We start from the raw sequence: 72,089 nt of genomic DNA on the forward strand, positions 1-72,089 counted from the left end.
AAATTTTGATGTCTATCAATTTAACCACTTAAAATAAATTTTCGTAATTTTAAGAAATTTAGATAAGAAGTAGAATAAAAATCTATGTCCTAAAAACTTAGAATAGCGAGAAATAAGAAAGAAAAAGAGTTCGTCGAAAAAGGTCGAAAAAGAAAAATGGTTGAAAAATAAAAGGTGACGGAAAAATAAAAGAAACTTATAAAACTTAAAAACACTTGACTAACCTAACCTTATTACTACAACTAACTTAAAATTATAATCGCAAATTGAGATTACTAATTGGAATGATAATTGATACATAGGTAAAAGTCGTCTAAAAATATTAAAGCTTACAGGAAAAACTATATCCCAAATGGAAATAACTTAAAAAGAAACTAAACTTAAAAAGGCGTCGCAAAATTCTAAAGTACCTAAATCTTAGTCTAAAGAAAAAGCACTTAAGGAATTCTACGGCTAAGCCTAAAAATCTAGAAGTAAAAATAACTATGGCAAAAACTAAGTTTAAAACTAAATATGAGCTAAAAATACAAATATTACGCTAAAACAATTAAAAAGGGACAAAATATAAAAATATACAAAAAGTTGTAAAAAGTACAATTTTTATAAAAATATTATTTTTATATTATTTATTTATTAAAACTATTAATTTTACAATTTAATTAAATTAATTTAACTAAAATATAAATTAAATAAAAAGTAAAACTAATTATAATAATAATAATAATTAATTAGGGTTAATAATAATAATAATTAATAATTACCCGTAATAAATGCTAAATTAGGGTTCTGTCGGTGTCAGAGTGTCTCCGCGAGTCGCGGTATTCCAAGCAGCAAACTCCGCGAGTCGCGGGGTTCCAAAATTCAACTCTGGTACAGTTTTGAAATTCGACGTTTTTTTTTTATATTTTATATTTTCTGTTTAAATAAAAATATTTATATAATAAAAACTTATATTTAAAAACTAAAATAAAAATAAAGAAACTTTATAAAACTTAAATATTTAATAAAATCTTAAAAATATATAAATTTTTGTTTTTCTTTTTATATTTTCGAATAATTAAAAACGTATTTTTACAAAAGTGAATTTTAATAAAAGTAAACTAAAAATAAATTTTTTTTAATTAATTAATTAGCGTTGCGCTTCCGGCTTTTAAGCTAAATTGTCCCCGGCAGCGGCACCAAAAATACTTGATAGTTATGCGAGGTGTATATAAAATAGCTTTAAATTTCAGCAGGAAATACTATTAAATATGATACAATTTTACACAAGATATTTATTTATTTAGAGAATGGATATACTTAAACCTTGCTACAACACTTATAGGCAGTGTACCTAATCGTACAGTAGTGTAGTTTTTAGTAAGTCCGGTTCGTTCCACAGGGAAAATCTTTAAACAAAGCTTAACGCTATATTAGTTTACTTTTATAAAAATACAAATATATATATAAGTAATATTATTATTATAAAGGGGGGTTTTTACCGTTTAATGACCGGTTTGTCGATTTTAAAACTTTAGTCGCAGTTAAAACCAAATGTAAAATAATAAATAAATACAAGACTTAATTTAGAGCGTAAAGTAAATAACGATAATGAAATTGCGAATAATAAAAGTGCGATAAAATAAACTTGCGATAATTAAAAAAATACGATAATTAAAAGTGCAATTGAATACAATAACAATAAAAATGCGATAATTAGAAGTGCAATTAAATATAAAATAAAGGAAATTAAATATGAAATAAAAGAATTATGCTTATTTAAACTTCCGTAATCATGATGTTTGACGTGTTGATTTTAGTTTTATGCCCATGGGTTAATTGTCCTTTGTCCTGGATTATTTAATATGTCCGTCTGGTTTTTGTCCATAACAGTCCATCAGTCATAAATATAAAGTGCGAGTGTCCTTGTCAAATTATCCTTATACCCGAAGTTAAATATTCCAACTAATTGGGGATTCGAATTGTAACAAGGTTTTAATACTTTGTTTAATGAATACACCAGGTTATCGACTGCGTGTAAACCAAGGTTTTACTACTTTGTTAACAATTACACCAATTACCCTTGAATGTAATTCACCCCTGTTTTAATTATTCTAGTGGCTATTAATCCATTCCCGTGTCCGGTTAAATGAACGATTATTCGTACATATAAATACCCCGCCCATCGTGTCCGATCGAGTGTATATGGTAAATTATAGGGACGCCCAATTGTAAATCTTTATATTAACATTAACAAACTATCATTTAGATAAACAAATATAAAGCCCATTAATAGCCCATAGTCTAATTTCCACAAGTGTCGTTCTTTTATCCAAACCCCAATTATGGTACAAAACCCAATTACCCAATTTTAGTAATTAGCCCAACATCATGATTACTTCGGATTAAATAAGCATAATAATAACTTAGCTACGAGACATTAAATTAAAAAGGTTGAACATAACTTACAATGATTAAAAATAGCGTAGCGTTACACGGACAGAATTTCGACTTACACCTTTACAATATTCGCTAACATACCCTTATTATTAGGATTAAAATTAAAATTAAAATTAAAATTAAAATATAAATATAAATATTTACGTATAGATATAGAGAGGATGGATATATGATATATTTTTACGATCAGAATGCGCGAGCTTTATAGGCAGATTCTAATTTTGGGGCTCCGCGACTCGCGTAATTTTTGCACTGCAAACTCCGCAACTCGCGGAGTTTGCTTTTACAGCTCACACAAGTTTGGAGCCTTTCTTGCCGACGGTTTATAATATATTATATAATATATAAATAATTATAAGAATTATTTAAATATTATATTATATTTATGTGCATAGTTGACTTGTAATTTTTAGTCCGTTACGTCGAGCGTTGAGAGTTGACTCTGGTCCCGGTTCCGGATTTTCGAACGTCCTTGCGTACAATTTAATATCTTGTACTTTGCGTTTTGAATCTTGTACTCTTGTAATTTCGAGACGTTTCTTATCAATAATTGGAACCTCTTTGATTGTATTTTGTACTTTTGAGCTTTTTGGTCATTTGCGTCTTCAATTCGTCGAATCTGTTTTTTGTCTTCACCTTTTATTATTTAAACGAATATCACTTTTAAATAGAACAATTGCAACTAAAAGCTTGTCTTTCTTGAGGAATAATGCTATGAAATATATGTTCGTTTTTAGCATTATCAGTTCCATCAAATTCCAAAGGTTTGCAGGCAGTGAATTCTTTGTAGGTGCATCCTACACGATTTCCTGTACTGCTAGATCCAAGGTTATTGTTGGTATGTAGCGCAGCCTGTACTGCGGCTATGTTTGAAGCTAGAAAAGTACAGAATTCCTCTTCATTCATATTCACGGTGTGTCGAGTAGTCGGTGCCATTTCCTTCAAAATAGTCAAATGGAACAAGTTAATCATACAGAATATTAAGAGTAGTTAATAGTATTTCGTAGCATAATATGAACTCATTTATAAAAGCTTTTTCTTCATATTAGCGTTTTATAAGTTTAAATTCGGGTAGTACCTACCCGTTAAGTTCATACTTAGTAGCTAATATACAATTCAACTACTACAATTCTATATGAAAAACTGATTATAATAATATTTCGCGTTCAAACTTTTACACAATATTTTACAAACTTACAATACCGCTTATTTTACATATAGCATGAAATATAGCACACAATAAATTTGATACAAGATGGTTGTGAAGATAATTCTAGCTAGTACACAAGTCGTTCAGCAAAGGCAATAAAGACACGTAATTCATACGTCCAGAAACAAGTCATGCATTCTGGTTTTACCAGGATTACTTCCCATCCTTGGTCTTGTGGAACATAACCGTTATAGCCGTTAATAAGACAGCGTGTTGTAACGTCGTCAAAGGGACGAGGGTTACGTAATGTCCAACAGTCCCGTAACAATCTAAAAACCTCATTTCTTACCCCAATTACCGACTCCGTCACTTGTGGGAACGTTTTGTTTAATAGTTGTAGCCCGATGTTCTTGTTCTCATTTTGGTGAGAAGCGAGCATTACTAATCCGTAAGCATAACATGCTTCTTTATGTTGCATGTTAGCCGCTTTTTCTAAATCACGAAGTCCAATATTCGGATATATTGAGTCAAAATAATTTCTTAACCCATTGCGTAAAATAGCATTTGGGTTCCCCGCAATATATGCGTCAAAGTAAACACATCGTAACTTATGGATTTCCCAATGTGATATCCCCCATCTTTCGAACGAAAGCCTTTTATAAACCAAGGCATTTTTGGAACATTCTTCGAATGTCTTACAAACTGATCTCGCCTTAAATAGTTGTGCCGAAGAATTCTGACCGACTCTAGACAAGATTTCATCAATCATGTCTCCGGGTAGGTCTCTTAAAATATTGGGTTGTCTATCCATTTTGTGTTTTTATACTGTAAAATAGACAAGAGTTAGATTCATAAAAAAAAATACTTATTAATACAAGCAATTTTTACATATATCATAAAGCATAAGCACACTATATTACATATATTACACCACACGAATACAACTATCTTATTCCGACTCGCTTGTTTCTTCTTCTTCGGTTTTGGTTCATTTTGCCAAGTTTCTAGGGATATATGATGTTCCCCTAATACGAGCCGTCATTTTCCACATTAGTTTAGAAAAACCTGGTGGTTTAGAGGTTCCCGGGTCATTGTTACAACTTAAGGACTTCGGGAGTTGACGATACATATAAAGTTCATCGGGGTTAGAATTAGATTTCTCTATTTTTATGCCCTTTCCCTTATTATTTTCTTTTGCCTTTTTAAATTCAGTTGGGGTAATTTCTATAACATCATCGGAATTCTCGTCAGAATCCGATTCATCGGAGAATTGGTAATCCTCCCTATATTTTGCTTCCTTGGCGGAAACACCATTGACCATAATTAACCTTGGTCGGTTGGTTGAGGATTTTCTTTTACTTAACCGTTTTATTATTTCCCCCACCGGTTCTATTTCTTCATCCGGTTCCGATTCTTCTTCCGGTTCCGATTCTTCTTCCGGTTCCGACTCTTCTTCCGGTTCCTCTTCGGGAACTTGTGAATCAGTCCACGAATCATTCCAATTTACATTTGACTCTTGATTATTATTAGGTGAGTCAATGGGACTTGTTCTAGAGGTAGACATCTATCACATAATATCAAACGCGTTAAGAGATTAATATATCACATAATATTCACATGTTAAAAATATATAGTTTCCAACAAAATTTGTTAAGCAATCATTTTTCAAGTAAATTTCGGATATATTAATTTCAGATATGATATAAATTTCAAAGTACTAAAGCATCCGGTACTTTGGATGGGGTTTGTTAGGCCCAATAGATCTATCTTTAGGATTCGCGTCAATTAGGGTGTCTGTTCCCTAATTCTTAGATTACTAGACTTAATAAAAAGGGGCATATTCGATTTCGATAATTCAACCATAGAATGTAGTTTCACGTACTTGTGTCTATTTTGTAAATCATTTATAAATCTTGCATGTATTCTCATCCCAAAAATATTAGATTTTAAAAGTGGGACTATAACTCACTTTCACAGATTTTTACTTCGTCGGGAAGTAAGACTTGGCCACTGGTTGATTCACGAACCTATAACAATATATACATATATATCAAAGTATGTTCAAAATATATTTACAACACTTTTAATATATTTTGATGTTTTAAGTTTATTAAGTCAGCTGTCCTCGTTAGTAACCTACAACTAGTTGTCCACCGTTAGATGTACAGAAATAAATTGATAAATATTATCTTGAATCAATCCACGACCCAGTGTATACGTATCTCAGTATTGATCACAACTCAAACTATATATATTTTGAAATCAACCTCAACCCTGTATAGCTAACTCCAACATTCACATATAGAGTGTCTATGGTTGTTCCGAAATATATATAGATGTGTCGACATGATAGGTCAAAACATTGTATACGTGTCTATGGTATCTCAAGATTACATAATATACAATACAAGTTGATTAAGTTATGGTTGGAATAGATTTGTTACCAATTTTCACGTAGCTAAAATGAAAAAAATTATCCAATCTTGTTTTACCCATAACTTCTTCATTTTAAATCCGTTTTGAGTGAATCAAATTGATATGGTTTCATATTGAACTCTATTTTATGAATCTATACAGAAAAAGTATAGGTTTATAGTCGGAAAAATATGTTACAAGTCGTTTTTGTAAAGGTAGTCATTTCAGTCGAAAGAACGACGTCTAGATGACCATTTTAGAAAACATACTTCCACTTTGAGTTTAACCATAATTTTTAGATATAGTTTCATGTTCATAATAAAAATCCTTTTCTCAGAATAACAACTTTTAAATCAAATTTTATCATAGTTTTTAATTAACTAACCCAAAACAGCCCGCGGTGTTACTACGACGGCGTAAATCCGGTTTTACGGTGTTTTTCGTGTCTCCAGGTTTTAAATCATTAAGTTAACATATCATATAGATATAGAACATGTGTTTAGTTGATTTTAAAAGTCAAGTTAGAAGGATTAACTTTTGTTTGCGAACAAGTTTAGAATTAACTAAACTATGTTCTAGTGATTACAAGTTTAAACCTTCGAATAAGATAGCTTTATATGTATGAATCGAATGATGTTATGAACATCATTACTACCTTAAGTTCCTTGGATAAACCTACTGGAAAAGAGAAAAATGGATCTAGCTTCAACGGATCCTTGGATGGCTCGAAGTTCTTGAAGCAGAATCATGACACGAAAACAAGTTCAAGTAAGATCATCACTTGAAATAAGATTGTTATAGTTATAGAAATTGAACCAAAGTTTGAATATGATTATTACCTTATATTAGAATGATAACCTACTGTAAGAAACAAAGATTTCTTGAGATTGGATGATCACCTTACAAGATTGGAAGTGAGCTAGCAAACTTGAAAGTATTCTTGATTTTATGTAACTAGAACTTGTAGAATATATGAAGAACACTTAGAACTTGAAGATAGAACTTGAGAGAGATCAATTAGATGAAGAAAATTGAAGAATTAAAGTGTTTGTAGGTGTTTTTGGTCGTTGGTGTATGGATTAGATATAAAGGATATGTAATTTTGTTTTCATGTAAATAAGTCATGAATGATTACTCATATTTTTGTAATTTTATGAGATATTTCATGCTAGTTGCCAAATGATGGTTCCCACATGTGTTAGGTGACTCAAATGGGCTGCTAAGAGCTGATCATTGGAGTGTATATACCAATAGTACATACATCTAAAAGCTGTGTATTGTACGAGTACGAATACGGGTGCATACGAGTAGATTTGTTGATGAAACTGAACGAGGATGTAATTGTAAGCATTTTTATTAAGTAGAAGTATTTTGATAAGTGTATTGAAGTCTTTCAAAAGTGTATAAATACATATTAAAACACTACATGTATATACATTTTAACTGAGTCGTTAAGTCATCGTTAGTCGTTACATATAAGTGTTGTTTTGAAACCTTTAGGTTAACGATCTTGTTAAATGTTGTTAACCCAATGTTTATAATGTCAAATGAGATTTTAAATTATTATATTATCATGATATTATCATGTATGAATATCTCTTAATATGATATATATACATTAAATGTCTTTACAACGATAATCGTTACATATATGTCTCGTTTAAAAATCATTAAGTTAGTAGTCTTGTTTTTACATATGTAGTTCATTGTTAATATACTTAATGATATGTTTACTTATCATAATATCATGTTAACTATATATATCCATATATATGTCATCATATAGTTTTTTTACAAGTTTTAACGTTCGTGAATCACCGGTCAACTTGGGTGGTCAATTGTCTATATGAAACATATTTCAATTAATCAAGTCTTAACAAGATTGATTGCTTAACATGTTGAAAACATTTAATCATGTAAATATCAATCTCAATTAATATATATATATATAAACATGGAAAAGTTCGGGTCACTACAGGCGGTGCCGGTGGTGCGGGTGGTGCCGGTGGTGCAGATGTAGATGGTCCGGCTCCAGAAATAGTTAGTACGTAACGGGGTGCCTTACGCACGAGTGGGTCGGCAGGGTACGGCACAAGCCGCTTACGGGCAGTAACCCTACGACACCGACCAAATGCGTCAGTGAATGCTCGTCCTCCGTTGATCCCCAGAATAATAGTACCGTCGGCGGGGTGGAGGGTGGCTGTACAGGTGCATCAGGGTCCTCCTCGTCGGAGTCATTGTCACTCGAGTCGTCTGTGGATGAGTCATCGGATGAAGAATCAGCGGATGACGGGTCGTCCGAATCATGTGGTGGTGACTGCATGGGCGACCCTCCTTGGGCGGCTATCATCTGTTGGTAACGGGCAGGTTCGATCAGAATGAGACGTCCATCAGGGGCGCGTCGGCACCAATGGTGATACCGGTTACGGAATGGACCTTCCCCGAATTCCGCGGGAATCACAATCTCACCGGAGCGGGGCTGTGACACCGAGGGTCCGGGGGCAGATGGAGCTGGAATCTCCGGAGGGTCCTGGGTTCCGTCTACAGTAACCACTGGAGCCGGTGTATGGCTGCTAGCTTCGGAGATGAAGCACCGGGGTCACTCGTAGGCAACGGGATCGGTGTGTCGGCAGCAGCAGTAGGTGGGGTGGCTGACGAGTCTAAACTGCCCAAAATGATAGCAGGTGGAATATCCGACATCTGAACAAGGAAAAATAAATTTTCCATGTCAGTAAGTCATAAAGCAAGCACGTATTAGGCCAACAGTCTAAATCGTGTATAACAGTACATAGCATGGCAATAATAGCAAATCGTATGAAAGTAGCATGCAATTGAAAGCAGATAATAGCATGCAGTAGTGAAATCATGTAATAGCATTCGGCATATAGCAGTAAAAGTAAGCAGCAGCATGCAGTAAGTTCAGCGGAAACAAGTAAACTAGCAAGTTGTAGATTAGTCCTATTAGTGAATCCTACTTAGGTCCGGTCTAGACTCACTAATGCAACCTAATTCCCTACAACCAATGCTCTGATACCAAATGTGATGCCCCGTACAAAACCATCGTGTACGAATCATCAACAACAGGATCATTACATGGTCAAACACTATATGCTATTTCAAAATACGTTTGCATTCATGATAAAAGGTGATGTCATAATGAACGTCAAGTGTTTTACAACCAAAGTATGCTTCTATGAACGGAAGCAAAGATAATAGTATGTGACCCTTAGGTCGTTACAAATCATAGTTCAAAAGTATTAAAGTTTGAATGCAAGATAAAGTAGTTCATGCGGTGATAACACTAGAGCAGCGGGTGTCTACGGAAAGACTAGTACACAGCGGAAGCAGCTAACCTTAAGCACCTGAGAAAAACATGCTTAAAAACGTCAACACAAAGGTTGGTGAGCTATAGTTTAAATATAACAGTAATGTAAGGTAGGCCACGAGATTTCAGTGCTACAAAGAGCGTTTCAAAACAGTATGATAAAGTATATGTTAACCGTGGGCACTTGGTAACTAACTTAACGTTTATACCCCCTGAAAGTACACTTGGCAAGTGCGTATGTTTACGAAGTATTAAACACCCATTAAATGCTAGCACTACTAGCCCGAGTGGGGATGTCAAACCCTATGGATCCATATCTAAGATTCGCATTCACCGGTTCAAAAACCAATGACTAAACGTTACCGAGCTAAAGGGAATGTTTGTGCCGTTGTATAACCCACACATATATAAAGTTTAAGTACTCGTGCCTATTATGTAAAATGTAAAATGTGCATGTGTTCTCAGTTTCCAAAATAAGTTAAAGTAAAAAGGGAATGCTATAACTCACAATGATAAAGTAGCGGTAAAGTCGAGTCGGGAAATAAGCAAGTACGTAGGTCCGGAAAGTCCTCAACCTAAGTCAAATAGTACTAAGTCAGTAAATCGTCCCAATAGGTTTAAAAGTATGTAAATTAAGTCTTAAAGGTCATCATCATTCATCATCAAACAAAAGGTGTAAAGTAAGTTTCGTTTATGAAAGAAGTTTAAAACAAAGGCTGACTTCGGTCAGTCACCACGGACTCTACCCTTACTGAAATAAGGTGAGACCAGTGGCCATGGCCCTGTATATGAGTCCTTTAGTTGTGGTAAAAATTCCAGAAGCAAACTCGTCTTCTCTTGACCGTGGCAACGGTTTAAGTGCGAGTAGGTCAGAATTTTCTGCACAACGTTAAAAGGACATAGTGACGATCGGAGGGCCATAAATCCTAACCCGTAACTCGGATTAAGACGAGTCCTAAATGAAAAGTTATCTACTCGAACAGATCTAACTGAAAATCAAGGTTACAGTAGCATAGGTCGTACTGATCAGACCCAGAATACAGAAAACAGAAAGGTCAGTAGGTTCCGGTGGTTCTTGGTGCTCGATGCTTATCACGGTTCTCGTCCTTGATGCATATAGCTTCAAGTGTACAACTCGTTGATGTGTTTGCATTATTTTCACCAAGTTTTGACCATCATAACCCAAGTGCAAGTCTAAAACATGAAGCACAACTCACTTAAGTGTTGCAAGTGTTTTGATGAACCAAAGTTACATCAAAGTCTTAGATTTACCACATACATGAAAGGTAAAAGTAATATTGAACTACAAACTAGAAAGTAAACTAACTAATCAAGATTTTAAGATGTAGAACATAGTTCTTAGTTAGATCTTGAAGATCCAAGACCCAAAGGTCTAGATCTAAAGTTATTAAGTTAAATCTTAAGTATTAATACTTGAATCTTTACTTTAGTGAAACCATAAGTTACAAAACTTAGATTATCAACTAGCACAGTGTATGTAAGCTCATAAGCTCTTGATTATGACAAAATTAAAAGACCATAAGCTATATAAACTTAGATCTTTCATAAATATTTGAAGTTATAACTAAAGAGTTATACTTCTATGTTCTTGAACCTTTAAAGTTAACTTTTTGTTCAAGAAAATATGAGATCAAAGTTAACTAGTAACACTTGACCATTATAACCAAAAATCATGAATTTAAAGGATGTAAGAATGAAGAAATAAACTAATTAAACAAGTAATAAGTTCATGGGTTTCATACTTTTAAAGATTCAAGCCTAAGTCTTGATCTTTAGAAAGTAAACTTTATGTTTACTTCATGAACACAAGTATGCTTTCAACACATGAACTTTGATCTTTAAACAAGTGTTAAGTGTAGATCATAAACTAGAAAGTTTATGTCTTGTATGTCTTGTAAGAACAAGTTGATATGAAGAATCAAACTAACAAGTTTGATTCTTAATAATTAGTAAATAACAACAACTAGTAAGTAACTTAACAAAGTCAAGTAACTAAACAACAATCAAGAACAAGTAACAAACAACAAATGATGATGATATGAGATGTTGGTTTCGGTTTTTAGCAAGAAGAAAAGAAGAGAAAATTGTTCATAATACTTAGAAGAAAGAGAGAAAATGAGAGAAAAGATGAAGCAAGTAAGTGTGTGTAAATGAGAGAGTAAACAAGTGAGCAAGTAGTAAGTAAATTTGAAACAAAAAAACTCCTCTAAAGGCCTAGTAGGCCAACAGTTCTAAGGGGAGGAGGGAGGAGGAGATTGTCCAAAAGGTTTATGCATGTAAAAGCTTAAAAGTGTGGTTACAAGAGGTAGTTTCATGGAAAAGATGTGGTAACTAGATTCTTATGTAAAAACTAGCTAGTTACATCATTAAGTAATACTTACACATGAAAGACATGGGCTAATGAATCCATTTAAGATGTAGGGTGGGCTTATAAGCCCAATATCATGAGTTCATAACATTAACAAGGCCCAAGTTCAAGTATTTAACAAGTTAATCCAACTAAAGCCCAAGTAACTAACTAATAACCATAGTTAATTAAAATGATTAATAAAATCAATCATGAATGTGAATAATATCTGAAAATATTATTCGTGTAATGTACGCGTGTCACAAAGACGTTTCGGGCATTCAAAAGTCATGTACGTTTAATCATGGCAACATGTAAATGTAATAACATACATTCGTTTAATCACAAGTATTAATAATAATAATTATTAATAAATAAACGTTGGAAAAAAATCCAGGGTCGTTACAATAAATCTTAGTAACCGTACACACATCTCGTATACAAAAATATCATACACATAACCTGTGTATAAAATCATTCTCTCGATACATAACATTCACTTTTCATTCATTGTTTGGCTTGGTAACCGACCTTAACATATAATGCGCATAAAATATATCCCCAAAACAGAACATCTCGTCTGTATAATAATCATATAAACTTCGAAGTACTAAACACCACGCCCACTAGCTCTTCTGTCTAGTGAACATTCTGGGTGGGGGTGTTAAACCCGGTAGCTACCTTTAGGATTCGCGTGAATTAAGGCCATACCCGATTCTAATTCTTAGGTTACAATGTAATAATAATCAGGGGAAAAATATTCACAATAATTAGTGGCAATTATCACGTCCAACTAATTCAATAATAATCCACAGAACTTCTGTCTGCATAATAATTCATTCGAGGAATGTTTTGCTTGTGTCTATCTCGTCAAACATTTATAAAAGCATTGCATGTATTCTCAGTTCAAAATATATTTCAAAAGCATTTAATAAAGCAGTTATAAAATCAGCGCATGTATTCTCAGTCCCAAAAATGTAAAGAGTAAAAGGGAATCAAATGAACTCACCATACTGTATTTTGTAGTAAAAATACATATAACGGTATTGAACAAAAAAAAATGGGGTTGGCCTTGGATTCACGAACCTATATTATTCATATATATATATATATATATATATATATATATATATATATATATATATATATATATATATATATATATATATATATATAAATATTAAAACACATACTCGTAATCGAACAATTTCATATATTATAACTTTATATAATAAATGTTTAATTTGTATTTATATTTTTGAAAATGATTTTTATTTGTATAGTTTTATATCTATATATTTTAAAAGTATCTAATTGGTTATATATATGAATATTTATATAAGGATTGTTAATATAATTAATTCATATGTAATGTTACTTATAAATATATTTCTATATCAATAGTAATAAAAGTTGTGTTTGATTATAATGATATTATTAATAATAATACTAGTAATAACAATTATTATAGTAGTAATAATAATGGTGCCTCTAAAAATAGTACTAATAATAATACTCCTAATAATTATTAAAATGATAATTTTTATAGAAATATTACTTTTAATGATAATGATAATAATTTTAGTAAATATAGTACTTTTACTAAAAATGATACTTTTCATGCTTATTTTAGCAATAAAGATATTTATAATAATAATAATAGTAATAAAAACAATAATGGTTTTAATCATAATAATACGACTAATACTATCCTAAATGATGATACTAATAATAATAATAATAATAATAATAATAATAATAATAATAATAATAATAATAATAATAATAACAATAACAATAATAATAATAATAATAATAATAATAATAATAATAATAATAATAATAATAATAATAATAATAATAATAATAATAATACTATCCTAAATGATGATACTAATAATAATAATAATAATAATAATAATAATAATAATAATAATAATAATAATAATACTTATTAAATACTAATAATAAGGATAATAATATCTAACATTATTAATGATAACATTAATCATAATATAAATGGTAGTAATGACTTTGATTAGCATATTAATAACAACAACAACAATAATAATAATAATAATATTAATAATAATAATAACAATAATAATAATAATAATAATAATAATAATAATAATAATAATAATAATAATAATAATAATAATAATAAAAGTCATAAAAAGAAAACTACCTTCAAGAAAATCGCCCAAAAATATTTTTCTGCCTCCCCAGGGTCTCGAACCCAAGACCTCCCGTTCACTAAGCAAACACTCTAACCATTCGACCCCAGCTGGTTTTCTGAATATAACTACAACCGTATATATTTAACCTAAATACTCCTGTCTCCTTTATCTTCTTCTCCATCCTCACTTGAATCGATCAGGAATTAATATTAAGTAATAACAGATTACTTTAATAGTTTTTAGGATTTAAAATGTATACAGAACAATTTACTAGCGACTAAATTCATTAAACAGAAAAAAATTAAAATAAAAACCCGTTACAGGTCTTTGAAAAACACGACTAAACTCAAGATCAAATTCGAGTTTAGAGATCGATATAGCCCACGATTTCTACATGAAAAATGTTTTAAATTATTCTTGGAAACTGTCTGAACCTTCAATTTAAATTATAGCATCAAAGTAAGTTTGAATTTCATCGATGAACAAATTTTTGACTTTTTAGAACTAAAGTTTGACTTCGAAAATTCACAATCAATAAGAAAAATTGGGTCATGAAACTTTGCAGATAGTTTAAGCAAGAAATTTCCAACTAAACTGCATTAATAGATTTTAAAAAAAAATTAAAAATTCGAAGATGTGTATAAAAGGTACACGAAACAGAGGTTTATCAGTTTCTTCCATTTTTCTGTTTTATCTCGATTTAAAAGACAAATGTGATGAGTGGTTGTGATTGATAAAGGTAGTAGTGAGTTGAATGATTTACGTAACAAGTGAATTGATCAGTTATACAGCGAATTGAGGTACTCATTTCTCAATCAGACAAATGTAAATAGATGTTTTAAATAAAAATACAATATAACTGAATTCAATTGTTACCTAATGTGTACTACTGATAATGACATGAAACGAATTGGTGACTAAAGGTACCAATCTAAAATAGCTTGATAGCAATGTGTAACAAATTAGGATTCTATTCCATGATTATATAATTTTATATAGAAAATTTGATATTTATTAATTATATAAATGGTAATTAAAATACTAATATTAATAATAATATTGTTAGTAAACAAAAAAAATAATAATAAAAATACTGATAATGGAAGGGCAGATTCATTGATATATATTTGTTTTCATTAAATAACATTAATAATGTATATATATGTTAATAATAATAATATTGATAATCTATAATAATAGTAATTCTTAATAATAATATCAAATAACAAACAATAATAATAATATTAATAATAATAATAATAATAATAATACTTAATGATAATATTAGTAATGACAATAATGATAATACTATAAATTAGATAAGTGGTAATAATAATTATACTTCTAATTCTTATGAAATAATAACAATTATCATAATAATAACAATAATCAGTAATAATAATAAAAAATAATCATAATAATACCATTGATATATAACAAATTATGAGTATCAATTTTGATATTGTTATTAATGTTAATGATAATATTGAAGATAATAATAATATTAATGTAACTACATTTTAACTTGTTATTAATATTATGCATTATTATTTATGTTATATTTACTTTAAATTTTCAATTCAATTTAAATGATTTGTTTGTATTAATTAAAATTAATATATACACTTATAATTATATTTACATATATACACCTACATATATATTTATAACAATGAATCGTCAAAAATGGTCTAAGTCAAATGAAGATATGAAACAGTTCAAAAATTTTAAAGACTTAATATAACAGACTTTGCTTATCGTGTCGGAACATTAATTTATTTAAAGATAAAGTTTAAATTTGGTCGGAAATTTTCGGGTCGTCACAAGTAATTAAAAAAATAATAGCAATAGTATTTCGACTACCCTTGATATATGACTAGCGGAGCTCAAAATCATAATAACAATCACAGTAGTATTGCCGGAGAAGATGGCCAGAGTGGCAGAGTTCCTCACATGGACAGAATTTATCACATGGATAGAGTTCATCACATGGACATAGTTCATCACATGGCAAGAGTACATCGTGTTCACCGACGGTCACTTATGTTTTTGGGGCTTGAGTTCCAAATCTGATGTCAACAGTCACCTTCGTCGTCATCTTCAACCACCAGCGTGAACAAATCATATCTTAAACAAACTGCTGAAAGTAAACATTCGGAAGTATGTCGGGATCTTTATTACGCTTGAAGGTACACCATAATTTTAAAGCTTGTTAAGTTTTGTGGGAAATCGAAACAAGTGAATTTATTTTTTTAAGATCGGAACCTTTGTTAATATCACATCAAATCAATTAATTTGGCTTACGGAATCAAATGGAAGTCTGACGGAATTGGAATTGAACTTAAAAACGACGCGTGTCTAAATTCAACTCAATTCCGCCAGAATTCCATTGAATTCCATGAGCCAAACAGGGCCTACGTAGACAAAAACAAGAATATCTTCGAATTTTTTTATCCAGAAGAAATAAAAAATAAATAAATAAAAGAGGTTAAAAAATATTGGATTTGAGTTGAAATAATTTAAGAAAGGAAAAATATTAAAATAAATCAACATTCTTTTCACTAAGCGTATATAATAAAATAGAGTGAAAGGGTCCTGAGCTAGTCTTTTAGATTAGGTAGGGAACATGAGGCACAATTCCTCACTACCGAAATTCCCTTACAGTTCTAGAAGGCTAGTGGGAAAAAATTACACTGTTTCCGTCTCTTGAAAGAAGTAAGGTGTTCTTCCTTCATCCTTCATCCACACTACGAGGAGGAATCGTATGAATTACTAGAGAATTCGTTGCCAACGATTTTTTGGGGACAATAGGTGGTAATTTTTTTCCTAAATGGTGAGAAAAGAGATTAAAGAAGGTTTCATGTAAGAATTCTCAATTCGAGCGGATGGTGAACATGAAGTGAAAGAAGGTAAGAAAGACAGTCAACTGTTTTAGGTGGCGGCGACAAACTTTTTTCGGTGTTTGCGGCCCGTAAACCATTTTTAGTGGAGGCTGCAAACGTTCTTCAGTGACGGCAGAATAACAGAAAAATAAGAGATTGAAACCCTAAAACTTTGACACCATGTAAGATGATAGAAAACCTCGTAGGTATAACATATTAGTGTATTAATCAACTACTTATAAAGTATAATGAAACATACAAAATCGTAATCTACCGTAATATACCGAGCCCATCAATATAAAGTATAAAATGATTGTTTACATTTTGTTAGAGAACATATAGGCCATATTTTTTCAAAGTAGAGTTTATTTTTATTTTTTATTTTTTTGGTTCGCAGAGGAACTCCCTAGTGACAACCACATTGGATCCCACTAGCGAGTACAACTTTTGGGTGACGAGCCTCCGAACGACAAGACCCGTAATCAGGTGAATTGCACACATTGGCGCCCTCTCCGATCAAGAGCTCATTTTAATTCGATATTGAGCGTTACCAAGATTCGAACATGGGTCTCCTGCTTCATAGGTAACTCTGGGCTATGCCAGTGGTTTCAAAGTGCAGTTCTAAAAATGCAAAATGTCTCCAAACATTCTTTAAGAAGTTTCTGAAATTTTAAATTTAACTACAAAATGATGTTGTAAAGAGTGAACAATATGTTCTTAAAACTGTTAGATCTTAAAATTGTTAGATCTTGTTGTATGTTCCTAAATGGAAAGGAATCCTATATGCCATTTTGATTCACTAAATTTGTTATTAGAAAGTTCGTTCATGTTTTTGATAGATTTGATAGATCCACTATTCCACTAACATTTAACATTAAGGTCTAACATTATATAAGTTCTTAATGCAAAATTCATGAATATATATATATAAAAATTCAGTCAAAAGGGTCAGCTCTATATTAAAGGCTTACACTAATGTCAGCATCTCATATGCTAAAAGTTTTACTTATTTTTTAATGACAAAATTGCATGGGGGTCCCTGTAGTTTGTTCGAAATAACAAGCGGAGTTCAAAAGAATTTTTTCAACTTGGGGGTCACTGTGGTTTGCAATAGTTTCATGGGGGGTCCAATTGCCTAACATCATTATCTTTTTCTGTTAACTTTCATCATGTGCATAGCATGTGAGAGTATAAACGTCATATTTGTTCACCTTGTCCTTTTATAATTCTTTTGGACCCCGGTTGTTGTATCGAACAAACCACAGGGACTCCCCCGTGCAATTTTGTCTTAATTAAATAATTTAATTTTTCTTTTTTTTTTCTTTTTTTTTCTCTTCAAATCACCCACTCCTGCTATTCTCGATTTCATTACTTCTTCACTTGCACATATCAAAATTAAAACCCCATTAAGCAGGAAATCGAGAATAGCAGGAGTGGGTGATTTGAAGAGAAAAAAAAAAGAAAAAAAAAAAGAAAAATTAAATTATTTAATTAAGACAAAATTGCACGGGGGGTCCCTGTGATTTGTTCGATACAACAACCGGGGTCCAAAAGAATTATAAAAGGACAAGGTGAACAAATAGGGTCAATCACCAAAATACCCATTTTTTTGGCCTTTTCTGAGCTGGAACCCCCTTTTTTTTTTGAGAATTTGCCCGCGCAAGGCGCAAGTATCTTTAGACCTTGCGACCTTGCGGCTTGCGCCTTTGCGTGTAAACGCAAGGCGCAAGGATAAGGGCTTGCGTCCTTGCGTCCTTGCGCCTTGCGCCTTATCAGAATGGATTTTTCCTGATTTCTGGATAAGATTTTTTTGGATTCTTTGTACCTTTACGGATAAGATTATGTACCTGTCTATTTAATGAGGCTAGAACTCCAGATTAATAATTTTATTTTACTTCATTTTCAAAAAGATCAAGTCATTAGAGCATCGTTAAGGTACCAACTTTTATCTATTTTTTCACTAATTTGTGTCTTAATGAGCTGTAGTAATGATGAAGCATTTGTTGTTCATGTATGTTGTGGAGGTAATTTTGAATTTGTTAACAACATACCTATGTATCTGCCTCTTGACTGTTTTAGAACCAGATTAAAACTACCACTTGCTCCACAAAAACCAATAAATCGAAGAGTATTGTTAAGGAAAATTCTCAAAAAAATTGAATTGCCACCTAATGCACCTGTTTCGCTAAGATATATTGATAATAATCATATTTTTGATATTACTGATGATCATGAAGATTTTTTTGAGTTTTTAAAACACGCTGTCACAAACGAGCCTATTGATATTTATGTTGTCGACAAAGTTAGAATGCTTCAACCCGGACAAAATTCACAAACACACCAGCCCCAACAAAATCCACAAACACACCATCTCTAACAAAACCTCCAGATTCTCGAGTCTCAACCAAACAAACAAACTCACCATCTGCAAAAAGAACAGGATGAAATACACAATTCCGAACCAAACCTCGAAACACACTATTCGGAAGAAAAACAGGCTGAAATACCACCTCCAAACACAGAAGAATTTGACTTCTTCAACCATGGCGCCGAGAACGTGTGTAAAATAAAAAAAATAGAGAACCCGTTTATACCTGTTGTTGGGTCTAGTGAATCGGATGAAGCAAGTGACGAGGAAGATGAAGATGAAGAAGATGAAGAAAAACAAGATGTATTCTGGAATATGCCAACTCTACACAGTCAGCAAGATGAAGAAAACCCAGAATTTACGACCCCAATTCCAACCACGTATCAGGTATCTGATTTGGTCAAAGTTCGTCAAACGTTTTCGAACAAGGAAAAATTCCTAAACCAGCTATTTACAAAATGCCTTGAAGAAAACTTTCAAATAAAGCCTGTAAAGTCAGACAAATCTCGGTACACCGCTAAATGTGTGTTGCCAAATTGTGAGTGGAAATGTAGTGCATACAAAATAAGACACACTGAAAACTTTATGGTTAAAAAGTTGCATGACGTACACACTTGCTCACGCACACAAATTATGGGAAACAATAAACATGCTACTAAAAATGTGTTGGGTAGTATTCTTATGGATTCGTTCAAGGCTGCTAATCGAGAGTATAAACCAAAAGATATACGTGATGATGTAGCTAATCGGTTTAGAGTGAGTGTATCATACAATCAAGCATGGAGGGCCAAGTGTCAAGCAATAGAGATGTTACGTGGCAGTAGTGATGACTCCTTTAGAATGCTTCCCATTTACCTTCATAACCTTAAGATCCACAACCCGGGGACCATCACCAATTTGGTTACCGATAAAGAAAATAAATTTGTGATGTGTTACATGTCCATTGGAGTAGTTGTAAGTAAATATATTTTAGCAAAAACCACCTTTTAATATGTACACCATACGCAAAGGCGCAAGGGTCACCTTGCGCCAACTAATACGCAATGACGCAATAAAAACCTTGCGCCTTGCGTATGGTGTATGAGGTCTTTATTAATAATATTTGATTTACTGTGAAAATTTCATGCAGATTCGATCATTTGTGCAACATGTCCGCCCGATAATCATCGTCGATGCTGCACATTTAAAGGGTGGGTACCTGGGTACTAATTTAGTTGCTGTTGCGATGGATGGCAATAATGGAATTTTGCCATTGGCTTATGGAATTGGTGAAGGCGAGACAAACAGTGTTTGGTCATGGTTTTTTGGTAACCTAAGAGATCATTTAATGAGTTATGGTATGGTTGATCGTATGTCAGAGATTACTTTTATTTCTGATCGTGCTGCTTCAATAGCACACGGCATTGCAAACATGTTTCCGGAAACGTTTCACGCTCATTGTGCACGTCATTTATTCATGAACATCAAAACTAAATCCAACAAGATGAAATTCTTCGAATGGCACTTTTGGAAAATGGTTAAGGCGTACCGTGCGTCGGATTTTCATGATCATCTGGATGTATTTCGAAGGAGATTGAAAGCGTCTTATAAAGTTCTATGTGAGGATGGTATCAATAGATGGTCCAGAAGTCAATCTACTCATATTAGGTATTCATACCTTACAAGCAACAGTGTAGAGTCTATAAACTCTCTATCAAGACATGCTCGTAAACTACCCGTTTGCATGTTGTTCGAATTTTTTCGTTGTTCAATACAGGATTGGTATTTCAAACATCGCAACAAATCAGTTAGTCTTACTTCACCGGTTACTCCATATGTTGAACGTAAGCTAGCTAAGAGGACGGACAAATCAAGAAGATGGCGAGCATTTCCATCGACAAATGATCTAATAGAGGTACATGATGGACGCAAAAATGGGTTGGTTAATCTACAAGATAGAACTTGTTCATGTGGTCAATGGCAATTATCAGGCATACCCTGCGGTCATGTGATTGCATCAGCACGACACTTCGGAGTGGAGGATATTAGTTGTTATGTATCACATTGGTTCAGCACTCAAACATACATAAATACGTATTCCGAACACATTCTTCCTCTCCCCCATCGGTCTGAATGGTCGGATCCGGTTCCCGGGATTTTGCAACTTGTACACCCCCCAGTTCTAAAGAAAAGACAACCTGGACGTCCTAAAGGTAAAAAACGCATTCCTTCAAAAGGTGAAGAAACTTCAAAAAAAGTAAGAACTTGTAGTCGTTGCAAAGAACCAGGTCATTCTCGATCAACATGCCCAGCTGCTTATGACCGAACAGGTGAATCAACTTCTCAACGGGCAAGAAACACAACCTCGAAGGCGAAAGAGACAGTCGAACCATCTCAAGCTTATCAATCTCAGTTTTATCCAACGTACAATTTAGGTAGTAATTAGTTCCTAGAATACGTTTATTTTCAGGAACAAATTAAGGTGTGATGTCTTCCATTGTTGTAATATTTTTTAATTAGTATTTTATGATGTGGTTTCGTGTGTTACTTCATATGTTATAATATTGAATGCACAAGCTAGTGTTACAAGAATAATAAAAATTTTGTGGCGCAAGGTCGCAAGATGAACCTTGCGTATGTTTCAAAAATAGGCGCAAGGACGCAAGAAGAACCTTGCGCCTGCTTAATAAAAAGGCGCAAAGACGCAAGAATCACCTTGCGCCTGCTTCTAAATACGAGGCGCAAGGCCGCAAGAAGGACCTTGCGTCTACGGCTATTACGGGACGCAGGGTCGCAAGGTCTGATTACACACCTTTGCGCCTTCAAAAATACAGTTACGGACCTGTTCACAGTTTACAACATTTACAGTTTTATACACAAATTACATAATTAACTACAGTTTTCAAAATAAAACCTCAGTTACCAACTTTTGCTTTCTCTTTTGGTGGGGGTTCCTGGGTATCAAAGCGTGCACGAAAGAAGGTCTTGGCCATTCTCACTCTGTAGTCTTCTGCGGCCTTTTTAGGATCTCCAATGTTTGGGATTTCATCCCACCCAAAGATCACCCTCTCCATATGGATGCAGACCCAAACACCACAGTCCCCATTAATTCCACCTTGCACCGGCACGACTGGTGCTGCCTCGGTCATGAACTCGATGCTCTCCTTGTTTTCCAAGTAGTCAACAATCTGGGAGTCTTGCTTTTGGTTAAAGTAATCAATTGCTCTTAAGTATACAGGCAATTGATCTCCCAGATCTTTGGTGAGCTTGACAATTTCTTGATCAACATGACCGGGCAAACTATCGTACACCAATATCTTCTGTTCCTCCAAGTTCAACACAATCAGAATAAAGTGTTGAGCATCGTAAAAGTGAACGGGGATCAAAATCTGCAAAAAACATACACAATATTAGCTAAACTGTAATAGGCGCAAGGACGCAAGACCATACCTTGCGCCTGCAGAATGGAAGCAAGGACGCAAGACTAAAGGGCGCAAGGACACAAGGACAACCTTGCGTCAACCAGAAACAACAGGCGCAAGGACGCAGGGACAACCTTGCGTCAAACCTAAAACACCAGGCGCAAAGACGCAAGTCACACCTTGCGCCTGTGCCAGAACACCTAAAAACACCAGGCGCAAAGACGCAAGACTGAACCTTGCGCCTGTGCCAGAACACCTCAAAACACCAGACGTAAAGACGCAAGGACAACCTTGCGTCCAACCTAAAACACCAGGCGCAAGAACGCAAGACTTAACCTTGCGCCTGTTCCAGAACACTTCAAAACCTAAAATTTGTATTGGGAATTAAAACATACCTTATCACAATAGGCCCAGGATGGATATAGCTCATCACTACCATCCCCTAATCCAATCAAATACATATAATCAGGTGGATTCTCCCCTGTGATTGCTACTTCTCCTCTTTTCTCCGCTTCTTTCCGTTTCTCTTCCTCCCTTTGTGTATCATCATAATAGGACTGAAACGCTGCAAGGCTAGAAAGGAAACCCAATGGCATGACAGTCCATCGAGAACTACACGCAAACGAGTCGGTCGGGATAATAGGAGTGGAATACTGGCTTGCTCGGGGGAGAACCCTCTGACGATATCTCAACATAAGTGTAGCCCATCCATCAATATGCTACAATTGTGATAAAACAAATAAGCATGAAACTTACTTAGTTTTCCAAGAATGGAAACAAATAAGCGAGCAACTTACTAAGTTTTCCAAGTATCCGGAATATCCAAGACCAAGTAACCTGATCCAAAACTCAGGTGTGAGGTATATAAAATTTTCGTTCTGAAAAATGAACATGCACCGCGTTTCTTGCTTACTATCCACCATACTCTTCGGATCTTTTGCAGGCCCAACGTGCTTTCTACCGTCTCTCCAAGCATTGGGTGGTGGTGGTAGTAGAGTTCCTTGATCATTCACTAGCCTGTCTACCATCGACCAAATTTCCTCGTCATTAACCCAATCCTTTTGCGACCGTTTACGCTTTTTCACAATCGGAGCAACAACATCTTCTTCAACAATAGGGTGGGGTTCTTCTTCAACAACACCCTGTTCTTCAGTATCGAGATTAACAACCTCCTCAGCCTCAGACACCCTCAGCCTTTTCACTTTGCGAGCAACATCATCTGACAGCTGTGAATTATAGAAAGTCAGGAAAAAAGGCGCAAGGGCGCAAGATAACCCTTGCGACACACGCAAGGACGCAAGGTATGACCTTGCGCCATTTATGTAACATAGGCGCAAGGTCGCAAGACCATACCTTGGGCCTGTTTGTCAAAACAAGCGCAAGGACGCAAGACATGATCTTGCGCCTACTTTTAACAAACACAGCCTGTTTATTCTCGATAATTAATGACAAAACTGCAAGTTTAAGGTAAAAAAAATGTAATTAAAGATATACCTTCTCGATTGGTTTTCTGTATCCCGGTGTTGTGAAAGGGGAGCTTAGTACACGCGTTGGTCGTCGATCTCTCATTCCACGTCTAATCCGTTGAGCTGATTTGTCGTTTTCATTGTCTGAGAAGGATCGACCAAGTAACTCCTCATCTTGATTTTGCTCTCGTTCTGATATTCGTTTCTCTTGTTCAGATATACGTCTCTCGTGATCATTTATTTGCGTTCTACACTCTTGCAGCTCCTTCTCTTGCCTATCCATCCGTTTCACCAAAGACATGTATAATTCCTTTGCATCAGTAGATAAGTTTGATTGAGTCTGAGATTGAGACTGAGATTGAGATTGAGATTGAGACTGTTCTCCACCACCATGTTCCTCATTGACAGGTTCATCTTCAACAGGTTCTTCAACTTCCTCATCCACTTCCGTCCCATCAAAGTATTGGCAACTTTTTAACCACCATTGACATCCACTCTCAACATCAGTGGGATGCAGAGTACGAAAAGGTCGTTTATTCTTCGGACAATCATCCTGTACAACAGCAGCAAAAGTTAAATCCAAAGGCGCAAGGACGCAAGATAAATCTTGCGTCTTCATCACATCGAGGCGCAAGGACGCAAGACCAACCTTGCGCCTCGTAAATGATGACGCAAGACTACTCTTGCGTTGACCATAAGACGTTAGCTGAAGGCGCAAGGACCCAAGGACAAACCTTGCGTCCCGGAAACAAACACGCAAGCCGTGAACCTTGCGTGTTACGTCATCAGTAACCAAGCGCAAGGTTGGTCTTGCGTCCTTGCGCCTAATTACTGATGACGCAAGACTACTCTTGCGTTGGCGATATGACGTAAGGTGCAGGCGCAAGGTCGCAAGAACGAACCTTGCGCCTTGGTCACGCAAGGACGCAAGATATATCTTGCGCCCATCACAGAACCCATTTTATCCTAAATCCTTACTCTGTATTCTTCCAGCACCAACAAAACTTTTATGTTAAAAACAACACTTACCATAACGTTTAGTAGATGCAGGTAATCAGTGACTGAAAAAGTCTCAGCCGATGAACGTTTCCAAAATAAGGCCCTCGGTACTCCATTTTTGTCTGTCTTGTGGGCAAAACTTTTAATTGTTCGTCGATATGCCTCGAGAATCCAAATCTACAAAATTAGTTAAATAAATAAGGACGCATAAAAAAATAATATACGATTCAAATGTAGAGGTATTAACCAAATCTACCAAACTTGTTTATTTTTACCTTAAATGACCACATAAAACCGACCAAAGTATAACCCTTTCCCACCTCTAACTGACTTTCCCGAGCTTGAAATCCATCTTTAACTACGGGGTAAGTGGCATCCCAAATACGATTACCCCACGGGTAGTCATTCAATTTAGCAAAGTCTTCGACTAGCCATAGGTATTTTTTGCTCACCACATGAATCCCTTGCTTACCCATAAACGCTCTCTCCACAATCAAAATAATGGCTAGTCGCACGACATCATCATCACTAACCACAAAATCAGCACCATCATATAAAAGCTTTTGGATATCGGTAATTGTAATGTTTGAATTAACTTTACGATTTGGGAAACAACGTCGTCTAATCGGTGGTGTTTCTACATTATAACTTCTGGGAATGTAATGTGCCATGTCCGTGCGACGACTAAACTTAAACCCCGTGATGAGACAAAATTCCCGCCTACTAAATCTAATTTTGAAATTCGGACGGAAACTAAACCATATTTCCTCATCATCAGCAGGGTACTTTTCATCTATTCCTATCGGTCGCTCACTCTTTCTTTGGAGCATTGCATGTACAAGGCCCGGATCATTGCCGGTGTAAGAAAGATCTAGCCAAGGACCAAAACAAGTTCCCCTAAAATTTTTTTGTTGATTCTCAGTCATTGATGCCTTTAGTTGAGGTATAACATTAAGCATATTCTTCATCGTCAACTTCGCCTCAACATATCCCTGAAACAGACAGTTTTTCAGAAGAAAAATACAGGCGCAAGGACGCAAGTCGCACCTTGCGTCTCGTGTATAACACAGGCGCAAGGACGCAAGACGTGCCTTGCGCCAGCTACTACGGACAAAACGCAAGGACGCAAGACTTTCCTTGCGCCTATACCAGATTCTAGTTTTAAGCCCTAAAACAATCGTGTTCCAGTTTTTATAAAATGTTAGCTTCCAAATACTGTAACTTTAACAAATCTAGCAACACTATAAGTGAGTTTTGCATCACCAAGCTCGTTGAAGCATTTCATCGAACACTTGGTGTGCAACAAAAATTATATATCATTTTCGACATAGAAATGGAGTAATCGAACGGAGATAGTTGAAAGGAAACACTTACCTGTTCTTGTGACATATTGATCACGTTTTTTGTCGGTTTTTTTTCTCTTCCTTTTTCTCAATCGTGGTGTGATGGTGATGCTAATGGAGGCGGTGATGGTAATGGTGGTGAGATGTACTGATGGCGGTGGTGCTGGCGATGGTGGTGGTGGTGGTGGTGATGTGGTGAGTCTCAGAAGAAAGGTCGCAAGGGTAGACGGGTCGCAAGGGGGTCGCAAGTGCAAGGTTCTTTGTAATCGCCGTCGGTCGCAAAGTGGTCGCAAGAGCTGAGTATCGGGGTGTGTGTGTGTATGTGGTGTCTGATTTCTATATTTGACCTAATTTTTTAACACAAGGACGCAAGGCGCAAGGACGCAAGTCGCAAGGTCTCTTGCGCCTTGCGCGGGCATTTTGTCAAGGTTTTTTTTTTTTGGGTACCAGCTCAGAAAAGACCAAAAAAATGGGTATTTTGGTGATTGACCCGAACAAATATGACGTTTATACCCTCACATGCTATGCACATGATGAAAGTTAACAGAAAAAGATAACGATGTTAGGCAATTGAACCCCCCATGAAACTATTGCAAACTACAGTGACCCTCCAAGGTGAAAAAATTCTTTTAGACTCTACTTGTTATTTCGAACAAACCACAGGAACCCCATGCAATTTTGTCTTTTTTAATTGACTATATAATATAATATACTTTTAACAGAAGAAAATTTTTAATCAGAGGATTCATATAACACCTACCCTAAGCAGAATCTGTGGCCAATTTTAACTGGTTATTTTTCAAGTTTCATACAACAAATCAAGCCACAAAAGAAACACCTTATTTTAATTTTTAGCTATTAAATTTTAAGCAGATCCTTTCATCTATCTTTGTTATATAATATACTGTAACCTGTTTATTACAGTAAAGTTATCATTTATACATTTATCGAATGCCTGTTCTACAGTAAACCGATCACATATATTCACATTTGCTCCTCAATCATCATCAACTTCTGCTTGGATTCGGTTTGACCAATTTCTCGAGTCAACTTCTCTACCACTGACCCCAGATATTGACATATCCCTCTTTCTCTTTAACTTTTTCTTTGATACCTCTTCTTTCTCATCTGCAAACGATAAAAACTTTTGCAGGCGCACTGAATGAGACCCCTTTTTTGGCGACGGCTCAAGGAGTTCAGTATGATGTTTTCCAAATTCACGCAGCGTCACACACATATATATAAGAATAGCAACTGAACAAACCACTCCAAATATTAGAAACAGTCCCCAAAAGCTTTCTAACTGAAGTTGGTCTGAGTCTGAGCTTTGTGGGCTGCAGGTTTTTCTCTTGAGCCAATAGTCGTGAATCCTTTGAAGTTCACCGTTTTCAGATAATGTTAGGATTGCAGTTGACATGTCAACCGCTAACGGTGAGTCCCTTGGAAATGCCTGAGAAAACAAACATATAATCATATGGCTCGTTGTATTTTTTTTTCTGATGAATGCTCTTTTTGGTCTTAGTATTTCTTAATTTCCTTAGTTGTGATTTTTTAAAGCGCTTAAACAACTGATTTCAAAGTGGAAGCACCTCCAAAGTAAATGCTATCTCCTAATGTTTGATAAAACAAAATGATTAAGCGTTGAATTTTAATCATCCTGAATGAAGTCTATGAATGATGTAAAAGTAATGTGTACATCTATCAAATGATTAAATAAAAGAATATAATTGTTTGATAAGTCATCTGGACATAATTTAAGGAGTATATCAAAGGAAACGGGGTGCTGAATGGTTAAAAGAGTATTTTCAGCTCTAAATGATTTCGCACAGAAATGCATTGAATTGATTCAGCATTCAATGCTCAATCTTTCAATTAAGAGGCAATCAAACGCACCCTAATTAACATGCTATCTCCTACCGTTCATTTTATCGCAGCTAATTATCTTAAACCAGTTATTCAAATTCGTATAATCACTTTGAAAAATGAAAAGCACATCCAAACACCCCCTCACATTGAGAATTAGTTAGGTTGACCCTGAAAGTCAAACAACAGTATGATAGTCAGTAGTAGCATTTTAGTTAAAGTACTTACAAAGCCCCAGCCGCTTTTCGTGAATTCTTGGCCAACAACTTGAAACCTGCAGTTGTTTGAAAGAAAAAGATCGATGTAAGGCCGTTCATCAACAATGGCAGCAACAACTCCGGCCTCAAGTTTCTCAGCGTATTCTTGGGGCGAACCAAGAGCAACAAGTCTCGATTTTCGTATGTTGAGTTCTTCCATTAAATAATTTTCAGCAAATGATCCAACTTGAAACCCGATACGTTCATTGGTTGTGATCAGTGACTCGATTCCTCTTATCGGTGATGAAAGTTGTTGCACAGTTAAAATTGATGTGAGGCTAGCAGTGTAACTTGAGTTGATAATTAAAACTACAAAAAGCCAGATGAAAAGAACCATACGACCAAGGGTGCTCACTGTGTTTTCTCCTGCAAATTATAGGTGGCCAAATGGGCGGGTCAGATATAAAACAAAAATTAAGTATACTGGTGAAAATTGCCACACCTAGAATATAATTTTTGAGGGTCAGGGATTTAAAACTTACTGTGTGAGAAAAACATAGTTGACAAAGTAAACCTGCAAAACAAGAAAATATGAGGAACAAATAACACAGTTGGCCCATACCAAAAATGACCCATTAAACATGTTACACACCCACCCATCTTGCCACTGTAAACAAACTCATAATTCAAACTCCTTACCATAAGATGGTAACCAACTGTTGTTTGGGTGGGCCCCTAAAGTCATCGTTCAGCCTGTGTTCGAGTATCCACACTACAGCTCCAACAACGATGAAGAACAGTGCGGTAACTGCCCACATCAGTGGAGTGAAAGGTCTCAAGAAGGCCCAAGCGCTCGACTCTATTTTCTTTATGGGGACCACTACAACTAAACCCGACTCTATATATGGTTGTGTGAAGTCCACAACCTTTGTTCGGTTCGTCACAATTGCAATATCACCGACCGCAGCATCAAACTCCTGCAATATGTACATATCATCATTGCAATTAAAAAAAAATAAAAAAATTTACCAACAACAGCATAAGATAATAGGAGTATATTACAAGATGTAAATACAATGACGTTTTTACTTACGTTGTATGCAACTTTATTCACCAGCTCGGTGTAGCTTGGGTTTTCGTGACCGTTTCCAAACTTGATAAACTCATAAGGAACTGGATAACCAATTAATTTTCTGGCTGCGAGAAAAACGTCTATGCTAAATCCATGAATTTCATCTGAACCGTTAACTTGTGTAACAAAATCTTTAAAACTAACTCTCAACGGAACTCCAATTCGTAACGGTCTTCCGTTATTTGAAAATTCCCATCCACGAGGCTTATCTTTTGTGTTTCCAGGCCATACTACACTTTTCAAACGTTGACTAGCAAACGAACGATTGGCTGGTTGTGTATAAAGACTCTCTGGAGTTTGAACCGATAGCCCAGAATGGTTCGACCAGTATCCAATAACCCAACCCTGACTCCCAACGATGTTGATTACATCGAAAGAAGGGTTCACTAACGACTGGTCAGGACTGAACCAAATGGGCCCGGTCAAACCAGTCATATTTGTTTGCAACAAATTGCTACGCAATTGTTGTCCCCCGTCAAAATAACTAAGTGCTCCAAGATTTAAACCTTTTGTTCCCTTTAAATCACTCAAACGAGAATCATACGAGAAAGAAATATTGCCGCCTTCGTTGAAAAACTTGTCGATTGCACGTGCAATCATCCAAACGGTATCATAAGCATATAGACCATACGGGTTCAACCCAATAGACCCATTACTCAAATTCTTCCATCGGCTCAAAAACTCTCTTTTTTTATAAGAATCTGGTACATGGGGCCGAAGCGTTAGAACTCCTTGTAAAAAAGATGCATTATTAGACGAAATACCAATCGAATCCAAGACCGTTGATAACGAAGTCGTTGCAATCCAAACATACCCTTTTCTCATCATACCAAGAGTCTTAGCGGTCTCAAAAACCGAAAGTCCCGTTTTAGAATAAGTATGTACAACGATGACCCTAGATTCCATTGACCTCACTTTGACTAATGCATCATGTATATCTTTCGGATATAAAGACGAGTCTGGTGGTAATGGTGCTTTATAAGAGAGCTTACAACGCTTTTCTGAAAGCACATCACCTAATGTGTATATACTGTTTCTAAATTGGTCATCATCGGTGAATATTGCACTTACTTCACTATAACCGAAATAGCTTATTATTTCAGCAATGGCAGTCATTTGATAAAGATCGTTAGGGGCTGTTTGGATGAAGTAAGGGTACTGAAGAGGTGAAAGTGAAGGGTCTAATGCTGTGAACGACAAAAACGGGACGTGGAGTTCATCTGCAAGATTTGAAAGTACGTGGGCCATTACCGAACTTTGTGGACCGATGACTGCCACGATGTCAGCCTCCATGTACTTCAATGCTGAAAAACGTAAAGTATGAAACAACTAAATATACCGCATATGTATGCATGAGATTTACAAGCCTACCAAGGTGGAAATTTCAACCCATTTACTTAGAAAGGGTTACTTTGGGGAGTCTTTTATTTCTAAGCGGCCAAATCACTAATATAAATCTTTTTGCCTAATAGAGAACGGGTCGACAAGGTTTAAAATCCTCCAAACCATTTATCAGAAATCTTATTAGTACCAATATTTAAGCCATCTTTATATATGACCTCTAAAAATTAGAACCAAACTCATTTCAGCTCAAATCAACCCAACTTGTATAGAAAATTTCATTTTAAACCCGAAGCTACGTTTTTGACATTATACCTAACTCATCCGACCGCCATTATACTCAGATTATTGCCCATTATACCAGCATGAAATATAAGAGTAAAATAAAAAGTCTATAGATAATTTCGCTTATCCTTTAGTGAGTAAGAAGCAAAAGTATGCTACACAAACATTATAACTATAATTAATTGTTCAAAAAAAGTACTAAGAAATCACTAATCACTTATCATTTGAACAAGACTGATTTCATATTTCAAAATTCAATCTCAATAGGACTGAATTCAAAATTTAAAATATCTATAAATTAAATGAATTTCAAAGCAGTAACTTTACCCCCAACAATGCTGAGAAAACTACTGTAATTTGCATCATAAATTGTAAGGCTTAACAATTTTCCAGGTAAAATGGTGGGATCAGAGTTGATATCATCAACAGCAGTATTCATAGCAATGGTTGAAACCCTCCCATTGATGCTTTTAGAGATTAAAATGGCTCCAATGTTAACCGTATCGGTATCCGAATTTACATCTGAGAATGTTCCACTAACTAACAAGATACACACAATCAATAACATCACTAAACTCCTCATATCAAGATAATCGATATGAACAGGGAAAATAGTACAAAATAGTGATATGAACAAAAGGGTAGTTTTGAAATCAAGAAAAATTTAAAGGGTATAAAAAAGAGCACAATTAAGAGCATCTTGAACTGAAAAGAACAAACCCATCAAAGAAAGTTAGCATCTTTTTCATGAAAACAGGCATATGAGTGTTTATTCAAGAAGAAGTGGAAGTAAAGTTATTGAAATTTATGTGTGGGTCGATGATATTAGCATATTAGCATGTGAGAAAAGGAACTGGGGCAGCTTTTAATGAAGAAATTTACAGGCAAATTGAAAGGCTTCAAAATCTTGAAGTTGAGAGGAGGGGTAATGGGGTTGTTGAATATTGAATGTGTTTGTGTGAAAAATCTTGATGAGTTTGTGGATGGGTCTGGGTTACCACTTACCACTAGAAGTAGTTTATTAGTGGAGTTGAGGGATCTCTATTGGTTTTCTTCCTAGTTTTCCTAGCCTTTTTTTTCTCTATTGGTTATTCAGTTTATTATATTTAATTAACTATTTATTTATTAATTAATTAATTAGAAAGGAGAATATTCTTACCCCATTAATTAAATTAAATATTAAATATGCTCCGTACTTTTAATTTAATTTAATTTAATTTAATCAAGATTAAAAGAAAGGGAGGTGATCCGTACACTACCTTATTTTTGCCATACACCACTAAAACAATTATTTGGACATTTTTACCCTTCTTTTTATTCACCACCAACTCCCCTTAACTTCTCAAAGGAAGGGTAGAAATGTCCAAATAATTATTTTGGTGGTGTATGATAAAAATAAGGTGGTGTACGGATCAACTCCCAGCTAAAAGAAAGGGCTGAATGGCCAGTAAACAACGTATCATATCTTGGGTGGTTAACAACTTTATTCGTTGTTAATTATCATAAAATTCAGGCTAACCTTGTTCATTAATTATTCTAAGCGATTTTTTTTTTTTTTTTGAACAGCAAAAAATAGATTTTTATTCTAAGCGAATTCATATCTTGTTCATTAATTATCATATCTTGTTCATTAATTATTCTAAGCGAATTCATATGTTTTACAATTCGTGTTTGATGTTGAGTTCGAAATTTTGTTGATGTTCGGATTCTAATTCAATTATACTTTAGTTAATAAACTTTCTCTTGAAAAATGTTTGAAATATAATATAATTCTTATATATAAGCTATAGACCGAAAAATAGTTCTCGGTTTCAGGGTGTAGGGTGACAGTAGAAAATGAACAATGATTTATCCGATTAAGCTTCGTACATCTAAGTAAAGACACTCTCGTTGTTTCCAGGATAGTCTGAACAAAAAATATCTTATTCATTAACCAATTTACACTTTATTCATTTAGGAACCAATCCATATTATTGTTCCCCCAATTTCTAACAAGGATATAGAATATGAAGCTTGGCCAACGTACAACCGAAATACTCATTTTAAAACTTGAAAGAAAGATGTATATCAATTTTCTATCTAAAAAAATGCGTTTATGTATTTGTATGCACAAATGAATATAGAAAATTAGAATGCTTCCGTCTTGTGTCACCGAGGATGACAATTCAAACAAGACGAAGATATTTGACAAAGTCAACCCGTTTGTTAACCGATATGTCAATTGGTTGGTTGTGTTACTAAGTATATCTCAAACGAGTCACGTAAAATGTGGGAAGTAGACACAAATTGACATTTTGACCATAAATCCATTATAACTGTGCATTGGATTGATTCTAACCGTCCATCAATTTCCGGCGTTAGATGAGGTGTACAAAACTGACGAAAACTGACGGTTTATAACCGTCCGTCAGTTAGCCCGTTAGCCATCCGTCAGCCAAGTATGCGACAGATTTGTTTCTTTCCGTGAGTTTATGTACCAACCAATCACATAATTTTTCTGATTTAATTAATATATATTTTTATTATTGATTAATTTTTTTCTACCCAATTTTCAGTCAGATTTTACCCCATCACCATATCCAATATTCGACACAAAAAAGATACAACCGTTAAAAAATGTCAAAAACTGACATTGCCATGTCACAGTTAAATTGCACTTTTTGACCAAAAGTGCACTAACTACCTGTGACGTCACATTCATGGTTAGAAATAGTCTTAAGTACCTTAAGTAAATAATGCACAATTATGGTGAATTTTTATCAATTTTAATGGTGAAGATATCATCATCAGTAATAAATATACTTTTTAATTTTAATTGATAAAGGCATACGTCACTTCATATAAGCGCACAAGTGTGATTCTATTATGTTTTCTTGCACACTAGACTTAGTGGATGGTTAATCGAAAGAAAAGTTATCGATCCTACTAGATAATACCTACCTACATAAGCTCGAGATTTTATTGCATGACATTTTTCTTAAGTAGCCCAATATAAATGTGCAAGTACCTTGCTATGTATCTTGTTTTATGTATATGTATCTTGCTTCATCTATGTAGATATTATTAAATGAAGAATATGAAGTGTTTAGTGAAATAATACTGAAAATTGTTACTCCCTATCTTGATATGTTGCCGATGTGAAGGCGAGAACTTAAGTAAGGTGTCTAAGGGTGCATTTGATAAAACGTAATGATTAAGCGCTGAATAATTTAAAATTTAAATGACTCAAAGGTTCTAATTGAACTTAGTAATGAACGACAAACTTGTTTGATAATTCTTAGTTGATTCTGGGCCCGTATCCTTGAAAAAATAGGTGCATGTTCAAATCCTGAGGGGGGAGAGAGTTTTCTCCAAAGGTTGTGCCTCTGGTATCCTTCACTCTGTGCGGGCCAAACAGTTAACCTAAAGAATTCCGGGTACGCTTTGCGCGATGGATGTGAGGAATTTCTTCCTAACGGGGGTGTGAGTGGCAAATGAGAGGATTCGATGCCAAAATTGCTGTTCTAAAAAAGAAAACTTGTTTGATAATCATATACTCATGTAAAATTAATATATTAACCTTTTAAATGAATGATTAAAATAATAAAATAGTTTTATAAGTATTTTAGATATTAGATACTCCATATAAGTTAAAAGAAGATATGAGTGAAATGGAGGTGGTGAATTCCGAATGGTGGTGCTGAACTCCGAATGATTCAACACAAATTACTTAACCTTTCAAACATTATTATTACTTGGAATTCACATATGGCTTATTTATTCTTGTAGTTAGTTTGTTGTTTGCTGGTTTGTGGTGTTTCATAGTAATGTTAATATATATTAGACAAAATCGCTGAAATAGTTCCTGTGATTTGTACCAAAATGCTGATTTAGTTCCTATGTTTTTTTTTACTGAGTTCATCCTTGTGGGTTGCAAATGCTGCTGATTTCATCCTTTCGACTGACGGTCGTTAAAAATACCGTTAACTTGTAAGACCCTGTTTCAATTTCAGTCTTGTGCAGTTGAATGGGACGCCGTCCAGATGGTGGGACGTCGTCCAGTAAAGAAAGACTGGACGCCGTCCAGATTATTGGACACCGTCCAGATGAACTGGCGGACCAGCTGTGCAGTTTTGTTATATTAAGAGGGGTATTTGTGTTTTTTCACTTGGAGCCAGATTTGTAGCCATATTATCAGTTGGGATTCAGTTTTGGATCACTTTTCACATCCACAAACACTCCCACTTCATTCTTAGAGAGAGAGAGAGAGAGTGATTCTAGAGAGAGATTTGGAGATTTGGGGAAGAAGGAGCTTGAATCGATCGAAAGCACGGGTTTTAAAGTTGTTCCTTTCGTTCTCGGCTACGTTGTGGTAGTATTGGTAAGTTCTAACTCCGAATTTTATTTGTTAGATTTGAGTTCCAAGTTAGGGTTTTGATTGTGTGTTCTTGAATAAGACCCACTAGTTGATAAATGGGTGTTTAAGCGAGTAAATGGTGTTGATGACCATTGTTGGAGGGTTTTGGGTTGGAAGATGAGATTGATTAGTTGATGATCTTGTTTGGGTGTGAAATCACTAGTTAACTTAGACTATAAGTGATTAGTGGTGTAAGCTTGCAAAATGGGTGTTTTGACTCTGAGATTGGGTCAAAATGAGTTTTGTGTCAAATGTTGCAAGTAATGTGTTTTGATGATGAAACCTTGAGTGAAATGAGTTATTGGAACCTAATCACTAGTCGATTGTGATTATGGGGGTATTTGGGTGAGATTTGACTTAGTCAAAGTGGAAGTAAGTGCAAATGGGTCAATATTGCACTTATTGGTGTTTTGGGCATAAGCTAGAGTGTTTAGCTTATTTGTTTGTAAATTACTTAGGTGACTTGCACTTGGACGTTTAGGAGCTCAAGCGGGATTGCTTTTCAAGTAATCGAGGTGAGTGGAATATTTATACATTTATGTATATAATTTGGTTGCTTGTGTGCGGCGTGGTAAGTGACATCCGTTAGGATTCACTTTTCGGGGACCACAATTGGGTTGGAAAATATAGTGAGTGATATCCGTATGGATAGCTCTTCGTTGGCTATATTTGTTTGCGATATGTGGTGAGTAATATCCGGAATGAATAACTCTTTGTCGACCACGATTGGAGGTGAGGCATGTGACGAGTAATAAATGTTTGACCTATCGCTCTTCATTGGTCACATGTGTGTGTTTGGTTATGTAGCGAGTGATTAATGTTTGACCTATCACTCTTCGTCGGCTACATGTGTGTGTTTGGTTATGTGGCGAGTGATTAATGTTTGACCCATCGCTCTTCGTCGGCCACATATGTGTGTTGGGGGTAAGTGGTGAGTGTTATCCGTTTGGGGATCCGCTCTTCGTTGGCCATTTATCGTAGGATGGTAAGCGGTTTCGCTTTTCGTCGGCCATCCTTGTGATTGAGGTAAGTGTTAACGTTCCGTTTGCACTTTTCGTTGGCCTCATGGTGCGTAGTGGTGAGTGGTTAACGTATTTGACCTACCGCTCTTCGTCGGCCACCATAGAGTCGAATGTCGACATTGTGTATGTTGGGGTGTGTAAGTTTCACTAGCATTGTGCGTATTTTGTTGTTGGCACGTATCATTGTTGAGATCTCTATGCTAATGGTGTTGACTTGTTGTACGTAATATTATACATTTATTGCGGTTTGCTAATGATATTGTGTTGTCTGTGTAGGTGTATGCAAGTGATTGAATTATGTATGTATGCGTATAAGTATTGCATTCACTAAGCATTAGCTTACCCTCTCGTTGTTTACATTTTTAGGCTCGGAGGCGGACGTGGCAAGGGTATGCACGGGATTAGATGATTTCTCCTTTTGATGCTTGCTTGGATTATATTTTGGATTCGGCCTAGGATTTGGGTAGTTTATCCCCAAACATCATGCTCGTAGTTTTGTTTGGAACTTAAACTCATTTGGGTCATGAAACGACCTGTCCTAATCCATAAGGACGAATACAATAACATATGATTACATTGCGAGGTATTTGACCTCTAAATGATACATTTTTCAAACATTGTGAAATGTCCCGTTCTTATTGATTAAAAACGTTCCATATTAATTGATTTCGTTGCGAGGTTTTGACCTCTATATGAGACGTTTTTCAAAGACTGCATTCATTTTAAAACAAACCATAACCTTTATTTCATCAATAAAGGTTTAAAAAGCTTTACGTAGATTATCAAATAATGATAATCTAAAATATCCTGTTTACACACGACCATTACATAATGGTTTACAATACAAATATGTTACAACAAAATAAGTTTCTTGAATGCAGTTTTTACACAATATCATACAAGCATGGACTCCAAATCTCGTCCTTATTTAAGTATGCGACAGCGGAAGCTCTTAATAATCACCTAAGAATAAACATGCTTAAAAACGTCAACAAAAATGTTGGTGAGTTATAGGTTTAACCTATATATATCAAATCATAATAATAGACCACAAGATTTCATATTTCAATACACATCCCATACATAGAGATAAAAATCATTCATATGGTGAACACCTGGTAACCGACATTAACAAGATGCATATATAAGAATATCCCTATCATTCCGAGACACCCTTCGGATATGATATAAATTTCGAAGTACTAAAGCATCCGGTACTTTGGATGGGGTTTGTTAGGCCCAATAGATCTATCTTTAGGATTCGCGTCAATTAGGGTGTCTGTTCCCTAATTCTTAGATTACCAGACTTAATAAAAAGGGGCATATTCAATTTCGATAATTCAACCATAGAATGTAGTTTCACGTACTTGTGTCTATTTTGTAAATCATTTATAAACCTGCATGTATTCTCATCCCAAAAATATTAGATTTTAAAAGTGGGACTATAACTCACTTTCACAGATTTTTACTTCGTCGGGAAGTAAGACTTGACCACTGGTTGATTCACGAACCTATAACAATATATACATATATATCAAAGTATGTTCAAAATATATTTACAACACTTTTAATATATTTTGATGTTTTAAGTTTATTAAGTCAGCTGTCCTCGTTAGTAACCTACAACTAGTTGTCCACAGTTAGATGTACAGAAATAAATCGATAAATATTATCTTGAATCAATCCACGACCCAGTGTATACGTATCTCAGTATTGATCACAACTCAAACTATATATATTTTGGAATCAACCTCAACCCTGTATAGCTAACTCCAACATTCACATATAGAGTGTCTATGGTTGTTCCGAAATATATATAGATGTGTCGACATGATAGGTCGAAACATTGTATACGTGTCTATGGTATCTCAAGATTACATAATATACAATACAAGTTGATTAAGTTATGGTTGGAATAGATTTGTTACCAATTTTCACGTAGCTAAAATGAGAAAAATTATCCAATCTTGTTTTACCCATAACTTCTTCATTTTAAATCCGTTTTGAGTGAATCAAATTGCTATGGTTTCATATTGAACTCTATTTTATGAATCTAAACAGAAAAAGTATAGGTTTATAGTCGGAAAAATAAGTTACAAGTCGTTTTTGTAAAGGTAGTCATTTCAGTCGAAAGAACGACGTCTAGATGACCATTTTAGAAAACATACTTCCACTTTGAGTTTAACCATAATTTTTGGATATAGTTTCATGTTCATAATAAAAATCATTTTCTCAGAATAACAACTTTAATATCAAAGTTTATCATAGTTTTTAATTAACTAACCCAAAACAGCCCGCGGTGTTACTACGACGGCGTAAATCCGGTTTTACGGTGTTTTTCGTGTTTCCAGGTTTTAAATCATTAAGTTAGCATATCATATAGATATAGAACATGTGTTTAGTTGATTTTAAAAGTCAAGTTAGAAGGATTAACTTTTGTTTGCGAACAAGTTTAGAATTAACTAAACTATGTTCTAGTGATTACGAGTTTAAACCTTCGAATAAGATAGTTTTATATATATGAATCGAATGATGTTATGAACATCATTACTACCTTAAGTTCCTTGGATAAACCTACTGGAAAAGAGAAAAATGGATCTAGCTTCAACGGATCCTTGAATGGCTCGAAGTTCTTGAAGCAGAATCATGACACGAAAACAAGTTCAAGTAAGATCATCACTTGAAATAAGATTGTTATAGTTATAGAAATTGAACCAAAGTTTGAATATGATTATTACCTTGTATTAGAATGATAACCTACTGTAAGAAACAAAGATTTCTTGAGGTTGGATGATCACCTTACAAGATTGGAAGTGAGCTAGCAAACTTGAAAGTATTCTTGATTTTATGTAACTAGAACTTGTAGAATATATGAAGAACACTTAGAACTTGAAGACAGAACTTGAGAGAGATCAATTAGATGAAGAAAATTGAAGAATGAAAGTGTTTGTAGGTGTTTTTGGTCGTTGGTGTATGGATTAGATATAGAGGATATGTAATTTTGTTTTCATGTAAATAAGTCATGAATGATTACTCATATTTTTGTAATTTTATGAGATATTTCATGCTAGTTGCCAAATGATGGTTCCCACATGTGTTAGGTGACTCACATGGGCTGCTAAGAGCTGATCATTGGAGTGTATATACCAATAGTACATACATCTAAAAGCTGTGTATTGTACGAGTACGAATACGGGTGCATACGAGTAGAATTGTTGATGAAACTGAACGAGGATGTAATTGTAAGCATTTTTGTTAAGTAGAAGTATTTTGATAAGTGTATTGAAGTCTTTCAAAAGTGTATAAATACATATTAAAACACTACATGTATATACATTTTAACTGAGTCGTTAAGTCATCGTTAGTCGTTACATGTAAGTGTTGTTTTGAAACCTTTAGGTTAACGATCTTGTTAAATGTTGTTAACCCAATGTTTATAATATCAAATGAGATTTTAAATTATTATATTATCATGATATTATCATGTATGAATATCTCTTAATATGATATATATACATTAAATGTCTTTACAACGATAATCGTTACATATATGTCTCGTTTAAAAATCATTAATTTAGTAGTCTTGTTTTTACATATGTAGTTCATTGTTAATATACTTAATGATATGTTTACTTATCATAGTATCATGTTAACTATATATATATATCCATATATATGTCATCATATAGTTTTTACAAATTTTAACGTTCGTGAATCACCGGTCAACTTGGGTGGTCAATTGTCTATATGAAACATATTTCAATTAATCAAGTCTTAACAAGTTTGATTGCTTAACATGTTGGAAACATTTAATCATGTAATATCAATCACAATTAATATATATAAACATGGAAAAGTTCGGGTCACTACAGTACCTACCCGTTAAATAAATTTCGTCCCGAAATTTTAAGCTGTTGAAGGTGTTGACGAATCTTCTGGAAATAGATGCGGGTGTTTCTTCTTCATCTGATCTTCACGCTCCCAGGTGAACTCGGGTCCTCTACGAGCATTCCATCGAACCTTAACAATTGGTATCTTGTTTTGCTTAAGTCTTTTAACCTAACGATCCATTATTTCGACGGGTTCTTCGATGAATTGAAGTTTTTCGTTGATTTGGATTTCATCTAACGGAATAGTGAGATCTTCTTTAGCAAAACATTTCTTCAAATTCGAGACGTGGAAAGTGTTATGTACAGCCGCGAGTTGTTGAGGTAACTCAAGTCGGTAAGCTACTGGTCCGACACGATCAATAATCTTGAATGGTCCAATATACCTTGGATTTAATTTCCCTCATTTACCAAATCGAACAACGCCTTTCCAATTTCAAATTCTATATCTTTTCTTTTAATGTCAGCGTAGCTCTTTTGTCGACTTTGGGCGGTTTTCAACCGTTGTTGAATTTGGATGATCTTCTCGGTAGTTTCTTGTATTATCTCCGGACCCGTAATCTGTCTATCCCCCACTTCACTCCAACAAATCGGAGACCTGCACTTTCTACCATAAAGTGCTTCAAACGGCGCCATTTCAATGCTTGAATGGTAGCTGTTGTTGTAGGAAAATTCTGCTAACGGTAGATGTCGATCCCAACTGTTTCCGAAATCAATAACACATGCTCGTAGCATGTCTTCAAGCGTTTGTATCATCCTTTCGCTCTGCCCATCAGTTTGTGGATGATAGGCAGTACTCATGTCTAGACGAGTTCCTAATGCTTGCTGTAATGTCTGCCAGAATCTTGAAATAAATCTGCCATCCCTATCAGAGATAATAGAGATTGGTATTCCATGTCTGGAGACGACTTCCTTCAAATACAGTCGTGCTAACTTCTCCATCTTGCCATCTTCTCTTATTGGCAGGAAGTGTGCTGATTTGGTGAGACGATCAACTATTACCCAAATAGTATCAAAACCACTTGCAGTCCTTGGCAATTTAGTGATGAAATCCATGGTAATGTTTTCCCATTTCCATTCCGGGATTTCGGGTTGTTGAAGTAGACCTGATGGTTTCTGATGCTCCGCTTTGACCTTAGAACACGTCAAACATTCTCCTACGTATTTAGCAACATCGGCTTTCATACCCGGCCACCAAAAATGTTTCTTGAGATCCTTGTACATCTTCCCCGTTCCAGGATGTATTGAGTATCTGGTTTTATGAGCTTCTCTAAGTACCATTTCTCTCATATCTCCAAATTTTGGTACCCAAATCCTTTCAGCCCTATACCGGGTTCTGTCTTCCCGAATATTAAGATGCTTCTCCGATCCTTTGGGTATTTCATCCTTTAAATTTCCCTCTTTTAAAACTCCTTGTTGCGCCTCCTTTATTTGAGTAGTAAGGTTAGTATGAATCATTATATTCATAGATTTTACTCGAATGGGTTCTCTGTCCTTCTTGCTCAAGGCGTCGGCTACCACATTTGCCTTCCCCGGGTGGTAACGAATCTCAAAGTCGTAATCATTCAACAATTCAATCTACCTACGCTGCCTCATATTCAGTTGTTTCTGATTAAATATGTGTTGAAGACTTTTGTGGTCGGTATATATAATACTTTTGACCCCATATAAGTAGTGCCTCCAAGTCTTTAATGCAAAAACAACCGCGCCTAATTCCAAATCATGCGTCGTATAATTTTGCTCGTGAATCTTCAATTGTCTAGAGGCATAAGCAATCACCTTCGTTCGTTGCATTAATACACAACCGAGACCTTGCTTTGATGCGTCACAATAAATCACAAAATCATCATTCCCTTCAGGCAATGACAATATAGGTGCCGTAGTTAGCTTTTTCTTCAATAACTGAAACGCTTTCTCTTGTTCATCCTTCCATTCAAATTTCTTCTCTTTATGCATTAATGCAGTCAAGGGTTTTGCTATTCTGGAAAAGTCTTGGATGAACCTTCTGTAGTAACCAGCTAGTCCTAAAAACTGGCGTATGTGTTTCGGAGTTTTCGGGGTTTCCCACTTTTCAACAGTTTCTATCTTTGCCGGATCCACCTTAATACCTTCTTTGTTCACTATGTGACCGAGGAATTGAACTTCTTCCAACCAAAATGCACACTTTGAAAACTTAGCGTACAATTCTTCCTTCCTCAATACTTCTAACACCTTTCTCAAATGTTCACCGTGTTCTTGGTCATTCTTTGAGTAAATAAGTATGTCATCAATGAAAACAATGACAAACTTGTCAAGGTATGGTCCACACACTCGGTTCATAAGGTCCATGAACACAGCTGGTGCATTAGTTAAACCAAACGGCATGACCATAAACTCGTAATGACCGTAACGTGTTCTGAAAGCAGTCTTTGGAATATCATCTTCTTTCATCCGCATTTGATGATACCCGGAACGTAAGTCAATCTTTGAATAAACAGACGAGCCTTGTAGTTGATCAAATAAGTCATCGATTCTCGGTAGTGGGTAGCGGTTCTTGATGGTAAGTTTGTTCAACTCTCGGTAGTCGATACACAACCTGAATGTACCATCTTTCTTCTTGACAAACAAAACAGGAGCTCCCCACGGTGATGTGCTTGGTCGAATGAAACCACGCTCTAAAAGTTCTTGTAATTGGCTCTGCAGTTCTTTCATCTCGCTGGGTGCGAGTCTGTAAGGAGCACGAGCTATTGGTGCAGCTCCTGGTACAAGATCTATTTGAAATTCTACGGATCGATGTGAGGGTAATCCCGGTAATTCTTTCGGAAATACATCGGGAAATTCTTTTGCGACGGGAACATCATTGATGCTCTTTTCTTCAGTTTGTACTTTCTCGACGTGTGCTAGAACAGCATAGCAACCTTTTCTTATTAGTTTTTGTGCCTTCAAATTACTAATAAGATGTAGCTTCGTGTTGCCCTTTTCTCCGTACACCATTAAGGGTTTTCCTTTTTCTCGTATAATGCGAATTGCATTTTTGTAACAAACGATCTCTGCTTTCACTTCTTTTAACCAGTCCATACCAATTATCACATCAAAACTCCCTAACTCTACCGGTATCAAATCAATCTTAAATGTTTCGCTAACCAGTTTAATTTCTCGATTCTGACATATATTATCTGCTGAAATTAATTTACCATTTGCTAATTCGAGTAAAAATTTACTATCCAAAGGCGTCAATGGACAACTTAATTTAGCACAAAAATCTCTACTCATATAGCTTCTATCCGCACTCGAATCAAATAAAACGTAAGCAGATTTATTGTCAATAAGAAACGTACCCGTAACAAGCTCCGGGTCTTCCTGTGCCTCTGCCGCATTAATATTGAAAACTCTTCTGCAGCCTTGTCCATTCGTGGCCTTGTCCATTCGTGTTCTCCTGGTTCGGGCAATTTCTAATAATGTGGCCCGGTTTTCCACATTTATAACAAACTACATTGGCATAACTTGCTCTGACACTACTTGCTCCGCCATTACTCGTTCCGACACCATTTGTTCCTTTCGTTCTATTAACCCCTGGTCCGTAGACCTCACACTTCGCCGCGCTATGACCATTTCTTTTACACTTGTTGCAAAATTTGGTGCAGAACCCCGAGTGATACTTTTCACACCTTTGGCATAGCTGCTTCAGATTGTTGTTGTTGTTGCGGTTATTATTGTTGTTGGGATGATTGTTGTAGTTGCTGTTGTTGTTGTTGTTGTTGTTGTTGTTGTTGTTGTTGTTATTGTTGGACTGTTTGTTGTAGTTGCGATTGATGTTGCGATTGTTGGGATAATTGTTGCGATTATTGTTGTAATTGCTGTTGTTATTGTATTGGTGATTCTTATCACCGTTTTCCTCCCACTTTCTTTTGACTTGCTTCACATTGGCTTCTTCAGCAGTCTGTTCTTTAATTCTTTCTTCAATCTGGTTCACTAGTTTGTGAGCCATTCTACATGCCTGTTGTATGGAGGCGGGCTCGTGTGAACTTATATCTTCTTGGATTCTTTCCGGTAATCCTTTCACAAATGCGTCGATCTTCTCTTCCTCATCTTCGAACGCTCCCGGACACAATAGGCACAATTCTGTGAATCGTCTTTCGTACGTGGTAATATCAAATCCTTGGGTTCGTAACCCTCTAAGTTTTGTCTTGAACTTATTGATCTCGGTTCTGGGACGGTACTTCTCGTTCATCAAGTGCTTGAATGCTGACCACGGTAGTGCGTACGCATCGTCTTGTCCCACTTGCTCTAGATAGGTATTCCACCATGTTAACGCAGAACCTGTGAAGGTATGCGTAGCATACTTCACTTTGTCCTCTTCAGTACACTTACTTATGGCAAACACCGATTCGACCTTCTCGGTCCACCGTTTCAATCCGATCGGTCCTTCGGTTCCATCAAATTCCAAAGGTTTGCAGGCAGTGAATTCTTTGTAGGTGCATCCTACATGATTTCCTGTACTGCTAGATCCAAGGTTATTGTTGGTATGTAGCGCAGCCTGTATTGCGGCTATGTTTGAAGCTAGAAAAGTACGGAATTTCTCTTCATTCATATTCACGGTGTGTCGAGTAGTCGGTGCCATTTCCTTCAAAATAGTCAAATGGAACAAGTTAATCATACAGAATATTAAGAGTAGTTAATAGTATTTCGTAGCATAATATGAACTCATTTATAAAAGCTTTTTCTTCATATTAGCGTTTTATAAGTTTAAATTCGGGTAGTACCTACCCGTTAAGTTCATACTTAGTAGCTAATATACAATTCAACTACTACAATTCTATATGAAAAACTGATTGTAATAATATTTCACGTTCAAACTTTTATACAATATTTTACAAACTTACAATACCGCTTATTTTACATAAAGCATGAAATATAACACACAATAACTTTGATACAAGATAGTTGTGAAGATAATTCTAGCTAGTACACAAGTCGTTCAGCAAAGGCAATAAAGACACGTAATTCATACGTCCAGAAACAAGTCATGCATTCTGGTTTTACTAGGACTACTTCCCATCCTTGGTCTTGTGGAACATAACCGTTATGGCCGTTGATAAGACAGCGTGTTGTAACGTCGTCAAAGGGACGAGGGTTACGTAATGACCAACAGTCTCGTAATAACCTAAAAACCTCATTTCTTACCCCCATTACCGACTCCGTCACTTGTGGGAACGTTTTGTTTAATAGTTGTAGCCCGATGTTCTTGTTCTCACTTTGGTGAGAAGCGAACATTACTAACCCGTAAGCATAACATGCTTCTTTATGTTGCATGTTAGCCGCTTTTTCTAAATCACGAAGTCCTATATTCGGATATACTGAGTCAAAATAATTTCTTAACCCGTTGCGTAAAATAGCATTTGGGTTCCCCGCAATATATGCGTCAAAGTAAACACATCGTAACTTATGGATTTCCCAATGTGATATAACCCATCTTTCGAACGAAAGCCTTTTATAAACCAAGGCATTCTTGGAACGTTCTTCGAATGTCTTACAAACTGATCTCGCCTTAAATAGTTGTGCCGAAGAATTCTGACCGACTCTAGACAAGATTTCATCAATCATGTCTCCGGGTAGGTCTCTTAAAATATTGGGTTGTCTATCCATTTTGTGTTTTTATACTGTAAAATAGACAAGAGTTAGATTCATAAAAAAAAATACTTATTAATACAAGCACTTTTTACATATATCATAAAGCATAAGCACAATATATTACATATATTACACCACACGAATACAACTATCTTATTCCGACTCGCTTGTTTCTTCTTCTTCGGTTTTGGTTCATTTTGCCAAGTTTCTAGGGATATATGATGTTCCCCTAATACGAGCCGTCATTTTCCACATTGGTTTAGAAAAACCTGGTGGTTTAGAGGTTCCCGGGTCATTGTTACAACTTAAGGACTTCGGGGGTTGACGATACATATAAAGTTCATCGGGATTGGAATTAGATTTCTCTATTTTTATGCCCTTTCCCTTATTATTTTCTTTTGCCTTTTTAAATTCAGTTGGGGTAATTTCTATAACATCATCGGAATTCTCGTCGGAATCCGATTCATCGGAGAATTGGTAATCCTCCCAATATTTTGCTTCCTTGGCGGAAACACCATTGACCATAATTAACCTTGGTCGGTTGGTTGAGGATTTTCTTTTACTTAACCGTTTTATTATTTCCCCCACCGGTTCTATTTCTTCATCCGGTTCCGATTCTTCTTCCGGTTCCGATTCTTCTTCCGGTTCCGACTCTTCTTCCGGTTCCTCTTCGGGAACTTGTGAATCAGTCCACGAATCATTCCAATTTACATTTGACTCTTCATTATTATTAGGTGAGTCAATAGGACTTGTTCTAGAGGTAGACATCTATCACATAATATCAAACGCGTTAAGAGATTAATATATCACATAATATTCACATGTGAAACCAGAATGCATGACTTGTTTCTGGACTCCAAATCTCGTCCTTATTTAAGTATACGACAGCGGAAGCTCTTAATAATCACTTAAGAATAAACATGCTTAAAAACGTCAACAAAAATGTTGGTGAGTTATAGGTTTAACCTATATATATCAAATCATAATAATAGACCACAAGATTTCATATTTCAATACACATCCCATACATAGAGATAAAAATCATTCATATGGTGAACACCTGGTAACCGACATTAACAAGATGCATATATAAGAATATCCCCATCATTCCGGGACACCCTTCGGATATGATATAAATTTCGAAGTACTAAAGCATCCGGTACTTTGGATGGAGTTTGTTAGGCCCAATAGATCTATCTTTAGGATTCGCGTCAATTAGGGTGTCTGTTCCCTAATTCTTAGATTACCAGACTTAATAAAAAGGGGCATATTCAATTTCGATAATTCAACCATAGAATGTAGTTTCACGTACTTGTGTCTATTTTGTAAATCATTTATAAACCTGCATGTATTCTCATCCCAAAAATATTAGATTTTAAAAGTGGGACTATAACTCACTTTCACAGATTTTTACTTCGTCGGGAAGTAAGACTTGACCACTGGTTGATTCACGAACCTATAACAATATATACATATATATCAAAGTATGTTCAAAATATATTTACAACACTTTTAATATATTTTGATGTTTTAAGTTTATTAAGTCAGCTGTCCTCGTTAGTAACCTACAACTAGTTGTCCACAGTTAGATGTACAGAAATAAATCGATAAATATTATCTTGAATCAATCCACGACCCAGTGTATACGTATCTCAGTATTGATCACAACTCAAACTATATATATTTTGGAATCAACCTCAACCCTGTATAGCTAACTCCAACATTCACATATAGAGTGTCTATGGTTGTTCCGAAATATATATAGATGTGTCGACATGATAGGTCGAAACATTGTATACGTGTCTATGGTATCTCAAGATTACATAATATACAATACAAGTTGATTAAGTTATGGTTGGAATAGATTTGTTACCAATTTTCACGTAGCTAAAATGAGAAAAATTATCCAATCTTGTTTTACCCATAACTTCTTCATTTTAAATCCGTTTTGAGTGAATCAAATTGCTATGGTTTCATATTGAACTCTATTTTATGAATCTAAACATAAAAAGTATAGGTTTATAGTCGGAAAAATAAGTTACAAGTCGTTTTTGTAAAGGTAGTCATTTCAGTCGAAAGAACGACGTCTAGATGACCATTTTAGAAAACATACTTCCACTTTGAGTTTAACCATAATTTTTGGATATAGTTTCATGTTCATAATAAAAATCATTTTCTCAGAATAACAACTTTAATATCAAAGTTTATCATAGTTTTTAATTAACTAACCCAAAACAGCCCGCGGTGTTACTACGACGGCGTAAATCCGGTTTTACGGTGTTTTTCCTGTTTCCAGGTTTTAAATCATTAAGTTAGCATATCATATAGATATAGAACATGTGTTTAGTTGATTTTAAAAGTCAAGTTAGAAGGATTAACTTTTGTTTGCGAACAAGTTTAGAATTAACTAAACTATGTTCTAGTGATTACGAGTTTAAACTTTCGAATAAGATAGTTTTATATATATGAATCGAATGATGTTATGTACATCATTACTACCTTAAGTTCCTTGGATAAACCTACTGGAAAAGAGAAAAATGGATCTAGCTTCAACGGATCCTTGGATGGCTCGAAGTTCTTGAAGCAGAATCATGACACGAAAACAAGTTCAAGTAAGATCATCACTTGAAATAAGATTGTTATAGTTATAGAAATTGAACCAAAGTTTGAATATGATTATTACCTTGTATTAGAATGATAACCTACTGTAAGAAACAAAGATTTCTTGAGGTTGGATGATCACCTTACAAGATTGGAAGTGAGCTAGCAAACTTGAAAGTATTCTTGATTTTATGTAACTAGAACTTGTAGAATATATGAAGAACACTTAGAACTTGAAGATAGAACTTGAGAGAGATCAATTAGATGAAGAAAATTGAAGAATGAAAGTGTTTGTAGGTGTTTTTGGTCGTTGGTGTATGGATTAGATATAGAGGATATGTAATTTTGTTTTCATGTAAATAAGTCATGAATGATTACTCATATTTTTGTAATTTTATGAGATATTTCATGCTAGTTGCCAAATGATGGTTCCCACATGTGTTAGGTGACTCACATGGGCTGCTAAGAGCTGATCATTGGAGTGTATATACCAATAGTACATACATCTAAAAGCTGTGTATTGTACGAGTACGAATACGGGTGCATACGAGTAGAATTGTTGATGAAACTGAACGAGGATGTAATTGTAAGCATTTTTGTTAAGTAGAAGTATTTTGATAAGTGTATTGAAGTCTTTCAAAAGTGTATAAATACATATTAAAACACTACATGTATATACATTTTAACTGAGTCGTTAAGTCATCGTTAGTCGTTACATGTAAGTGTTGTTTTGAAACCTTTAGGTTAACGATCTTGTTAAATGTTGTTAACCCAATGTTTATAATATCAAATGAGATTTTAAATTATTATATTATCATGATATTATCATGTATGAATATCTCTTAATATGATATATATACATTAAATGTCTTTACAACGATAATCGTTACATATATGTCTCGTTTAAAAATCATTAAGTTAGTAGTCTTGTTTTTGCATATGTAGTTCATTATTAATATACTTAATGATATGTTTACTTATCATAGTATCATATTAACTATATATATATATATCCATATATATGTCATCATATAGTTTTTACAAATTTTAACGTTCGTGAATCACCGGTCAACTTGGGTGGTCAATTGTCTATATGAAACATATTTCAATTAATCAAGTCTTAACAAGTTTGATTGCTTAACATGTTGGAAACATTTAATCATGTAATATCAATCACAATTAATATATATAAACATGGAAAAGTTCGGGTCACTACACATTGCATTCGTTTTTAAAAGACAAACTTTCATTATATCGGAAATTAACAGGCATGCATACCATTTCATATTATATCAACTATCAATGACTTAATAATAATCTTGTTGAACTCAACGACTCGAATGCAACGTCTTTTGAAATATGTCATGAATGACTCCAAGTAATTTCCTTAAAATGAGCAAATGCACAGCGGAAGATTTCTTTAATATCTGAGAATAAACATGCTTTCAAATGTCAACCAAAAGGGTTGGTGAGTTCATTAGTTTATCGTAATCAATCATTTCCATAATTTTAATAGACCACAAGATTTTCATTTTTCGTTTCAATATACATCTCATATCAGGCATTTCGCACAAACTGCATAGAGATAAAAATCATTCATATGGATTGAACACCTGGTAATCGACCTTAACAAGATGCATATAGAATATCCCCATCATTCCGGGACAACTTCGGACAAGATAAATTCGAAGTACTAAAGCATCTGCGACATGGATGGGGCTTGTTGGGCCCGATAGATCTATCTTTAGGATTCGCGTCAATTAGGGTGTCTGTTCCCTAATTCTTAGATTACCAGACTAAAAGGGGCATATTCGATTTCGATAATTCAACCATAGAATGTAGTTTCGATTACTTGTGTCTATTTCGTAAAACATTTATAAAAGCAGCGCATGTATTCTCAGTCCCAAAAATATATATTGCAAAAGCATTTAAAAAGGGAGCAAATAAAACTCACAATACTGTATTTTGTAGTAAAAATACATATGACGACATTGAACAAGTGTAGGGTTAGCCTCGGATTCACGAACCTATATCAATTATTATATATAAAATAATATTAACATTAACAAATATATATATTTTATAACGTATTAAGGTTAATATCTTTATATAAAATTTTATTGTTACTTATAATATGTTATATGATATATAATTTAATTAATATTATATTAATATAAATAATATTATATTAGTTAAAACTTAATATTAAGTAATATTAGTATACTTGTAATAAATACATTTTTATATAAATTTCATTTGTTTGCAAAATAATAGTTATAATAATACTTAGAATAAGAATAATTATTATAATAATAATAACGATACTAAAAATAATATAGTTATTATAATACTAATAGTGATAATAATAATAAAGATAATAATTACAATAATGTTAAAAATAATGATAATAATAGTAATAATGATAAAAATAATATTAATAATGATAATAATAGTAGTGTTAATAATAACAATAATAATAATTATAATACTTATGATAATATTGATAAAATTAATAATATTAACAATAATAATAACTCTTATAATAATAATAATAATAATAATAATAATAATAATAATAATAATAATAATAATAATAATAATAATAATAATAATAATAATAATAATAATAATAATAATAATAATAATAATAATAATAATAATAATAATAATAATAATAATAATAATACCTTAAAGAGCAAGTTTAAAAAGAAATGTCACGGCCGGGATTCGAACCCACGACCTCCCGCTAACTCGACACCACACAAACCATTTAGCTATTCTGATTTTTCTGATAATGTTTGGATCGTGATTATATTTAATCCCGTACTATTGTCGTCCACTAAAGCCCAAGGAATAAATCACCAAGCCCAATATCTAGTAACTGATGTTGTTGTTGGGCTTATTAACCCGAATCCTAATCAGACACACTAGCAAGGAAACAAACAGACGGCAATTTGGTGTTTGGATCACGAAAAAAAAATCGAATAATCGGTTTCAATCATCATAATCGTTATCACTTCATCACCATTAACGTAATCGATATCTTACACACCACCATCATCATAATCGTCATATTATCAATATCATTATCTATCATTAACCTTCATCCCCATCGTTCTCGTCATCACCATTAAAATAGAAATAGTAAAACGACAAGTCACTGTTTTCATCATTGGGGTTTGTTTGTTCGAATAAAATAGAAACCGAAAGTAAGAACTGCAATAGCAGCGTAATTAACTGTAAACAGAAGGGTGTGCTGCAGTTGTAGGAATGCACATTGACTGAAATTCGTGGCTGTTGTAGGTCGAATATGGAAGCAGGAAAAAAATATATACCGATAATGATGATTGTTGGGGTCCTCAATCGTATGTTCGATAGGTGATGGTTTAATTGTTCATGGTCTCGATCCAACAGAAATCAAAACGGCAACATGAAGTTAATAGTGGGTTCGATTTGAAACACCTAAGGATGTTTCAGCTGTTGCAGCAGCTTTCCTCATCATCAATCGTTTATTTCCAGCTAAAACAGAAAAATATATATGCAGCAAAGGCTGCTGTTGAACTTCAAAATATATGACAGGATCGATGAAGAAGAAAAGAGAAAAATGCAAGGTGGTTGATCGTGAGTATTCGAGTGTGTGGTGGTTATTCATGGTGTCCCCGGTTATGGAAGTGGTGTCAAATTAGTAGACAGAAACGAGTAGGTGGTAGTGATGGTAGTTCGTTTGGTTTGGTAGACGTATAATAGCAGTATGCAACAGTTCTGGGTTTTAGTTGATGATTGTAAAATCATAAATGGAAACTTTGGTGGTGATTTGTTCATGGTCAAAAGCAGAAACATAACAGTAAGTGAGGTGGTGGAAAGTGGTAGTTTGAAGGTGGACAACATGGTGGCGGTTTATGGTGGAAGTGAGGGTGATAGAGGTGGTGATTTGATGGTGGTTTTGATGGTCGGAAACAGCAGAAATAAAGGAGCAATTGGGTGGCATTTTGGGCTGCAGCAGGTGCAAGTTGTCATTGGTGATTTTGAGCAGAAAAAGAGTCGAGCATAAACGAAGGAAATGGAACTAGTAGTAGACAATTACTATGTAATAGTAGCAATCTTGTTGGTGGGTTAAGAAATAAAAATTAAAAGACAGAGAAAAGTGGGATGCCTTCCACTTGCATAATCATGAATATATATAATCTAGTGTACATTCAAATTCACGGATGAAGTTAATAATTTAATAATAATATATTATTAATTCTTGTATACATTCAATGAATTGACACGTAACAGAAAGTGAAGAACAGTAAACTCAATTAGATTTCAATTAGACATAGTATAGCAGCCGTGTATTATTGAATTATTCCCTTTCGCGGACTGAAATTCCTACAAAATCAGTGGCGGATAGAAGTGTTCAGAAAAATCCCATATTTTTAAATTAACTATATTTATTTATTTTGGTCATTATGGTATAAAATTCGATCATTAACTATTAAATAAAAAATTACATCAACTGTCCCTCTCAATTCTGAGTAAAATATAAAAAGTGTTATAACTTAACAAATATTTCCTAAATACATTTTTAATAAGCCTAAAATTTATAGAACTCATTTTCGTATCACCGTTTATTTTAAATTTACATAAGTTTGAATTAAACTTGCTTAGTTAACCATCGAATGATGAACGAGTGCTACTATCGTTTATAGAATGAATTTGATACCAAATATATATATATATATATATATATATATATATATATATATATATATATATATATATATATATATATATATATTTTCAATATACTTTATATATATTTATTTTAATAATAAATTTTATTATTACTTATATCATTTTATATTACAAAATTAATTCTAATAACTACATAATATAATATTTCAAATTATATTAAAATATACATATATACATTTTTAAATATATATGTATCTTATTTACAAATAGTTATTCGTGAATCGTCGGAACTAGTCGAAGGTCAAATGAATATATTAAACACAGTTCAAAGTTTTTAAGATTTCAACATTACAGACTTTGCTTGTCGTGTCGGAAACATATAAAGATTAAGTTTAAATTTGGTCGGAAATTTCCGGGTCATCACAGTACCTACCCGTTAAAGAAAATTCGTTTCGAAATTTGATCGAGGTCATCATGGATAACAATAAGAATGTTTTCATAATAAATATGAGTTGATAAATAAAATTTTATCATCATCGAGTAATATGGGTAAAACAATCCGTTTATGTGAAGAGTATGAGTAAAGTTATCACAAAAGAGTGAAATGAGTAAAAGTAAGTTTCGTCATATCTTCTGACGTAGGCGGGTTGATTTCCGGAGTTCAAGAGATTTGGAGAAAATCTTCGTAATAAGATTTGATTCTTCGGTAATTAAGGAAATTAGGATTTGCTTTAAATGCGATCATCTGTTTTGATTGCTCCGTCGGATATTTTACTATAAATCCACCCCCTTCGTTTCCTTACAACTCACACCTTCTATTCTTTCTCCCTCAACTCATACTTTAAAGCATTCGTCAATATGCTCCATCCAGTTCTGATTCCTGATATACTCCTAACCTTCATATCTGTCATTCTTCTCTTTCATCTGCCACCGGAAGAATCTATTTACTTCTACTATACTCTTGGTTTTATAGTGTTTTTAGTTCTCCCGTGTCTTTATATTGCTATATGCATCGATATATATGGTTTATAATTTCTGGGTTGTCGTTGGGCTTTATATCCTCATTTATATTTCGAAGTCCCTGCTTCTGTCTTCTATAATCATTGTCATCCACAGTTAATGCTCCCTTCTATTTGCTGCGATTTATACTTCCATTTCTATTTCGGAGCTTCATTCTTTCGTTTCCTCTTCTTGCGATTAAGCACCGTATGTAATGGTTCGGAATTCGTAGATATGAATTTCGGAATGAACATAGTTAATGTTCTAAGAAGGAAATTGTAATGGCACGATCTTGATTTGTCAAATTACCAGAATACCTCGGAAAAGGTCGAATCATCAAGAAAACATTTTCTTGATATTTTTAGAGGTTAAATAGAATACCAGAGTAGTGTAACATGGCACCTGATGACGTTATGGTCTGTGAATCATCACGTTCCATTTAGAAACTCAGCATGACTTACTGTAATATAATCACGTTGATCAAGTGTCATTATATTATACTAACTCATGATTCAGTTCCCAACACTACTTCAATAACATTCATATTTTAAACTCGAAGGTTTTAGAACTTAGAAACTAAAATAGTTTCTTTTATGATGTAACACAGATATCGCAAAGAGATAATTGATTTTAGATAAGAAAAGTTATGAAAATATTGATTTGTGAAATCGCGTCTATAATTTATATAACGGGAAATACCGGTTAAAAGGATTACTACACACTAACGGGCAGTGTACCCGATCGTGCAATAGTATAAAGTGTAGTGACCCGAAATTTTCCATGTTTATATATATTAATTGAGATTGATATTTACATGATTAAATGTTTCCAACATGTTAAGCAATCAAACTTGTTAAGACTTGATTAATTGAAATATGTTTCATATAGACAATTGACCACCCAAGTTGACCGGTGATTCACGAACGTTAAAACTTGTAAAAACTATACGATGACATATATATGGTTATATATATAGTTAACATGTTTTTATTATAAGTATGTATCTCATTAGGTATTTTAACAATGAGTTATATACATAAAAATGAGACTATTAATTTAAGAAACTCGAAAACGATATATATAACGATTATCGTTATAACAACGTCTTACTAGGTACATATGAATCATATTAAGATATTGATACACTTGGTTAATTATGTTAAATGATAAGTAAATATATTATTAAGTGTATTAACAATGAAATACATATGTAAAAATAAGACTACTAACTTAATGATTTCGAAACGAGACATATATGTAACGATTATCGTTGTAACGACATTTAACTGTATATACATCATACTAAGATATATTATATATCATAATATCATGATAATATAATAATTTAACATCTCATTTGTTATAATAAACAATGGGTTAACAATATTCAACAAGATCGTTAACCTAAAGGTTTCAAAACAACATTTACATGTAACGACTAACGATGACTTAACGACTCAGTTAAAATATATATACATGTAGTGTTTTAATATGTATTCATACACTTTTGAAAGACTTCAAGACACTTATCAAAATACTTCTACTTAACAAAAATGCTTACAATTACATCCTCGTTCAATTTCATCAACAATTCTACTCGTATGCACCCGTATTCGTACTCGTACAATACACAGCTTTTAAATGTATGTACTATTGGTATATACACTCTAATGATCAGCTCTTAGCAGCCCATGTGAGTCACCTAACACATGTGGGAACCATCATTTGGCAACTAGCATGAAATATCTCATAAAATTACAAAAATATGAGTAATCATTCATGACTTATTTACATGAAAACAAAATAACATATCCTTTATATCTAATCCATACACCAACGACCAAAAACACCTACAAACACTTTCATTCTTCAATTTTCTTCATCTAATTGATCTCTCTCAAGTTCTATCTTCAAGTTCTAAGTGTTCTTCATATATTTTATAAGTTCTAGTTACATAAAATCAAGAATACTTTCAAGTTTGCTAGCTCACTTCCAATCTTGTAAGGTGATCATCCAACCTCAAGAAATCTTTGTTTATTACAGTAGGTTATCATTCTTATATAAGGTAATAATCATATTCAAACTTTGGTTCAATTTCTATAACTATAACAATCTTATTTCAAGTGATGATCTTACTTGAACTTGTTTTCGTGTCATGATTCTGCTTCAAGAACTTTGAGCCATCCAAGGATCCGTTGAAGCTAGATCTATTTTTCTCTTTTCCAGTAGGTTTATCCAAGGAAGTTAAGGTAGTAATGATGTTCATAACATCATTCGATTCATACATATAAAGCTATCTTATTCGAAGGTTTAAACTTGTAATCACTAGAACATAGTTTAGTTAATTCTAAACTTGTTCACAAACAAAAGTTAATCCTTCTAACTTGACTTTTAAAATCAACTAAACACATGTTCTATATCTATATGATATGCTAACTTAATGATTTAAAACCTGGAAACACGAAAAACACCGTAAAACCGGATTTACGCCGTCGTAGTAACACCGCGGGCTGTTTTGGGTTAGTTAATTAAAAACTATGATAAACTTTGATTTAAAAGTTGTTATTCTGAGAAAATGATTTTTATTATGAACATGAAACTATATCCAAAAATTATGGTTAAACTCAAAGTGGAAGTATGTTTTCTAAAATGGTCATCTAGACGTCGTTCTTTCGACTGAAATGACTACCTTTACAAAAACGACTTGTAACTTATTTTTCCGACTATAAACCTATAATTTTTCTGTTTAGATTCATAAAATAGAGTTCAACATGAAACCATAGCAATTTGATTCACTCAAAACGGATTTAAAATGAAGAAGTTATGGGTAAAACAAGATTGGATAATGTTTCTCATTTTAGCTACGTGAAAATTGGTAACAAATCTATTCCAACCATAACTTAATCAACTTGTATTGTATATTATGTAATCTTGAGATACCATAGACACGTATACAATGTTTCGACCTATCATGTCGACACATCTATATATATTTCGGAACAACCATAGACACTCTATATGTGAATGTTGGAGTTAGCTATACAGGGTTGAGGTTGATTCCAAAATATATATAGTTTGAGTTGTGATCAATACTGAGATACGTATACACTGGGTCGTGGATTGATTCAAGATAATATTTATCGATTTATTTCTGTACATCTAATTGTGGACAACTAGTTGTAGGTTACTAACGAGGACAGCTGACTTAATAAACTTAAAACATCAAAATATATTAAAAGTGTTGTAAATATATTTTGAACATACTTTGATATATATGTATATATTGTTATAGGTTCGTGAATCAACCAGTGGCCAAGTCTTACTTCCCGACGAAGTAAAAATCTGTGAAAGTGAGTTATAGTCCCACTTTTAAAATCTAATATTTTTGGGATGAGAATACATGCAGGTTTTATAAATGATTTACAAAATAGACACAAGTACATGAAACTACATTATATGGTTGAATTATCGAAATCGAATATGCCCCTTTTTATTAAGTCTGGTAATCTAAGAATTAGGGAACAGACACCCTAATTGACGCGAATCCTAAAGATAGATCTATTGGGCTTAACAAGCCCCATCCAAAGTACCGGATGCTTTAGTACTTCGAAATTTATATCATATCCGAAGGGTGTCCCGGAATGATGGGGATATTCTTATATATGCATCTTGTTAATGTCGGTTACCAGGTGTTCACCATATGAATGATTTTTATCTCTATGTATGGGATGTGTATTGAAATATGAAATCTTGTGGTCTATTGTTACGATTTGATATATATAGGTTAAACCTATAACTCACCAACATTTTTGTTGACGTTTTAAGCATGTTTATTCTCAGGTGATTATTAAGAGCTTCCGCTGTCGCATACGTAAATAAGGATGAGATTTGGAGTCCATGCTTGTATGATATTGTGTAAAAACTGCATTCAAGAAACTTATTTTGTTGTAACATATTTGCATTGTAAACCATTATGTAATGGTCGTGTGTAAACAGGATATTTTAGATTATCATTATTTGATAATCTACGTAAAAGCTTTTTAAACCTTTATTGATGAAATAAAGGTTATGGTTTGTTTTAAAATGAATGCAGTCTTTGAAAAACGTCTCATATAGAGGTCAAAACCTCGCAACGAAATCAATTAATATGGAACGTTTTTAATCAATAAGAACGGGACATTTCAGTTGGTATCCGAGCGTTGGTCTTAGAGAACCAGAATTTTGCATTAGTGTGTCTTATCGAGTTTGTTAGGATGCATTAGTGAGTCTGGACTTCGACCGTGTTTACTTAAAAAATGATTGCTTAACAAATTTTGTTGGAACCTATATATTTTTAACATGTGAATATTATGTGATATATTAATCTCTTAACGCGTTTGATATTATGTGATAGATGTATACCTCTAGAACAAGTCCCATTGACTCACCTAATAATAATGAAGAGTCAAATGTAAATTGGAATGATTCGTGGACTGATTCACAAATTCCCGAAGAGGAACCGGAAGAAGAATCGGAACCGGAAGAAGAATCGGAACCGGAAGAAGAATCGGAACCGGAAGAAGAAATAGAACCGGTGGGAGAAATAATAAAACGGTTAAGTAAAAGAGAATCCTCAACCAACCGACCAAGGTTAATTATGGTCAGTGGTGTTTCCGCCAAGGAAGCAAAATATTGGGAGGATTACCAATTCTCCGATGAATCGGATTCCGACGAGAATTCCGATGATGTTATAGAAATTACCCCAACCGAATTTAAAAAGGCAAAAGAAAATAATAAGGGAAAGGGCATAAAAATAGAGAAATCTAATTCCAACCCCGATGAACTTTATATGTATCGTCAACCCCCGAAGTCCTTAAGTTGTAACAATGACCCGGGAACCTCTAAACCACCCGGTTTTTCTAAACCAATGTGGATAACGACGGCTCGTATTAGGGGAACATCATATATCCCTAGAAACTTGGCAAAACGAACCAAAACTGAAGAAGAAGAAACGAGCGAGTCGGAATAAGATAGTTGTATTCGTGTGGTGTAATATATGTAATATAGTGTGCTTATGCTTTATGATATATGTAAAAATTGCTTGTATTAATAAGTATTTTTTTATGAATCTAACTCTTGTCTATTTTACAGTTTAAAAACACAAAATGAATAGACAACCCAATATTTTAAGAGACCTACCCGGAGACATGATTGATGAAATCTTGTCTAGAGTCGGTCAGAATTCCTCGGCACAACTATTTAAGGCGAGATCAGTTTGTAAGACATTCGAAGAACGTTCCAAGAATGTCTTGGTTTATAAGAGACTTTCGTTTGAAAGATGGGGGATATCACATTGGGAAACCCATAAGTTACGATGTGTTTACTTTGACGCATATATTGCGGGGAACCCAAATGCTATTTTACGCAACGGGTTAAGAAATTATTTTGACTCAATATATCCGAATATTGGACTTCGTGATTTAGAAAAAGCGGCTAACATGCAACATAAAGAAGCATGTTATGCTTACGGATTAGTAATGTTCGCTTCTCACCAAAGTGAGAACAAGAACATCGGGCTACAACTATTAAACAAAACGTTTCCACAAGTGACGGAGTCGGTAATTGGGGTAAGAAATGAGGTTTTTAGATTGTTACGGGACTGTTGGACATTACGTAACCCTCGTCCCTTTGACGACGTTACAACACGCTGTCTTATCAACGGCCATAATGGTTATGTTCCACAAGACCAAGGATGGGAAGTAGTCCTAGTAAAACCAGAATGCATGACTTGTTTCTGGACGTATGAATTACGTGTCTTTATTGCCTTTGCTGAACGACTTGTGTACTAGCTAGAATTATCTTCACAACTATCTTGTATCAAAGTTATTGTGTGTTATATTTCATGCTTTATGTAAAATAAGCGGTATTGTAAGTTTGTAAAATATTGTATAAAAGTTTGAACGCGAAATATTATTATAATCAGTTTTTCATATAGAATTGTAGTAGTTGAATTGTATATTAGCTACTAAGTATGAACTTAACGGGTAGGTACTACCCGAATTTAAACTTATAAAACGCTAATATGAAGAAAAAGCTTTTATAAATGAGTTCATATTATGCTACGAAATACTATTAACTACTCTTAATATTCTGTATGATTAACTTGTTCCATTTGACTATTTTAAAGGAAATGGCACCGACTACTCGACACACCGTGAATATGAATGAATAGGAATTCCGTACTTTTCTAGCTTCAAACATAGCCGCAGTACAGGCTGCGCTACATACCAATAATAACCTTGGATCTAGCAGTACAGGAAATCGTGTAGGATGCACCTACAAAGAATTCACTGCCTGCAAACCTTTGGAATTTGATGGAACCGAAGGACCGATCGGATTGAAACGGTGGACCGAGAAGGTCGAATCGGTGTTTGCCATAAGTAAGTGTACTGAAGAGGACAAAGTGAAGTACGCTACGCATACCTTCACAGGTTCTGCGTTAACATGGTGGAATACCTATCTAGAGCAAGTGGGACAAGACGATGCGTACGCACTACCGTGGTCAGCATTCAAGCACTTGATGAACGAGAAGTACCGTCCCAGAACCGAGGTCAATAAGCTCAAGACAGAACTTAGAGGGTTACGAACCCAAGGATTTGATATTACCACGTACGAAAGACGATTCACAGAATTGTGCCTATTGTGTCCGGGAGCATTCGAAGATGAGGAAGAGAAGATCGATGCGTTTGTGAAAGGATTACCGGAAAGAATCCAAGAAGATATAAGTTCACACGAGCCCGCCTCCATACAACAGGCATGTAGAATGGCTCACAAACTAGTGAACCAGATTGAAGAAAGAATTAAAGAACAGACTGCTGAAGAGGCCAATGTGAAGCAAGTCAAAAGAAAGTGGGAGGAAAACGGTGATAAGAATCACCAATACAACAACAACAGCAATTACAACAATAATCGCAACAATTATCCCAACAATCGCAACATTAATCGCAACTACAACAAACGGCCCAACAACAACAACAACAACAACAACAACAACAACTACAACAATCATCCCAACAACAATAATAACCGCAACAACAACAATCAGAAGCAGCTATGCCAAAGGTGTGAAAAGTATCACTCGGGGTTCTGCACCAAATTTTGCAACAAGTGTAAAAGAAACGGTCATAGCGCGGTGAAGTGTGAGGTCTACGGACCAGGGGTTAATAGAACGAAAGGAACAAATGGTGTCGGAACGAGTAATGGCGGAGCAAGTAGTGTCGGAGCAAGTTATGCCAATGTAGTTTGTTATAAATGTGGAAAACCGGGCCACATTATTAGAAATTGCCCGAACCAGGAGAACACGAATGGACAAGGCCGCAGAAGAGTTTTCAATATTAATGCGGCAGAGGCACAAGAAGACCCGGAGCTTGTTACGGGTACGTTTCTTATTGACAATAAATCTGCTTACGTTTTATTTGATTCGGGTGCGGATAGAAGCTATATGAGTAGAGATTTTTGTGCTAAATTAAGTTGTCCATTGACGCCTTTGGATAGTAAATTTTTACTCGAATTAGCAAATGGTAAATTAATTTCAGCAGATAATATATGTCGAAATCGAGAAATTAAACTGGTTAGCGAAACATTTAAGATTGATTTGATACCAGTAGAGTTAGGGAGTTTTGATGTGATAATCGGTATGGACTGGTTGAAAGAAGTGAAAGCAGAGATCGTCTGTTACAAAAATGCAATTCGCATTATACGAGAAAAAGGAAAACCCTTAATGGTGTACGGAGAAAAGGGCAACACGAAGCTACATCTTATTAGTAATTTGAAGGCACAAAAACTAATAAGAAAAGGTTGCTATGCTGTTCTAGCACACGTCGAGAAAGTACAAACTGAAGAAAAGAGCATCAATGATGTTCCCATTGCAAAAGAATATCCCGATGTATTTCCGAAAGAATTACCGGGATTACCCCCACATCGATCCGTTGAATTTCAAATAGATCTTGTACCAGGAGCTGCACCAATAGCTCGTGCTCCTTACAGACTCGCACCCAGCGAGATGAAAGAACTGCAAAGCCAATTACAAGAACTTTTAGAGCGTGGTTTCATTCGACCAAGCACATCACCGTGGGGAGCTCCTGTTTTGTTTGTCAAGAAGAAAGATGGTACATTCAGGTTGTGTATCGACTATCGAGAGTTGAACAAACTTACCATCAAGAACCGCTACCCACTACCGAGAATCGACGACTTATTTGATCAACTACAAGGCTCTTCTGTTTATTCAAAGATTGACTTACGTTCCGGGTATCATCAAATGCGGGTGAAAGAAGATGATATTCCAAAGACTGCTTTCAGAACACGTTAATGTCATTACGAGTTTATGGTCATGCCGTTTGGTTTAACTAATGCACCAGCTGTGTTCATGGACCTTATGAACCGAGTGTGTGGACCATACCTTGACAAGTTTGTCATTGTTTTCATTGATGACATACTTATTTACTCAAAGAATTACCAAGAACACGGTGAACATTTGAGAAAGGTGTTAGAAGTATTGAGGAAGGAAGAATTGTACGCTAAGTTTTCAAAGTGTGCATTTTGGTTGGAAGAAGTTCAATTCCTCGGTCACATAGTGAACAAAGAAGGTATTAAGGTGGATCCGGCAAAGATAGAAACTGTTGAAAAGTGGGAAACCCCGAAAACTCCGAAACACATACGCCAGTTTTTAGGACTAGCTGGTTACTACAGAAGGTTCATCCAAGACTTTTCCAGAATAGCAAAACCCTTGACTGCATTAACGCATAAAGAGAAGAAATTTGAATGGAAGGATGAACAAGAGAAAGCGTTTCAGTTATTGAAGAAAAAGCTAACTACGGCACCTATATTGTCATTGCCTGAAGGGAATGATGATTTTGTGATTTATTGTGACGCATCAAAGCAAGGTCTCGGTTGTGTATTAATGCAACGAACGAAGGTGATTGCTTATGCCTCTAGACAATTGAAGATTCACGAGCAAAATTATACGACGCATGATTTGGAATTAGGCGCGGTTGTTTTTGCATTAAAGACTTGGAGGCACTACTTATATGAGGTCAAAAGTATTATATATACCGACCACAAAAGTCTTCAACACATATTTAATCAGAAACAACTGAATATGAGGCAGCGTAGGTGGATTGAATTGTTGAATGATTACGACTTTGAGATTCGTTACCACCCGGGGAAGGCAAATGTGGTAGCAGATGCCTTGAGCAGGAAGGACAGAGAACCCATTCGAGTAAAATCTATGAATATAATGATTTATAATAACCTTACTACTCAAATAAAGGAGGCGCAACAAGGAGTTTTAAAAGAGGGAAATTTAAAGGATGAAATACCCAAAGGATCGGAGAAGCATCTTAATATTCGGGAAGACGGAACCCGGTATAGGGCTGAAAGGATTTGGGTACCAAAATTTGGAGATACGAGAGAAATAGTACTTAGAGAAGCTCATAAAACCAGATACTCAATACATCCTGGAACGGGGAAGATGTACAAGGATCTCAAGAAACATTTTTGGTGGCCGAGTATGAAAGCCGATGTTGCTAAATACGTAGGAGAATGTTTGACGTGTTCTAAGGTCAAAGCTGAGCATCAGAAACCATCAGGTCTACTTCAACAACCCGAAATCCCGGAATGGAAATGGGAAAACATTACCATGGATTTCATCACTAAATTGTCAAGGACTGCAAGTGGTTTTGATACTATTTGGGTAATAGTTGATCGTCTCACCAAATCAGCACACTTCCTGCCAATAAGAGAAGATGACAAGATGGAGAAGTTAGCACGACTGCATTTGAAGGAAGTCATCTCCAGACATGGAATACCAATCTCTATTATCTCTGATAGGGATGGCAGATTTATTTCAAGATTCTGGCAGACATTACAGCAAGCATTAGGAACTCGTCTAGACATGAGTACTGCCTATCATCCACAAACTGATGGACAGAGCGAAAGGACGATACAAACGCTTGAAGACATGCTACGAGCATGTGTTATTGATTTCGGAAACAGTTGGGATCGACATCTACCGTTAGCAGAATTTTCCTACAACAACAGCTACCATTCAAGCATTGAGATGGCACCGTTTGAAGCACTTTATGGTAGAAAGTGCAGGTCTCCGATTTGTTGGAGTGAAGTGGGGGATAGATAGATTACGGGTCCGGAGATTATACAAGAAACTACCGAGAAGATCATCCAAATTCAACAACGGTTGAAAACCGCCCAAAGTCGACAAAAGAGCTATGCTGACATTAAAAGAAAAGATATAGAATTTGAAATTGGAGAGATGGTCATGCTTAAAGTTGCACCTTGGAAAGGCGTTGTTCGATTTGGTAAACGAGGGAAATTAAATCCAAGGTATATTGGACCATTCAAGATTATTGATCGTGTCGGACCAGTAGCTTACCGACTTGAGTTACCTCAACAACTCGCGACTGTACATAACACTTTCCACGTCTCGAATTTGAAGAAATGTTTTGCTAAAGAAGATCTCACTATTCCGTTAGATGAAATCCAAATCAACGAAAAACTTCACTTCATCGAAGAACCCGTCGAAATAATGGATCGTGAGGTTAAAAGACTTAAGCAAAACAAGATACCAATTATTAAGGTTCGATGGAATGCTCGTAGAGGACCCGAGTTCACCTGGGAGCGTGAAGATCAGATGAAGAAGAAATACCCGCATCTATTTCCAGAAGATTCGTCAACACCTTCAACAGCTTAAAATTTCGGGACGAAATTTATTTAACGGGTAGGTACTGTAGTGACCCGAACTTTTCCATGTTTATATATATTAATTGAGATTGATATTTACATGATTAAATGTTTCCAACATGTTAAGCAATCAAACTTGTTAAGACTTGATTAATTGAAATATGTTTCATATAGACAATTGACCACCCAAGTTGACCGGTGATTCACGAACGTTAAAACTTGTAAAAACTATACGATGACATATATATGGTTATATATATAGTTAACATGTTTTTATTATAAGTATGTATCTCATTAGGTATTTTAACAATGAGTTATATACATAAAAATGAGACTATTAATTTAAGAAACTCGAAAACGATATATATAACGATTATCGTTATAACAACGTCTTACTAGGTACATATGAATCATATTAAGATATTGATACACTTGGTTAATTATGTTAAATGATAAGTAAATATATTATTAAGTGTATTAACAATGAAATACATATGTAAAAATAAGACTACTAACTTAATGATTTCGAAACGAGACATATATGTAACGATTATCGTTGTAACGACATTTAACTGTATATACATCATACTAAGATATATTATATATCATAATATCATGATAATATAATAATTTAACATCTCATTTGTTATAATAAACAATGGGTTAACAATATTCAACAAGATCGTTAACCTAAAGGTTTCAAAACAACATTTACATGTAACGACTAACGATGACTTAACGACTCAGTTAAAATGTATATACATGTAGTGTTTTAATATGTATTCATACACTTTTGAAAGACTTCAAGACACTTATCAAAATACTTCTACTTAACAAAAATGCTTACAATTACATCCTCGTTCAATTTCATCAACAATTCTACTCGTATGCACCCGTATTCGTACTCGTACAATACACAGCTTTTAGATGTATGTACTATTGGTATATACACTCCAATGATCAGCTCTTAGAAGCCCATGTGAGTCACCTAACACATGTGGGAACCATCATTTGGCAACTAGCATGAAATATCTCATAAAATTACAAAAATATGAGTAATCATTCATGACTTATTTACATGAAAACAAAATAACATATCCTTTATATCTAATCCATACACCAACGACCAAAAACACCTACAAACACTTTCATTCTTCAATTTTCTTCATCTAATTGATCTCTCTCAAGTTTTATCTTCAAGTTCTAAGTGTTCTTCATATATTTTACAAGTTCTAGTTACATAAAATCAAGAATACTTTCAAGTTTGCTAGCTCACTTCCAATCTTGTAAGGTGATCATCCAACCTCAAGAAATCTTTATTTCTTACAGTAGGTTATCATTCTTATACAAGGTAATAATCATATTCAAACTTTGGTTCAATTTCTATAACTATAACAATCTTATTTCAAGTAATGATCTTACTTGAACTTGTTTTCGTGTCATGATTCTGCTTCAAGAACTTCGAGCCATCCAAGGATCCATTGAAGCTAGATCTATTTTTCTCTTTTCCAGTAGGTTTATCCAAGGAAGTTAAGGTAGTAATGATGTTCATAACATCATTCGATTCATACATATAAAGCTATCTTATTCGAAGGTTTAAACTTGTAATCACTAGAACATAGTTTAGTTAATTCTAAACTTGTTCGCAAACAAAACTTAATCCTTCTAACTTGACTTTTAAAATCAACTAAACACATGTTCTATATCTATATGATATGCTAACTTAATGATTTAAAACCTGGAAACACGAAAAACACCGTAAAACCGGATTTACGCCGTCGTAGTAACACCGCGGGCTGTTTTGGGTTAGTTAATTAAAAACTATGATAAACTTTGATTTAAAAGTTGTTATTCTGAGAAAATGATTTTTATTATGAACATGAAACTATATCCAAAAATTATGGTTAAACTCAAAGTGGAAGTATGTTTTCTAAAATGGTCATCTAGACGTCGTTCTTTCGACTGAAATGACTACCTTTACAAAAACGACTTGTAACTTATTTTTCCGACTATAAACCTATACATTTTCTGTTTAGATTCATAAAATAGAGTTCAATATGAAACCATAGCAATTTGATTCACTCAAAACGGATTTAAAATGAAGAAGTTATGGGTAAAACAAGATTGGATAATTTTTCTCATTTTAGCTATTTGAAAATTGGTAACAAATCTATTCCAACCATAACTTAATCAACTTGTATTGTATATTATGTAATCTTGAGATACCATAGACACGTATACAATGTTTCGACCTATCATGTCGACACATCTATATATATTTCGGAACAACCATAGACACTCTATATGTGAATGTTGGAGTTAGCTATACAGGGTTGAGGTTGATTCCAAAATATATATAGTTTGAGTTGTGATCAATACTGAGATACGTATACACTGGGTCGTGGATTGATTCAAGATAATATTTATCGATTTATTTCTGTACATCTAATTGTGGACAACTAGTTGTAGGTTACTAACGAGGACAGCTGACTTAATAAACTTAAAACATCAAAATATATTAAAAGTGTTGTAAATATATTTTGAACATACTTTGATATATATGTATATATTGTTATAGGTTCGTGAATCAACCAGTGGCCAAGTCTTACTTCCCGACGAAGTAAAAATCTGTGAAAGTGAGTTATAGTCCCACTTTTAAAATCTAATATTTTTGGGATGAGAATACATGCAGGTTTTATAAATGATTTACAAAATAGACACAAGTACATGAAACTACATTCTATGGTTGAATTATCGAAATCGAATATGCCCCTTTTTATTAAGTCTGGTAATCTAAGAATTAGGGAACAGACACCCTAATTGACGCAAATCCTAAAGATAGATCTATTGGGCTTAACAAACCCCATCCAAAGTACCGGATGCTTTAGTACTTCGAAATTTATATCATATCCGAAGGGTGTCCCGGAATGATGGGGATATTCTTATATATGCATCTTGTTAATGTCGGTTACCAGGTGTTCACCATATGAATGATTTTTATCTCTATGTATGGGATGTGTATTGAAATATGAAATCTTGTGGTCTATTGTTACGATTTGATATATATAGGTTAAACCTATAACTCACCAACATTTTTGTTGACGTTTTAAGCATGTTTATTCTCAGGTGATTATTAAGAGCTTCCGCTGTCGCATACGTAAATAAGGACGAGATTTGGAGTCCATGCTTGTATGATATTGTGTAAAAACTGCATTCAAGAAACTTATTTTGTTGTAACATATTTGTATTGTAAACCATTATGTAATGGTCGTGTGTAAACAGGATATTTTAGATTATCATTATTTGATAATCTACGTAAAAGTTTTTTAAACCTTTATTGATGAAATAAAAGTTATGGTTTGTTTTAAAATGAATGCAGTCTTTGAAAAACGTCTCATATAGAGGTCAAAACCTCGCAACGAAATCAATTAATATGGAACGTTTTTAATCAATAAGAACGGGACATTTCATAAAGTTGGTAAATCTGTATTCGTTCCAAGGACAGTTTAACGTGAGAATTAAGATTGCAACTAATGGAATTAAACTAAGTTAATCTAGAAAATGGAGATTACGAGGTAATAGTTTGGGTGGCTATTTAACGATTAGCCAAATCAAAGAAAGCTTTAATTAATAACAAGAAGGAACAATATTTTTTGGTATTTTAAGATTTAAGCTTTAAAGCAAACAGACAAATAAAATAAGATAGTTTAAATCAAATAGGAAAAATGAATGTTCGTCTAGACTCTTTACACCTAGTCCTGGATGCATTTAGTTTAAGCCCCAGTTATTATCTAACCTATGCGAATTATTTAATCGGTTCACCTGGAATTCCCCAGCGCAAACACTTCAATTAAAATTACACGACACGGAATTCCCCGTAGCCTAAGACCTCCTAATTGTGACCAAATATTTCAACCGAGATGAAGACTTGAATCGCAATCACACCAACTCTCGTTGTGTGTAATTCACCCCTATTTCATCTAGCCTTTTGAATTCAATTTACTCTCGTCTTCGAATAAGCAAACAACCAATTAAGACAAACCAATTGTAAATTTATGCATTAAATTAATGAACTCTCGTCCTATCAAACAAATACACAACCAATTGAATCGAAAAGTCTAGCTTTAATAAGAATCGTTCTTTAATCCAAACATCAAATCATCATAAATAAAACGAATAACTGTTAAGTAGCATCCAAAACATAGGTTTATAAGTCTAGACAAACATTAAATAACTAGCCAATAACCATGGCAACAAAAGAAATCAAAATAATAAATAATAGAGAAAACATTGTTGGATAAGTAAGAATCAACCTAGCACAATGAATCTGGATTATTGCTTGAATTGATCCTTGATAGCGGAATGATTGGAGCATTAGAATAGCCTTGGAATTCCCCAAAAGTACCCAAAAATCGCCCCAAGTGCTCAGAAAATCGGCTGACAAAAAGTTAGTAAAAGGTAGGGTTAAGTTTCCCTATTTATAGCTCCAAAAACCGACACAGTAACAACCCGCGCCGTGGCTTAACACTAACCAGCACTCCAACCATTATCAATATGCTCGACCCTAAATTTCAGTTATAGCCCGCGCCGTGGGTCTTCTGGCCGAGCCGCGGCTTAGTACAGGCACAGGAATTTCTTCATTTTGCTTCATAAAAATGCCTAAAACCACATCGCTTCATCATATTAAGGCACCTCTGATAAAGTAACATAAAATGTACCTCATAATGATCAAAAAGGCGTTATAAAATATCTTCTCGGCTCTCGAATCATAATCTTCCCAAATTATCACGAATAACGACCAAAACCGTATCCGAATGGACTAAAAATGACGGATATTGCCATGATAAGTATATGAAAAATGCGCAGTATCAAATATCTTCAGAAATATTTAAGATATTTATAATGAAAGATATGATAATATCTTAGAATATCTAAGATCAGAGGATGATGAAGAATATCATCCGCAAGGGTTTAGAGTCAGGAGCAAGGTATTCGTTAATGACTTCAGCAGACACTGAATCATTTGGATTCTTTGAAAGTAGATTTCGTCTTTGTGATTTGTCCACAGCCTCCTTCATGGTTTGCTCAATTAGTTTTTCAGTACCAAATCTTCTCTTTTTCACACTACTCTTTATCATCAAACTTTTTACTGTTAAGGTTGTTTATAGTTTTTGCTGCTTCATTCAGCTTTTCCAAAAATTCGGAGAACTCAATTCGTAGATTGTGGTGTTTTTCAGAAACTTCACATTCGAAGTATGGAGTTTTAGGAGCTAGAAGTTATATGTATATATATAACTGTTGAAGTAGAAACGCTGCGAGATTTCAAAATACTGATTGTTGATTTCCGGTAATTGGTATGGCAATTCTTGTTACAAGATGCGGATGAGTATATGATAGGGTTTTAATGAATAAATATAATATGATGACTTTTCGGAGAGGCTAAAGTCAAAGGGTAATGAAGTTGCTGGTACATCTGCTGATAATGTGGTGGAATATAAAAGGTTCTCCGGTAACAAAAGGGTAATCGTATATGTCAGGGTTATAATAAGACTACTCCGGATGAAAATCGAAGTTGACTTGCTGGAGTTGTGACAAAACTGACTAATTTGAAAAGGAATCACAAATTTATTTTTGCTAATAAATGCCAAAGGGTCTGACACGGATACGTGTTAAACTATGACTTTGGTTTCGAGAGCTTTTCAAGTGTAAGACTATCATTATCTCAATTGTTCAATATTTGAAGTGTCTTCAGGAATTTCGAAGGGTTTGAACATAGATTGTAATTGTTAATATACATATGATGTTCTAGGATTTTGAATGATACAAATATTTTTCTGGGTTCTATGAATAGAAATAATGTTCTAGCACAGTTTTGAAGTCAAAGTATAGTTTTGAAAGATGTATGAATCTAAGAGTGATGTCTTCTGTTAAATTTTGACTTGGATTTTTGATTTGTCAAAATCAGAATATGTAATCAAATTTGGATGAGAAACGTTGTTTTGATTTCTATGAAGGGATGTACATTGTTGTGAAAATAGTGAGTATAATTGATGATTGCGGAATCAGATTCGAAGAATGTAAAATATTAATTGTGAATTTATATATTCCTCGGGTATTACCTACCCGTTAAAAAAAATTTCACAATTAATATTTTGTACAAAAGGATTTTATTACAGTCTTTATGAAATATATATGTGTATATTTTCTTCAGATGTAACATAGATTTAATGAGTTAATATTAAATTAAACTCATTTGATTTACGGTTGAAACTAGAATTGAATAATCCCTAAAAACTTTAGAAATTACATAACTTTTACAGAGTATTTCTTCAATGTAATTGAAATTATGAATCAATACTTCGTTATTTGTTGATGCATGATGTTGGTGTTCGTGGAATTCTTGTGAACTTCGCAAGGTACGAATGATGTTATCTGAAAAGTTTCGAGTACATCAATGATGAAAGTGTAAAATCAAACATATATTTGAATAATACACTTAATTTATTATGAAATGGAATTCATTGAATTAAAACAGAGATTGTAGTTAACGATGATTAAGTCACTAACGAAGAATGTACATTATAGCATATTAGTAATATGAAATAACCGAATAGTTAAAATTCACACATAATAGCTTAGTATGGAAAGATTTATTATGGTTTAAAAATTTATATGTAAAAGATGTACATATAAATCCTTCAGTGGGAATGAGTTAATACTTCATAACTCGTTATTTCGATATACCTATTGGTGATTGTGTTGTCGATATCGTTGGTGGTTATGTAATTGATGGAGCTTGTAGTGTTACAGGTGTTTCTGGTGTTGGGAATACTGACGATGACTCTGGCGGTACTGGCGGTGTTATTGATGCTGACGGTACTGTTGATGCTGCTGGTAAACAAGTCTAGCTTGTAATTCGTGCACCATCTGAAATGTCTCATTCATATTGATTATAAACGTTCTATATTAATTGATTTCATCGCAAGGTTTTGACATCTATATGAGACGT

General features: G+C 34.4%; 3 protein-coding genes across 4 annotated transcripts; 1 reads left to right on the forward strand and 2 right to left on the reverse strand.

Moving 5' to 3' along the window:
• The first annotated feature begins 19,760 nt into the window (after positions 1–19,760).
• On the forward strand, positions 19,761–21,995 carry LOC139842597 (uncharacterized). Its single transcript, XM_071832717.1, has 3 exons — positions 19,761–20,081; positions 20,257–20,774; positions 21,758–21,995. Exons 1-3 carry the CDS (start codon positions 19,761–19,763, stop codon positions 21,993–21,995), a joined length of 1,077 nt encoding a protein of 358 aa, XP_071688818.1.
• Positions 21,996–22,021: 26 nt separating this feature from the next.
• On the reverse strand, positions 22,022–26,382 carry LOC139842598 (uncharacterized). The gene is made up of 6 exons (XM_071832718.1): positions 26,368–26,382; positions 25,269–25,985; positions 25,024–25,170; positions 23,326–23,754; positions 22,924–23,247; positions 22,022–22,495 (listed from the first exon to the last, which is right to left on the reverse strand). Exons 1-6 carry the CDS (start codon positions 26,380–26,382, stop codon positions 22,022–22,024), a joined length of 2,106 nt encoding a protein of 701 aa, XP_071688819.1.
• A 793-nt stretch (positions 26,383–27,175) lies between these two features.
• Positions 27,176–32,131, reverse strand: LOC139845054 (glutamate receptor 3.2-like). Of its 2 annotated transcripts, XM_071835279.1 has the most exons (7): positions 31,875–32,131; positions 31,482–31,690; positions 29,490–30,832; positions 29,096–29,373; positions 28,939–28,970; positions 28,428–28,822; positions 27,176–27,786 (listed from the first exon to the last, which is right to left on the reverse strand). In XM_071835279.1, the coding sequence occupies exons 1-7, from the start codon at positions 31,913–31,915 to the stop codon at positions 27,334–27,336; spliced, it is 2,751 nt and encodes a 916-aa protein (XP_071691380.1). In that variant the 5' UTR covers positions 31,916–32,131; the 3' UTR covers positions 27,176–27,333. The 2 variants fall into 2 exon arrangements, with proteins under 2 accessions (XP_071691380.1, XP_071691379.1); XM_071835278.1 differs by having other exon boundaries at positions 31,482–32,131.
• Positions 32,132–72,089: the final 39,958 nt, after the last annotated feature.

This window comes from Rutidosis leptorrhynchoides, chromosome 4 (genome assembly GCF_046630445.1).
Source record: "Rutidosis leptorrhynchoides isolate AG116_Rl617_1_P2 chromosome 4, CSIRO_AGI_Rlap_v1, whole genome shotgun sequence".
In the NCBI taxonomy this organism is placed as follows: Eukaryota; Viridiplantae; Streptophyta; class Magnoliopsida; order Asterales; family Asteraceae; genus Rutidosis; species Rutidosis leptorrhynchoides.

Excerpts from the sequence above, each read along its gene's own strand:
- LOC139842597 (XM_071832717.1), top strand. The coding sequence starts at position 19,761 with ATGGGAAACAATAAACATGCTACTAAAAATGTGTTGGGTAGTATTCTT. Across the intron at positions 20,082-20,256 it reads ACATGTCCATTGGAGTAGTT|ATTCGATCATTTGTGCAACA; the intron begins GTAAGTAAATAT and ends AATTTCATGCAG. Across the intron at positions 20,775-21,757 it reads AGTCAATCTACTCATATTAG|GCGCAAGGACGCAAGAAGAA; the intron begins GTATTCATACCT and ends TTTCAAAAATAG.
- LOC139842598 (XM_071832718.1), bottom strand. Across the intron at positions 23,755-25,023 it reads TGCATCTACTAAACGTTATG|CTGTCAGATGATGTTGCTCG; the intron begins GTAAGTGTTGTT and ends TATAATTCACAG. Across the intron at positions 22,496-22,923 it reads CCTGGGCCTATTGTGATAAG|ATTTTGATCCCCGTTCACTT; the intron begins GTATGTTTTAAT and ends TGTTTTTTGCAG.
- LOC139845054 (XM_071835278.1), bottom strand. The coding sequence starts at position 31,737 with ATGAGGAGTTTAGTGATGTTATTGATTGTGTGTATCTTGTTAGTTAGT. Across the intron at positions 30,833-31,481 it reads TTTTCTCAGCATTGTTGGGG|CATTGAAGTACATGGAGGCT; the intron begins GTAAAGTTACTG and ends TACGTTTTTCAG. Across the intron at positions 27,787-28,427 it reads CGAAAAGCGGCTGGGGCTTT|GCATTTCCAAGGGACTCACC; the intron begins GTAAGTACTTTA and ends TTGTTTTCTCAG.